General features: G+C 43.6%; 2 protein-coding genes across 2 annotated transcripts; both read left to right on the top strand.

Moving 5' to 3' along the window:
* Positions 1–8,439: 8,439 nt before the first annotated feature.
* stard4 (StAR-related lipid transfer (START) domain containing 4) lies at positions 8,440–12,187 on the top strand. The gene is made up of 6 exons (XM_041899526.2): positions 8,440–8,810; positions 9,102–9,213; positions 9,447–9,496; positions 10,430–10,556; positions 10,833–10,947; positions 11,613–12,187. The coding sequence occupies exons 2-6, from the start codon at positions 9,109–9,111 to the stop codon at positions 11,849–11,851; spliced, it is 636 nt and encodes a 211-aa protein (XP_041755460.1). The 5' UTR covers positions 8,440–8,810; positions 9,102–9,108; the 3' UTR covers positions 11,852–12,187.
* Positions 12,188–26,169: 13,982 nt separating this feature from the next.
* On the top strand, positions 26,170–46,001 carry LOC121583501. Its single transcript, XM_045225432.1, has 16 exons — positions 26,170–28,826; positions 29,044–29,264; positions 31,432–31,467; positions 31,626–31,789; positions 33,163–33,334; positions 33,794–33,844; positions 34,853–34,967; positions 36,908–36,968; positions 37,961–38,062; positions 38,403–39,045; positions 39,187–39,354; positions 41,207–41,340; positions 44,218–44,403; positions 44,602–44,773; positions 45,149–45,190; positions 45,482–46,001. Exons 1-16 carry the CDS (start codon positions 27,812–27,814, stop codon positions 45,578–45,580), a joined length of 3,381 nt encoding a protein of 1,126 aa, XP_045081367.1. The 5' UTR covers positions 26,170–27,811; the 3' UTR covers positions 45,581–46,001.
* The last annotated feature ends 26,088 nt before the right edge of the window (positions 46,002–72,089 follow it).

The following is a 72,089-nucleotide window of genomic DNA, read 5'->3' as shown; positions in this document are numbered from 1 at the left end:
AGGCTCCTCTGTCCTCCACTCGTTACCTGTATTAATGGCACCTGTTTGAACTTGTTATCAGTATAAAAGACACCTGTCCACAACCTCAAACAGTCACACTCCAAACTCCACTATGGCCAAGACCAAAGAGCTGTCAAAGGACACCAGAAACAAAATTGTAGACCTGCACCAGGCTGGGAAGACTGAATCTGCAATAGGTAAGCAGCTTGGTTTGAAGAAATCAACTGTGGGAGCAATTATTAGGAAATGGAAGACATACAAGACCACTGATAATCTCCCTCGATCTGGGGCTCCACGCAAGATCTCACCCCGTGGGGTCAAAATGATCACAAGAACGGTGAGCAAAAATCCCAGAACCACACGGGGGGACCTAGTGAATGACCTGCAGAGAGCTGGGACCAAAGTAACAAAGCCTACCATCAGTAACACACTACGCCGCCAGGGACTCAAATCCTGCAGTGCCAGACGTGTCCCCCTGCTTAAGCCAGTACATGTCCAGGCCCGTCTGAAGTTTGCTAGAGTGCATTTGGATGATCCAGAAGAGGATTGGGAGAATGTCATATGGTCAGATGAAACCAAAATAGAACTTTTTGGTAAAAACTCAACTCGTCGTGTTTGGAGGACAAGGAATGCTGAGTTGCATCCAAAGAACACCATACCTACTGTGAAGCATGGGGGAGGAAACATCATGCTTTGGGGCTGTTTTTCTGCAATGGGACCAGGACGACTGATCCGTGTAAAGGAAAGAATGAATGGGGCCATGTATCGTGAGATTTTGAGTGAAAACCTCCTTCCATCAGCAAGGGCATTGAAGATGAAACGTGGCTGGGTCTTTCAGCATGACAATGATCCCAAACACACCGCCCGGGCAACGAAGGAGTGGCTTCGTAAAACAAGCATTTCAAGGTCCTGGAGTGGCCTAGCCAGTCTCCAGATCTCAACCCCATAGAAAATCTTTGGAGGGAGTTGAAAGTCCGTGTTGCCCAGCGACAGCCCCAAAACATCACTGCTCTAGAGGAGATCTGCATGGAGGAATGGGCCAAAATACCAGCAACAGTGTGTGAAAACTATTTTCCACCATAACTTGCAAATAAATTCATAAAAAATCCTACAATGTGATTTTCTGGATTTTTTTTTTCTAATTTTGTCTGTCATAGTTGACGTGTACCTATGTTGAAAATTACAGGCCTCTCTCATCTTTTTAAGTGGGAGAACTTGCACAATTGGTGGCTGACTAAATACTTTTTTCCCCCACTGTACATCTATGGCAATGGACATTCAGGAGAATGGACATTTACAGAATATTCAGATATAAATGTATTGTGTAAATCAAATATGACTGTCAAATAGATTGGAATAGTACAGGAGAGTGTATGCTCTATTAATTATATTTCTATCTTCAACATGCAGTTCCAGATAAAGTTAGTTGAAGGCAGACAATCCAATAGTTTCTTAAAAAGTAGTCACTTCCTGAGATCTGTATTGAAATAGTTTTTAAAAAGTAGTCATTTTTTGGGGATCTGTATTCAAATAGTTGTAGTCACCTCCAAAGTAACAATTTGTTCCCCCTTAAAAAATGGTTACCTTCCACAAAGCATATTTTAAACTATAGTTATCCCAGGTCTGAACCTGAATAACCTCACATTTTCAATGAGACCATTCATTTTCCAAAGAGTTATGTCCAGACAAAAATGTGTTTTTATTTTTTACTTAAGGTACACACACCACCATTTACTCTGTCATTATTGAAGGCCTAGTTGATAGACATCACATGTTGACAAAACAAGGCATTGCATTACCAAGATCAGGAATGAACTGTGGCGATTTAATTCCCTCTAAAATTGGTCTGAGAGATGTTGTATTTTAACATGCAACACAATTCTTATAAAGGAGAGTAACGTCCCTCAATGCTGAACAATTGATTGATAGTCACATTAGATAATAGGCAATAGCAAAAATAGGCCTATTTACTTGATTGCTAAATAACTTACATTTGTAGTGTAAACGCTAGATGGTGTTATGTTGTTTACAATGACACCAGTTCAACCCTTTTATAAACAGTCAACAGGAACTCCCCAATAGACAGCTGTGTCTTGTTCATTGACCAGTTGAATGGACATTGAGTCAAATATATGTTTTGTTGTTATCGTCTTGCAGTTGCATTATTGATTTATTTTATCCAGTAAATTAAAGTTGATAAAAAATTACATTAACCCTGATTTCTCATTATTTCAACATGATTGGCTGGCAATTACCAATAGGCTATTTTGTCTTTCTTTAAGTGATTATTTGAATGTATCAACCTTGCTGGATTCCAATTGGGAAATATTCTCATTTCCCTCATCACAACTCTGCCAGATGGTTTAGAATGTTTAAATTCCCTTAATACACGCTTTGACTCTTTCAACCTATCCAATCATTTAGAAAAAGTCATTTACATTTTTACATTTTAGTCATTCAGCAGACGGTCTTATCCAGAGCGACTTACAGTTAGTGATTGCATACATTTTCATACTGGCCCCCCGTGAGAAACGAACCCACAACCCTGGCGTTGCAAGCGCCATGCTCTACCAACTGAGCTACACGGGGCCCCCAGGTCATCCAGGAGAAGCTAAATTCAAAGGGGAAGGTAGGTATAATTGTTTTTAACGTGAAGGGATTTTGCGCTTGATCCAAAAACCTGCATCTCCAGGAGGGACATCGAAAGAGAACTGTATGTTCCACCCAATGATATGTATTAACCATAAATGACTGATAGGGTGCTCGTTTGAAGCCCCTGCGCATCAAGGGGCGTAATTTCAGCAAAACAATTAAGCTCATTTATTTACTGCATTTCTACACAATTTTAAAACACAATTTAAAGAAGAGCAAAAACAATCGAAAATTGACTCCAGACATTTTCACCTTGTTTCTGCAATTTCATTCACCTCAGTCATTAGGGGACTTGCCTAAACATCCGACTGTTACCCTATGGATATTCAGTCTGAAAGAAGTATGCCTAAAATAGAAGCAAGATTCTCTACAAGCCAGAATGTTGAATAAAATGATATTTACAAGTACTTTACCGGTTGTCCGTGCTGTTTGTCCTTTTGACAGTAGGAGGTGGAGATAGGGTTAACGGGGGGCCAGGAAAGTGTTGTTTCCCCGTCTTTTTGCGGCGCCAGTAAATTCTGTTTCTTGTTTTTTCATTGGCATTGCAGGTGATGCACAATATAAACAATAGCCGAATGTAATCATCTGGAAGTGTTAGTGAAATTTGCCTGCTGATTGCATGGGACAACTTTCAGTCTCTGGTTCGGTAGGCTCAGCCATTGGAAAACAATGGGCGAAGCTCAGGGTTCCAAAGGCAAAACATATTTTGTGGCTAGCATTTGATGACAACCGAGCACGCTGCCAGACTTACATAATTACAAAGAGGAGATTCTCATGATTAAAATGGTGCCCGACTTGAAAAAAAAAAATATATACACATTGCGAGTTATTTTTCGAAATAGACAGACACACCTAGCTATATTTCTCCTATAGAAATCAATGGGAAGACCTGACTTTGTCATTTTTTTGTTGTTGTTGATGTTTTAACTACCAGCGTGGGAAGGTCTCATTGCCAACAATAGCGAAGCAGGCATTTTGACGTAGAACAATGGGCTGGGAATAGAACGTTCTGAAGGCGAGTTGGTGCCACGGTGCTCAATAGAACTAATAGGAGCTGGCAGGGTGAAAAATGCCCTAAAATAAGGCCTGCTTTTTCGTGATTACTTCAAAACTACGACAAGCAGCTGGGACATATGGTAATATTATGAAACTGGGCTCCACGGCGGATGCAATGAACTCGTTTTTATCAGATAAAAGCGTTAAAAATGTAATGTGTCCAGCCTACCATAGTGTGCAAGTGTTTGTCAATATTGCCAAAGCAACAATGTATACAATATACATTGTAATAAAATAATAAAGATTAACAAATAATAATAAAAAATGGTAGTAAATAATAATAAATAAATACATTTTGTTATTTATTTATTGTTATTAACTACCATTTTTATTATTATTTGTTAATCTTTATTTTATTACAATGTATATTGTATACATTGTTGCTTTGGCAATATTGACGCAATGTTTTTCATGCCAATAAAGCAGCTTGAATTGAATTGAATTGTCACAGTGCGAATTGCAAACCAATAAACAGACCAGCTTACTGAATGTCGGGTTGATAACACTTCCCTGTGGATATTTTGTCTCTGATTACCTCCGACATAGGGACAAAAATCAGCTGACAATAGGTAAAGTAAGTTGAAATGAAGTTTGTTCAATATTCTGACTTGTAATAAGACTGTTCGGCAATGCTGAGCTACATGTTAGAGAGGAGAGTACGTATTTCACACTCAGGATTCAAAAAGAGGCTAATAGGGCACTTAATATTCTACAAACTCATGTCATTCAAGAATTAACTGCTACGCACTAGCTCAGCACCGGAATGAAAACTCTAGTTTAGTGTCAAGTCAAACAGCAGTTAGCCTACCTACCCAAAGCCATCTACTACAGCCATCTTTACCTCTGCACTGTATGGAGGAAAAGCCAGCCAGCCAGGCAGCTTTTCCTCCCGCCCCCAGGTCCTAAAGTCAACCTATTATATCGCTAAACTGCATTAGCCTTCGGGATTTTAATAGAAAATATAAACGCAACAATTTCAACGAGTTTACTGAGTTACAGTTCATGTAAGGAAATCAGTCAATTGAAATAAATTCATTAGGCCCTATATGGATTTTTCATGACTGGGCAGGGGCACAGCCAAGGGTAGGCCTGGGATGGCATAGGCCCACCCACTTGGGAGCCAGGCCCACCCACTGGGGAGCCAGGCCCAGCCAATCAAAAATAGTTTTTCCCCACAAAAAGAGAGAAATAATTAGAGAGAAATAATTTAATTTGAGAGAAATAAGCTTTTCGTGGGTATGGAAAAATTCTGGGATCTTTTATTTCAGCTGATGAAACATGGGACCAACACTGCCATCAAATCAAAGTTTATTGGTCGCGTACACAGATTTGCAGATGTTATCGCAGGTGCAGTGAAATACTTGTGTTTCTAACTCCAACAGTGCAGTAATAATACCTAGCAATACAAAACAATACGCACATAATACAAAAAGTAAAAAGAAAGACATTAAGAAATATCAGAACGCGCAATGTCAGAGTCCATATATACAGTGACATACGAAAGTATTCACCCCCCTTGGCATTTTTCCTATTTTGTTGCCATACAACCTGGAATTAAAATTTATTTTTGGGGGGTTTGTATCATTTGATTTACACACTTTGAAGATGCAACATATTTTTTTATTGTGAAACAAACAAGAAATAAGACTAAAAAACAGAACTTGAACATGCACAACTATTCACCCCCCAAAGTCAATACTTTGTAGAGACACCTTTTGCAGCAATTACAGCTGCATGTCTATTGGGGTATGTCTATAAGCTTGGCACATCTAGCCACTGGGATTTTTGCCCATTCTTCAAGGCAAAACTGCTCCAGCTCCTTGAAGTTGGATGGGTTCTGCTTGTGTACAGCAATCTTTAAGTCATACCGCAGATTCTCAATTGGATTGAGGTCTGGGCTTTGACTAGGCCATTCCAAGACATTTAAATGTTTCCCCTTAAACCATGAGTGTTGCTTTAGCAGTATGCTTAGGGTCATTGTCCTGCTGGAAGGTGAACCTCCGTCCCAGTCTCAAATCTCTGGAAGACTGAAACAGGTTTCCCTCAAGAGTTTCCCTGTATTTAGCACCATCCATCATTCCTTCAATTCTGACCAGTTTCCCAGTCCCTGCCAATGAAAAACATCCCCACAGCATGATGCTGCCACCACCATGCTTCACTGTGGGGATGGTGTTCTCGGGATGATGAGAGGTGTTGGGTTTGCGCCAGACATAGTGTTTTCCTTGATGGCCAAAAAGCTCAATTTTAGTCTCATCTGACCAGAGTACCTTCTTCCATATGTTTGGGGAGTCTCCCACATGCCTTTTGGCGAACACCAAACGTGTTTGCTTATTTTTTTCTTTAAGCAATGGCTTTTTTCTGGCCACTCTTCCGTAAAGCCCAGCTCTGTGGAGTGGACGGCTTAAAGTGGTCCTATGGACAGATACTCCAATCTCCTCTGTGGAGCTTTGCAGCTCCTTCAGGGTTATCTTTGGTCTCTTTGTTGCCACTGATTAATGCCCTCCTTGCCTGGTCCGTGAGTTTTGGTGGGCGGCCCTCTCTTGGCAGGTTTGTTGTGGTGCCATATTCTATCCATGTTTTAATAATGGATTTAATGGTGCTCCGTGGGATGTTCAAAGTTTCTGATATTTTCTTAGAACCCAACCCTGATCTGTACTTCTCCACAACTTTATCCCTGACCTGTTTGGAGAGCTCCTTGGTTTCCATGGTGCCGTTTGCTTGGTGGTGCCCTTTGCTTAGTGGTGTTGCAGACTCTGGGGCCTTTCATAACTGAGATCATGTGACAGATCATGTGACACTTAGATTGCACACAGGTGGACTTTATTTAACTAATTCTGTGATTTCTGAAGGTAATTGGTTGCACCAGATCTTATTTAGGGGCTTCATAGCAAAGGGGGTGAATATATATGCACGCACCACTTTTCTGTTATTTATTTTATAGAATTTTTTGAAAAAAGTTATTATTTTCATTTCACTTCACCAATTTGGACTATTTTGTGTATGTCCATTACATGAAATCCAAATAAAAATCAATTTAAATTACAGGTTGTAATGCAACAAAATAGGAAAAACACCAAGGGGGATGAATACTTTTGCAAGGCACTGTATATACACATTGATTGTACAAAACATTAGGAACACTTTCCTAATATTGAATTGCACCCCCTTTTGCCCTCAGAACAACAAGTTGGCCGGATGTCCTTTGGGTGGTGGACCATTCTTGATACACACAGGAAACTGTTCAGCATGAAAAACCCAGCAGTGTTGCAGTTCTTGACACAAACCGGTGCGCCTGGCACCTTCTACCATACCCCGTTCAAAGGCACTTAAATATTTTGTCTTGCCCATTCACCCTCTGAATGGCACACATACACAATCCATGCCTCAGTTGTCTCAAGGCTTAAAAATCATTCTTTAACCTGTCTCCTCTCCTTCATCTACACTAATTGAAGTGGATTTAACAAGTGACATTAATAAGGGATCATAGCTTTCACCTGGATTCACCTGCTCAGTCTATGTCATGGAAAGAGCAGGTGTTCTTAATGTTTTGTACAGACAGTATGGACAGTAATGAATAGAAAAGGTGTGTACAGCAGTAGCTAGACATTAAAGTGACCAGTGTTCAATTACTCTATGTACATAGGGCAAAGCTTACCGGGTGGTAGCCGGCTAGTAACATTGACTAAGGTTCAGGGCAGGGTACTGGGCAGAGGCCGGCTAGTGGTGACAGTCTGATGGCCTGGAGATCAGTCTCTCGGTCCCAGCTTTGATGCACCTGTACTGTGTCCTCCTTCTAGATGGTAACGGGGTGAACAGGCCATGACTCGAGGTCCTTGATGATCTTCTTGGCCTTCCCGTGACACCGGGTGCTGTAGATGTCCTGGAGGGCAGGCTGTGTGCCCCGATGATGTGTTGGGCTGACCGCAGCACCCTCTGGAGAACCCTGCGGTTGTGGATGGTGCAGTTGCCATACCAGGTGGTGATACATCCCGACAGGATGCTCTCCATACCCAATTGACGCCCATGCACGCAAGCCGTTTTGGTACTCCCCCTCCATTGTAAAAAATACTTTGGAAGCTATAGAAATGCATTTATTAATGTCTACATTCGTTTTTGACAAGTATATTCTATTATAGACACATTAATGCATACTTTTAAATTATATTTTGTGAACTTAATATAACAATTTAAAATAAAATAAATATAAAAACATATTCCTTAAAGTAATTTTTAGAGAGTAGGTTACTAATTTTACTGTCCCCACTACAACAAATAAATACTTAAATACATGTAATTTTGTCCTTGACACATTTTTTAAAAATACTGTAGAATTCCATTCATTCCCTGCCTATTTCTAATATGTGTCTTCTTAAAAGCTGATTTGAAACCTAATCCTAACCTTAACCCTAACCTTAACCACACTGCTAACCTTTCCCAACCCTAACCTTAAATTAAGCCTAAAAAGCAAATTTTTGTTTTCATGAGTTTTACAAATATAGCCAAAATATCGATTTATATGATATTTTGACTTTGTGGCTGTGGTAACTAGTGACACCCCTTATGAGGAGTACCAATATGGCAATGTGGCTTCAAATCCTCTCCTCGGTGCTATCTGGGATCCTTGGGACGTTCCTACCCTAAACCCTAAACCTAACTTTAACCCTAACTTTAACCCTGACCTTAATCCTAACCTTAACCCTTAACTTAACCATTTTACATTTCAACTTCAATTGGGTAGGGATGTCCCAAGGATAGCATGGATCATTGGGCAATACATAGCATGAGCAATCCAGGGTTTATTCACGTCACTGTGCCGTTTAACACATTAGCTTGCACAAGGAGCGCACCTATTCATGCAGGTTCATATAAACTCTCCACCCTCTGCCACTACTGCCACTCGATGGTCCGATATTCAGTAAAGCATCTGACCAATAGGAACACGAAACATACCAAACACAGGAAACGACTAGACTTCTGATTGGGTGATAGAAGAGCCCTCACCTCACATACATGGACATAATTCTCGTTCACGGTTTGCGGAAGTGTCTACTATAAATATATTAAAACTAAACCACTATCGTAAATTACAACACCATTCAAAGGTAAGGACTATTTGGTGAAATACCTTATGTGAGCTGAGAGATAATTGTCTGATTTAACTGTGCAGTATCGGGGTGTCAGATTTCAACAAAAAATAACCGGCTTCTAAAGGGTCGGGCAAACTGTACCGCTGTTTTCTTTTGGTAATGAGCATATCAGCCATAAAAAGCGTACAATATTCTGGTAATTGAGCTGTGCTAAATAAGCCATCAATATAGATTTGCTCATAATTGCTATAGGCCTACATTTAATAAGTTACAATGTGGATTGATGTTTGACATTGTTTTGAATAGGGTCAAAATGGGAAGCTTGCAAGACCCCAGTGCTTTGACAGCCAGACTGCAGAAGACCCTCATCTCTTACCACAGCATGGATGAGAATGAGTGGAGGGTAGCCAAGAAATCGGTGGGTGATACAGTATTTTCACAGTCTATTTAATCACCTCATATACTGTAGGCTCAAAAGTTAAAAGGAACTAAAACGATGTATACCACACACAATATGCTATCTTCAACCACTTAAACTTTAATTTCCTCCTAAACTCATTTTGTGTGTGCAGAACCGCACTTGTACCCGAATGTTTCTTCTGCTACTATGGGGTTTCCACTATCTTTATGTTTTTTGATCCTACATTGTAGAAAGATGTCATGGTATGGAGAAAGTCATCAGAGGAGTTTCATGGCTATCTGTAAGTATGGGCCTTCTTCAGTGGTGTAAAGTACTTAAGTAAAAATAAGTACTACTTATTACTTTTAAGTACTACTTAAGTTGCTTTTTTGGGTATCTGTACTTTACTTTACTATTTATATTTTTGACAACTTTTACTTTTACTCCACTACATTCCTAAAGAAAATAATTTACTTTTTACTCCATACATTTTCCCTGACACCTAAAATACTCGTTACATTTAGAGTGCTCAAGCAGGACAGAATTATGGCACCTATCAATATAACGCTTTGTCATCCCTAATGCCTCTGATCTGGTGGACTCACGAAACACAAATACTGTGTTTGTAAATGATGTCTGAGTGTTGGAGTGTGCCCCTGTCTGTCCGTAATAAAAAATTATACGAAAATCGTGCCGTCTGGTTTGCTTAATATAAGGAATTTGATGTATAGCATTTACTTTTACTTTGTACTTTTACTCAAGTATGACAATTGAGTACTTTTTCTACCACTGTACTTAAGTCGCTCTGGATAAGAGCGTCTGCTAAATGACGTAAATGTAAATGTTAAGTACATTTAAAACCAGATACTTTTAGACTTTTACTCAAGTAGTATTTTACTGGGTAGCTTTCACTTTTACTTGAGTCATTTTCTGTTAAGGTATCTTTACTTTTACTCAAGTATGAAAATTGAGTACATTTTCCACCACTGGCCTTCTTTCAGTAAAATCACACATATCATGCCTATATTCTGTGTTTTATCCATATTGCAGTCAATACATTCCCTTGAAAAAGAAAAAGGAACCCACTGGCCACATACGCCAATTAAACGTCTATTTCACGTTGGTTCAACATAATTTAATTGAAATGACGTGGAAACAACGTTGATTCAACCAGTGTGTACCCTGTGGGAAGGTTTATTTGTCTGATCTGATGTGTGATGGTTTTATCTTGCAGGTATAAAGCCCAGGGTATGGTCGACGATAACCCCAATAGAATAGTGGATTACATACGCCCTGGGCCTTATCGATTAGACTGGGATAGTTTGATGACAGCAATGGACATAATAGAAACCCTCGATCAGGTAAACCCATCATCACTTAAGTTCTCATTGATAACTTGATCAAATTACAAAAGTAGCTTATTTCTCTCATGAAGATACATGTAGACTGCACACAGATTTTTGTTTGTGTAATTCTTATTTTACCACACTTAAGTAGACCCACTGCCCTAAATATTACTCCATTGGTCAGAATAATGATATTCCATCTTCTTATTAGGTTATATATGAGGGCTTTGTCACAGTTAGTATGTTATCCCAAATGAATCAATGGCTAAGTGTATCTCTGTCTGTCTGCAGGGCTGTTGTGTGATGAGGTACGCTACTGCAGGCCAGCTGTGGAACATCATCGCTCCCAGAGAGTTCATTGATTTCTCCTACACCACAGACTACCAGGATGGCCTCTTGTCTTGCGGTGAGTAGCGATGTAGTGATGGAACCACAAGGGAAGGTAGCATAATGAATACAAAAGTGTTGTGTGTAAGGAGTCTGTTGTTCACTGCTTTCTTCTAACTACAGTATTAGTATCTAACTAAAATGCTGAATCCCAAACAGGCTCACAGGTTTGACATTTAAAGACTGTGATCCAGGAAATGTTTTCTGTGTAATAGCTCTGTGTCTGTGTAATAGCTCTGTGTCTGTGTAATAGCTCTGTGTCTGTGTAATAGTTATGTGTCTATGTAATAGTTCTGTGTCTGTGTAATAGCTCTGTGTCTGTTTAATAGTTATGCGTCTGTGTAATAGTTCTGTGTCTGTGTAATAGTTCTGTGTCTGTGTAATAGCTCTGTGTCTGTGTAATAGCTCTGTGTCTGTGTAATAGCTCTGTGTCTGTGTAATAGCTCTGTGTCTGTGTAGGTGTCAGTGTTTCCCTTTCTGTCCAATTTCCAAAGGTCATGGTTAACCAAAACATTGAAATTGTTCTAACCTTTAGGGAGTACTATTTTTAAATGGAAGGAGTATCTTTCCTTTCCACAAGCCTCATAGGTCTATATGCAGGGTCAACTTATATTAGGGAGAACCGGAAGTCCACTCCAGAAAGTTGTCTGACCACTGATTTCTTCTGTCTCCACTCTCCACCAGGTATCAGTGTGGAGCATGAGAAGCAGCACCAGAGTTATGTCCGGGGCTTCAACCACCCATGTGGCTGGTTCTGTGTGCCCACCCCAGACAGCACTACCACCCCAACCCAGAGCCTCCTGACAGGGTACATTCAGACAGACCTCCGGGGTATGATCCCCCAGTCTGCCGTGGACACGGCCATGGCCAGCACCCTCATCAACTTCTACAATGACCTGCGCAAGGCTCTGAAGAAGGCCTAACCAGTACTAGCCCGGTTGCCAGATTGGTTTATGCTTTAGCCAACTGTCGTATTTGTTGTTATACTGAATGTATGGGATGGCAAGGGAATTAAGGGGTTGGCTAAAGCACGTTCAAATCTGGCGACTAGGCTAAACCAATACATCCTAACAGCACTCCTTTTCAATACACCAATCGATTGATCAGTCAGTCTACACTCCACCCTCATAGAGGGCTACTGAGATCCAACTCCAATGCAGTCCAACTCAGCGTAGGATCCAGTTTAAGTCCCGTGTAGCTCAATTGGTAGAGTATGGCTATGGGCTCCCGAGTGGCGCAGCGATCTAAGGCACTGCATCTCAGTGCTTGAGGCGTCACTACAGACCCCCTGGTTCGATTCCAGGCTGTATCACAACCGGCCGTGATTGGGAGTCCCATAGGGCGGCGCACAATTGGCCCAGCGTCGTCTGGGTTTGGCCGGTGTAGGCCGTCATTGTAAATGAGAATTTGTTCTTAACTGACTTGCCTAGTTAAATAAAGGTTAAATAAAATAAAATAAAATGGCGCTTGCAACGCCAGGGTTGTGGGTTCGATTCCCACGGGGGGCCAGTATGAAAAAAAAAATGTATGCACTCACTAACTGTAAGTCGCTTTGGATAAGAGCGTCTGCTAAATGACTAAAATGTAAAAAAAAAAAAAAAAGTAAGTTGAAACAGGTAGGAGTTAAAGGACATGTGGTCTGACCTGGTCTGCTGCTCCCTGGACTTTGGAGTTGGGACCTGTTATTTGTCTGCTCTTTAAATCGTTATATAATACTGAAAATTGCTACGAGATTAAGGTTGTACACAAACACTGAAGCACTTGATCAATGTTTGCCTTTTTTGTTGATTTTTTTGCTGATTTTGGACAAACATCAAATGCACCCAACAAATTCAATCGTTGGGGGTAGATAGATACAAATTAAAGGTAGACAGACAGCCAATACAATCAATGTAATGTTACTTTTAGTTGGAAGTTACATGTGAAAGTATTTGCAGGACTGTATATTGGAATTTGACTGGTGCTAATATAAATTGGTGATGTCCAACAAATGTCTTCAACGATAGCTACCGGTAACAGTATCCAGCCAGACATGCATCTATCTGTTTACGTTTTTATAATAATGATTAACCGTATCTCTTTGGACTATGATAGATCTGCAGTAGATATCAGACACTGATTTGATATTTGTCCCAAATATACCTTGGTGAGGCAATAACAATGTCACTGCCAAACAAACTCCATGATAAAAAGAACAACACCAATAGGAGTAGGAAAGCCTTGTACTGTACACTAAAGGCCTCGTGTAAAATAGTTTGCCAGACATTTTTGAATTATTTTCACATCTGATGGATAACCAGCTCAATATCAAGTACAGCATATTATGAACACTGTAGATTGATGCATTCTTTTGAATTTCATGTGTGTTTGATTTGTATCCCTTCTTGCCTCCCTTAAATGATTGTTCTGTAATGTAACAGAAGGAAGAAATTGGATGCCACACATACCTTTTTTTAAAAATCCTTTACACCTCTCCCTATTGTTCCTTGCCTTAGGACTAAATAAACCTGAGAAGACTACTTAACAATTCCATACTGAACACAAATATAAACGCAACATATAACAATTTCAAAGATTTTACTGAGTTACAGTTCATATAAGGAAATCAGTCAATTGAAATAAATAAATTAGGCCGTAATCTATGGATGGGCCATGGGTGGTCCTGGGAGGGCATAGGCCCACCCACTAGGGAGCCAGGCCCAGCCAATCAGAATGAGTTTTTCCCCACTAAAGGGCTTTATTACAGACAGAGTTTCATCAGCTATTCTGGTGGCTGGTCTCAGACGATCCTGCAGGTGAAGAAGCCAGATGTGGAGGTCCTGGGCTGGCGTGGTTACACATGGTCTGCGGTTTTGAGGCCAGTTGGACATACTGTGAAATTCTCTAAAACGATGTTGGAGGCGGGTTATGGTAGAGAAATGAACATTCAATTATCTGGCAACAGCTTTGGTGGACATTCCTGCAGTCAGCATGTCAATTGCACACTCCTGTGGCATTGTGTTGTGTGACAAAACTGCACATTTTAGAGTGGCCTTTTATTGTCCTCAGCACAAGGTGCACCTGTGTAATGATCATGCTGTTTAATCAGCGTCTTGATATGCCACACTTGTCAGGTGGATGGATTATATTGGCCAAGGAGAAATGCTCACTAAGGGATTCAAACAAATTTGTGCACACAATTTGAGAGAAATAAGCTTTTTGTGCATCTGAAAAATGTCTGGGATCTTTTATTTCAGCTCATGAAACATGCACCAACACTTTACATGTTGCGTTTATATTTTTGTTCAGTATATTTTCTAAGTTTGATAAACAAAAAAACAAAACAATGAAAGATATTCTTGCTAGGACAAGCAGCCCCTAGCCAGATATTAGTAGTGTTATTTATTTCCAGTTATTGTTAGTTAGTTAAGTTATTGTATGCTACTGTAAATGCTGTAATATTTCATCAGGGTAGGGATGTAATGTATCCCTTGTAGTATTTATTTTAGAGTACAATACAAAGAAACATGCTCTGCTTTGCCCTTCTTATAATTTTGGAATTCTTCATAATTCTTCTCATGTGATTCAAGATGTCCATTCTTATGTATATTAAAGTTAAGTTAATTAAAGTACTGTCTTCATGTCTCACCCCATTGCCCTTTCTTGGTCAAATGTTGGGTATGAATCTTGTCATTAAAGGAACACTCCTTTTACTTCTGTTTCCACCACTGTAATCATTTGTGTTTGGAAACCGGTAAACACAAATGTTATCAATCAAATCAAATTTATTTTATTTAGCTGTTGTGCTTTACAGATACCTAGCCTTAAACCCCAAAGAGCAAGCAATGCAGATGCAGAAACACAGTGGCTAGGAAAAACTCCCTAGAAGGCAGAAACCTAAGAAGCAGTGGAGGCTGCTGAGGGGAGAATGGCTCATAATAATGGCTGAAAAGGAGCAAATGGAATGGCATCAAACAATGTTTGATACAATAAGGGCGCAACTTTGGTTTTAGAAGTGGGGGGGGACATAACTTTTTTATATAAATATATTTATTTTTTAATCCAGTCGGATAAACACTCCAAACAGCCTACCCGACAGTTTAGAGGCGTCCGCATGATCCTAAAGCACACCGTTGCCTCGTTTTCTATGACATTATTACATTTACATCATTTAGCAGACGCTCTTATCCAGAGCGACTTACAAATTGGTGCATTCAATTTATGATAGCCAGTGGGACAACCACTTAAAAAAAAAAAAAATGTATGGGGGAGAGGGGAAGAAGGATTACTTTATACTATTCCAGGTATTCCTTAAAGAGGTAGGGTTTCAAGTGTCTCCGGAAGGTGGTCAGTGACTCCGCTGTCCTGGCGTCGAGGGGGAGCTTGTTCCACCATTGGGGTGCCAGAGCAGCGAATAGCTTTGACTGGGCTGAGCGGGAACTGTGCTTCCGTAGAGGTAGGTTAGCTAGCAGGCCAGAGGTGGATGAACGTAGTTCCCTCGTTTGGGTGTAGGGTCTGATCAAAGCCTGAAGGTAAGGAGGTGCCGTTCCCCTCACAGCTCCGTAGGTAAGCACCATGGTCTTGTAGTAGATGCGAGCCTCAACTGGAAGCAAGTGGAGTGTGCGGAGGAGCGGGGTGACATGAGAGAACTTGGGAAGGTTGAACACCAGACGGGCTGCAGCGTTCTGGATAAGTTGTAGGGGTTTAATGGCACAGGCAGGGAGCCCAGCCAACAGCGAGTTGCAGTAATCCAGACGGGAGATGACAAGTGCCTGGATTAGGACCTGTGCCGCTTTCTGTGTAAGGTAGGGTCGTACTCTGCGAATGTTGTAGAGCATGAACGTGCAGGATCGGGTCACCGCTTTGATGTTAGCGGAGAACGACCAGGTGTTGGCCAGAGTCACGACAAGGTTCTTTGCACTCTAGGAGGAGGACACAATGGAGTTGTCAACCGTGATGCCGAGATCATGGAACGGGCAGTCCTTCCCCGGGAGGAAGAGCAGCTCCGTCTTGCCGAGGTTCAGCTTGAGGTGGTGATCCGACATCCACACTGATATGTCTGCCAGACATGCAGAGATGCGATTCGCCACCTGGTTATCAGAAGAAAAGTAATTGTGTGTCGTCTGCGTAGCAATGATAGGAGAGACCATGTGAGGATATGACAGAGCCAAGTGACTTGGTGTATAGGGAGAATAGGAGAGGGCCTAGAACTGAGCCCTGGGGGACACCAGTGGTGAGAGCACGTGGTGTGGAGACAGATTCTCGCCACGCCACCTGGTAGGAGCGACCTGTCAGGTAGGACGCAATTCAAGAGTGAGCAGCGCCGGAGATGCCCAACTCAGAGAGGGTGGAGAGGAGGATCTGATGGTTCACAGTATCAAAGAGACAGCATGCTCAAGAGTTTTGGAGAGAAAAGAAAGAAGGGATACTGGTCTGTAGTTGTTGACATCGGAGGGATCGAGTGTAGGTTTTTTGAGGAAGGGTGCAACTCTCGCTCTCTTGAAGACGGAAGGGACATGGCCAGCGGTCAAGGATGAGTTGATGAGTGAGGTGAGGTAAGGGAGAAGGTCTCCGGAAATGGTCTGGAGAAGAGAGGAGGGGATAGGGTCAAGCGGGCAGGTTGTTGGGCGGCCGGCCGTCACAAGTCGCAATATTTCATCTGGAGAGAGAGGGGAGAAAGAAGTCAAAGCATAGGGTAGGGCAGTGTGAGCGGGACCAGTGGTGTCATTTGACTTAATAAATGAGGATCGGATGTCGTCAACCTTCTTTTCAAAATGGTTGACGAAGTCATCCACAGAGAGGGAGGTGGGAGGGGGAGGAGGAGGAGGATTCAGCAGGGAGGAGAAGGTCGCAAAGAGCTTCCTAGGGTTAGAGGCAGAGGCTTGAAATTTAGAGTGGTAGAAAGTGGCTTTAGCAGCGGAAACAGAGGAAGAGAATGTAGAGAGGAGGGAGTGAAAAGATGACAGGTCCACAGGGAGTCTAGTTTTCCTCCTTTTCCGCTCGGCTGCCCGGAGCCCTGTTCTGTGAGCTCGCAATGAGTCGTCAAGCCACGGAACTGGAGGGGAGGACCGAGCCGGCCGGGAGGATAGGGGACATAGACAGTCAAAAGATGCAGAAAGGGAGGAGAGGAGGGTTGAGGAGGCAGAATCAGGAGATCGGAGGGAGAAGGATTTAGCAGAGGGAAGAGATGATAGGATGGAAGAGGAGAGAGTAGCGGGAGAGAGAGAGCGAAGGTTGCGACGGCACATTACCATCTGAGTAGGGGCAGAGTGAGTAGTGTTGGACAAGACCGAGAGAGAAAAGGATACAAAGTAGTGGTCGGAGACTTGGAGGGGAGTTGCAGTGAGATTAGTAGAAGAACAGCATCGAGTAAAGATGAGGTCAAGCGTATTGCCTGCCTTGTGAGTAGGGGGGACGGTGAGAGGGTGAGGTCAAAAGAGGAAAGGAGTGGAAAGAAGGAGGCAGAGAGAAATGAGTCAAAGGCAGACGTAGGGAGGTTAAAGTCACCCAGAACTGTCAGGGGTGAGCCATCCTCAGGAAAGGAACTTATCAAGGCGTCAAGCTCGTTGATGAACTCTCCAAGGGAACCCGGAGGGCGATAAATGACAAGGGTGTTAAGCTTGAATGGGCTAGTGACTGTGACAGCATGGAATTCAAATGAGGAGATAGACAGATGGGTCAGGGGAAAAAGAGAGAATGTCCACTTGGGAGAGATGAGGATTCCTGTGCCACCGCCGCGCTGACAAGATGCTCTCGGGGTATGCGAGAACACATGGTCAGACGAGGGAAGAGCAGTAGGAGTAGCGGTGTTTTCTGTGGTAATCCATGTTTCCGTCAGCGCCAAGAAGTTGAGGGACTGGAGGGTAGCATAGGCTGAGATGAACTCTGCCTTGTTGGCCGCAGAACGGCAGTTCCAGAGGCTGCCGGAGACCTGGAACTCCACGTGGGTCGTGCGCGCAGGGACCACCAAATTAGAGTGGCAGCAGCCACGCGGTGTGAAGCGTTTGTATGGCCTGTGCAGAGAGGAGAGAACAGGGATAAACAGACACAAAGTTGACAGGCTACAGAAAAAGGCTACAATAATGCAAAGGAGATCGGAATGAAATGAACTAAACATCTGGGAAAGCGAGAGAGCGGGGCCTCCCTCACTTACGTTTCACTGAAACACTCAAATATAACTCTCCCAACTTCCACTTTAGAAATTATAATTGTTGTAAACTACAGCGGTTCAATGTTTTCTAGGAATAGACTCTAAATTAGTTTATTCAGCTAGCTAACTTGGTACAGTATTCTTCCGTGAAAACCTTCCAGGGCACCGAATCCTATGACGCCATAGCCAACTAGCATGCCAGCCTCCAATAACACGGTTTATCACCAATACTCGGTTACAACAAACCACCAGTGTGTTAACACGCCAAACAGATCATTCGTGTCCGTGTCTAACGTTGTGTAAAGTTTTGGGTTAGTTTTGACAGTTTGAGTGAGTACGTCGTCAACTTATTCAGCCAGTAAGTTAGCTAGAATAGTTAACATACTAGCTAGCCATTGCTCTCTGCCAACGAACGAACCCCTCCTCCCACGGCACGAAACACACAGAGAGAGCCAAGCTAACGTTAACTAGTCACCCATGTCCCGAATTCCCTTGAACGACTCTGGTTACCAGTATGTAAAAACAAAACAAAAATAAATGTAGGTTATAACTTACCCTTAGTAGCTACTGTTAGCCAGTTAAGTGCAAAGCTAGCCACTGAATCGATTCAGCCAGTTCGCGTCTGTCCCAATGGAGAGAAAGCGTCTCCAAATATTACAGCTAGGTCGTTCCAGCTATTGTTTAGTTAGCTATCCAGGTAGCAACAAGCTAGCTACATTTCGAGTACAGTAGCTACTAACTACCTAACGTTAACTCTTCAGATAATGAGGTTAGAAAAACAGCTGAATGGTAGGTAGCTAGCTGGCATAATTACAGGTACTCTTAAGCGTGAAATAACATTGGAAACAACTATCCACAGTTGCTAATAGTTACATTCCAATGATAAAACTGGGGGGGACAAAAATGCAATTTCAGTGGAAGTTGCGCCCCTGGATATAATTGATACCATCCCACTAATTCTGCTCCAGTCATTACCATAAGCCCATTCTCCCCAATTAAGGTGTCACCAACCTCCTGTTCTGAGAAGAAAAGAACCAGAGAGGAACCAGGCACCGAGGGGTGGTCAGTCCTCTTCTGGCTGAACCAGGTGGAGATTTAAGAGTACATTAAGAGTACATTAAGGCCAGATCTTTTTTCAAGAAGTGTAAATGTTTATAGATGACCAGCAGGGTCAAATAATAACTATGATGTCTATAGAGGGTGCAACAGTTCAACACTTCAGGAATGGGCTCACTGTGAGTGAAAAGAGAAATGAATATGACTGTCACACCCTGGCTCTGGGACTCATTATGTTGAGCCAGGGTGTGTTCATTTCTATGTGTATATTTCTATGTTGGTGTTCATTCTAATTTGTTGTATTCTATGTTTGCCTGAGTGACTCCCAATCAGAGGCAACAAGTGTCAGCTGTTGGCTGGTTGTCTCTGATTGGGAGCCATATTTAAACTGTATGTTTTCCCTTTGTGGTTGTGGGTTTTTGTTCCGTGTTCGGTCATTGATACCGTGGATGTCACGAGTCGTTTCTTGTTTTGTTTTGTGCTTTAACTAATTAAAGTAATGTTTGTTCATCACGCTGCGCCTTGGTCTACTCCTTACCTCGACCTTGACAGAAAAACCCACCATGCAACGACCAAGCAGCGTGTCCAGGGGCAGCTCTTGGGCTGGACATGGGAGGAAGCGCCGGGAGAAGAGACGGTGGAGGCGTGCCGTAGAGAGGAGCTACGGCGTGATCAGCGTCGTCGTCGGACGGTCGTGAGGCAACCCCAGAAAATTTTTAGGGGGGGGCACACGGCATGGACGACGGGGCTGACGGAGGAGAAAAGGGGGCGGATCCAGAAGGCCACCAGGCCAGGGGTACACCGCCCTGTACGTCCTGTGCGGATGCCTCACACAGAGTGTGTGAGGGTAGGCATTCAGCCAGAACGGGTGGTGGCCGCTCTTCACTCCAGGCCTCCTATCCGTCTCCACAGCCCGGTTTGGCCTGTCCCTGCTCCACGCACCAAGCCTACGGTGTGCGTCGCCAGCCCAGTCCGGCCTGTCCCTGCTCCACGCACCAAGCCTACGGTGTGCGTCGACAGCCCAGCCCGGCCTGTCCCTGCTCCACGCACCAAGCCTACGGTGTGCGTCGACAGCCCAGCCCGGCCTGTCCCTGCTCCACGCACCAAGCCTACGGTGTGCGTCGACAGCCCAGCCCGGCCTGTCCCTGCTCCACGCACTAAACCTACGGTGCGCGTCGCCAGCCCGGTCCGGCCTGTTCCTGCCACCCGCACCAAGTCTACGGTGCGCGTCGCCAGCCCGACCCGGCCTGTTCCTGCCACTCGCACCAAACCTACGGTGCGCGTCGCCAGCCCGGTCCGGCCTGTTCCTGCCACCAGCACCAAGTCTACGGTGCGCGTCGCCAGCCCGACACGGCCTGTTCCTGCCACTCGCACCAAACCTACGGTGCGCGTCGCCAGCCCGGTCCGGCCTGTTCCTGCCACTCGCACTAAGCCAGGGGTGCGAGAAGTCAGCCTGGTAAGGCCCGTCCCTCTTCCACGCACCAAGCCAGGGGTGCGAGTCGTCAGCCTGGTAAGGCCCGTCCCTCTTCCACGCACCAAGCCAGGGGTGCGAGTCGTCAGCCTGGTAAGGCCCGTTCCTCCTCCACGCACAAAGCCAGGGGTGCGCGTCGTCAGCCTGGTAAGGCCCGTCCCTCCTCCACGCACCAAGCCAGGGGTGCGAGTCGTCAGCCTGGTAAGGCCCGTTCCTCCTCCACGCACCAAGCCAGGGGTGCGAGTCGACAGCCTGGTAAGGATCGCTCCTGTTAAGTCCAGTCCTGCTCCAGCCGGCGGGGCCAGACTGGACCAGGGGCACTATGGGGGTGTATTGGAGGGTGGTGGTCAAGGCCGGAGCCAGAACCGCCGCCGAGGAGGTATGCCCGCCCAGCCCTCCCCTGGTTTGTTTAGTTGAGGCGCGGTCGCAGTCCGCGCCTTTAGGGGGGGGGTACTGTCACACCCTGGCTCTGGGACTCATTATGTTGAGCCAGGGTATGTTCATTTCTATGTGTGTATTTCTATGTTGGTGTTCATTCTAGTTTGTTGTATTCTATGTTTGCCTGAGTGACTCCCAATCAGAGGCAACGAGTGTCAGCTGTTGGCTGGTTGTCTCTGATTGGGAGCCATTTTTAAACTATGTTTTCCCTTTGTGGTTGTGGGTTTTTGTTCCGTGTTCGGTCATTGATACCGTGGACGTCACGAGTCGTTTCTTGTTTTGTTTCGTGCTTTAACTAATTAAAGTCATGTTTGTTCATCACGCTGCGCCTTGGTCTACTCCTTACCTCGACCTTGACAATGACATGACTGTTCTGTCCATGTGTGTCAGATTTGCCTGAGAAAATACTCTTGTTACTCTCAATATTCACATATTTAAAATGCTCTATAGTTTGCATAATATACTCTTATTGTTTTGTGCAGCATGTCTGCCCCTTGGTGGTCAGCTAATGGATGTTCCGCACTTATTCAATTGTGCAAGTGCTATACAGTCGTGGTCAAAAGTTTTGAGAATGACACAAGTATTGGTCTTCACAAAGTTCGCTGCTTCAGTGTTATGAGATATTTTTGTTAGATGTTACTATGGTATACTGAAATATAATTACAAGCATTCCATAAGTGTCAAAGGCTTTTATTGACAATTACATTAAGTTTATGCAAAGAGTCAATATTTGCAGTGTTGACCCTTCTTTTTCAAGACCTCTGCAATCCGCCCTGGCATGCTGTCAATTAACTTCTGGGCCACATCCTGACTGATGGCAGCCCATTCTTGCGTAACCAATGCTTGGAGTTTGTCAGAATGTGTGGGTTTTTGTTTGTCCGCCCGCCTCTTGAGGATCGACCACAAGTTCTCAATGGGATTAAGGTCTGGGGAGTTTCCTGGCCATGGACCCAAAATGTTGATGTTTTGTTCCCCGAGCCACTTAGTTATCACTTTTGCCTTATGGCAAGGTGCTCCATCATGCTGGAAAAGGCATTGGTCGTCACCAAACTGTTCTTGGATGGTTGGGAGAAGTTGCTCTCTGAGGATGTGTTGGCATGTCTCCCGAGTGGCGCAGTGGTCTAAGGCACTGCATCGCAGTGCTAGCTGTGCCACTAGAGATCCTGGTTCGAATCCAGGCTCTGTCGTAGCCGGCCGCGACCGGGAGACCCATGGGGCGGCGCGCACAATTGGCCCAGCGTCGTCCAGGGTAGGGGAGGGATTTGGCCGGCAGGGGATGTAGCTCAGTTGGTAGAGCATGTCGTTTGCAACGCCAGGGTTGTGGGTTCGATAAAATAATGTATGCACTAACTGTAAGTCGCTCTGGATAAGAGCGTCTGCTAAATGACTAAAATGTAATGTAAATGTACCATTCTTTATTCATGGCTGTGTTCTTAGGCAAAAGTGTGAGTGAGCCCACTCCCTTGGCTGAGAAGCAACCCCACACATGAATGGTCTCAGGATGCTTTACTGTTGGCATGACACAGGACTGATGGTAGCGCTCACCTTGTCTTCTCCGGACAAGGTGTTTTCCAGATGCCCCAAACAATCGGAAAGGGGATTCATCAGAGAAAATGACTTTACCCCAGTCCTCAGCAGTCCAATCCCTGTACCTTTTGCAGAATATCAGTCTGTCCCTGATGTTTTTCCTGGAGAGAAGTGGCTTCTTTGCTGCCCTTCTTGACACCAGGCCATCCTCCAAAAGTATTCGCCTCACTGTTCGTGCAGATGAACTCACACATGCCTGCTGCCATTCCTGAGCAAGCTCTGCACTGGTGGTGCCCCGATCCCGCAGCTGAATCAACTTTAGGAGACGGTCCTGACACTTGCTGGACTTTCTTGGGCGCCCTGACGCCTTCGTCACAACAATTGAACCTCTCTCCTTGAAGTTCTTGATGATCCGAAAAATTGTTGATTTAGCTAGATCTTACTAGCAGCAATATCCTTGCCTGTGAAGCCCTTTTTGTGCAAAGCAATGATGACGGCACGTGTTTCCTTGCAGGTAACCATGGTTAACAGAGGAAGAACAATGATTTCAAGCACCACCCTCCTTTTAAGGTTTCCAGTCTGTTATTCTAACTCAATCAGCATGACAGAGTGATCTCCAGCCTTGTCCTCGTCAACTCTCTCACCTGTGTTAACAAGAGCATCACTGACATGATGGCAGCTGGTCCTTTTGAGGCAGGGCTGAAATGCAGTGGAAATGTTTTTTTGGGATTAAGTTCATTTTCATGACTTTGCAATTAATTGCAATTCATCTGATCACTCTTCATGACATTCTGGAGTATATGCAAATTGCCATCATAAAAACTGAGGCAGCAGACTTTGTGAAAATTAGTATTTGTGTCATTCTCTAAACTTTTGACCATGACTGTACTTGTCAAACCTCTGCTACTCCATCTGCTATGAATATCTGCAGGTGCGCTTGATTTACTGTATTTTATGTGTCGATGATAGCAATGAAATCGGTAGGTGATACAGTATTTTCAGAACCATAATGATGCATCTGTGTCGTGACCCCTGTTTGGGGGTCCTTTAACATTAGTGAGGTGAAGGTTTTTTTCAGAGTGTTTAATAGTCACATTCACAGGGTTGCAGGTGGGATTGCAGGGTACAGTGAAAATCTTATGTGTGTGTGAGGCAGACAGGCTCCTTCAGACAACCTGTTTCTGTTTAATGGCCTGACACTTCTATCCCTGCTGCAACATGGGTCCTATGAGTTGCACATAACACCATTGGTCTGGGTGCATGTCTTTTTCTGTCTTAGCCAATTTGCTGTTGTCTTTCCAAACATAAGGCAAGGCAACAATGCACTGTTTTACTGGGAAACAGTCGGATACCCAGACTATCGCATCAGGGATTATGTTTAACAGATCTTATACTGTGTTGGACTCTGCTGTATTCATTATTATTTACATTTTAGTCATTTAGCAGGCACTCTTATCCAGAGCAACTTACAGTTAGTGAATACATATTTTTTTATACTGGCCCCCCGTGGGAATCGAACCCACAACCCTGGCGTTGCAAACGCCATGCTCTATCAACTGAGCTACATCCCTGCCAGCCATTCCCTCCCCTACCCTGGACGACTTGTGCGCCGCCCATGAGTCTCCCGGTCGCGGCCGGCTGCGACAGAGCCTGGATTCGAACCAGGATCTCTAGTGGCACAGTCAGCACTGCGATGCAGTGCCTTAGACCACTGCGCCACTCAGGAGTACAGTTAGTGAGTGCATAAATTTTTCATACTGGCCCCCTGTGGGAATTGAACCCACAACCCTGGCGTTGCAAGCGCCATGCTCTACCAACTGAGCTACAGGAGGCCTAATGTGTCCTTTGTCAGTTTATTTGATCATAGGAAATCACAACATCCCTGCAGCAAGAGAGAGAAAGGGAGAGAAAGAAAGACTGTGAGAATTAAGGGAAATAAAAAAAGAGAGATAAACAGTGATAGGCTACGTCTAGGCTGTGTGCCTTCACTATCGATACCCAGTCATAAATTAGTCATCAGTATCACTTCCCTGTAGGGTGATCTTTTTCCACACAGTCCTCTAGTCTAATTGCAGGTGCGCTCGATTTGGCTGATCTGACGAGCCAGTGGGTGGACATTGCACTTTAGTACTAATAAATGGGCCACCCGGTGTGCCGGGACAGCTAAATCGCGCTCACTTTCTTGGCTTGCTGCTACAGGTAGATCGTACTTTTTCGACTGACGTCACTCCCAGGGATGGGCTTGTCACGTGGTTAAAGTCTGCGCTATCTAGTGGAAAACAACCTCTGAGCTCATGTGCTGCAACGAAAAAAATTGGGAGAAAAACTACTGGAGAAAACAAGCTAAATTAGCAGGGGCAAAGGTAAGCGCAAACTATTTCAACAATGCGCTCTAATAATCAAACGTTTTGTAAATGACCACGTAGACATAAGTCTAGAGCTTTACCATAAAATATTCAGGCGCTACTTTTCACTCCAGTGGTGTCGGAGAAGGGAACAAAGTTTCTAATTCGTCGCAACGACTGCATTCGGATAGCCTATTGCCGATAGCCTTACCAAATGCATATCCCACTCATACGTCCAAGTAGGTTATAAGCCTATCTTTATTATTAAATGCGACAAACTAAATCCAACATTCACAGACACTGAAAAGGTAGATTGAACTGCCATTACAGCGAACGCGCACTTTGAAACAACTGAGCCAGGGGTGCTGGAAACAATATACTGTATCAAGTTATCTTTTGTTTCAAGTCAAGTGATTATGTAATAAGCAATAATATAAATATTCGTATGGTAGACCTAATTATTCCTGTCTTTCAATGGTTGTTTTACTTCACCTGTGAAATAATCTGTCATGTTTTTGTTTATCGTGTTATTGATATTTTAAATGGTTTGCTTTCACAAATTGCAGGGCAATTAAAAATGAATTTTCAACAATTAAAAGGCATTGTTTTATTATTTGTTTTATCAGTAGGCTATAATGATATAGTGCTTTAGCCCCGGGCTACTCTTTTCCAAACAGTAAATAGCCATCTGTCATCATCAAGTGCTCCTTTTGGTCCAATATTCTGAACCTGATATTCTAATCGTTATACAGTACTTTAAGTCAAATTTAACTTACCACCTCGATGATTTTGGAGACTTGCATTTTTTGTAAATTACATAGTATGTGTATCCATAGAGTGTGTGTTAAACCCAAATACTCGTCTTTATCTCTGCAGGTGATTCCTGGATGTATGTATGATCTGTATGTCCAGACAAGGTTTGCACTCTGACCTGCAAGCCAATGTAAGTCGTGCTAAGTGACTGCGTGTGAAAGAGGTATTCCAACACAGTATGTTCATTTATCATCATCTAATAACATAATTTATCCTCTCAGATTGAAGGTGGCATGCTGGCTGATGATCATCAAGAATATATTTTTGTGCCACATCTACTAGTAATTAAGCAACACTTGGCTGACTGTCCAACCCTTACAAAAAAGATAGCAGTTTTGAAACTGCAGTAAAAGTGCAGTAACTGCAGTCGACTGTGGTATTTTGGACGCTGTAATTGCAGAATAACTGCAGTGTACTGCAGTTGAACTGCAAAATTACTGCAGAAAAAAAAACAATGTTATTTTGGACGCAGTATTTGCAGCATACTGCAGTTATACTGCACTCTGACTGCAAACTTTTTTCGTAAGGGAAATCACTCCAGTACTCAATAGTCTAATGTAGGCTAGCCTATTTGCCCACTTCCTTATTTAGTTGTGGCACAAAAAGGTGTTCCTGACTCAACTTGCACTCATTCATTGGGACTTTTTAGGGTGTTTTCACATATAGTCTGATCGCAGTCCTCTTTTAAAGTGCTAAATAACTCAGTTCTCTTTGTATTCACACTGCCCTTGCCTTTGAATGAGGACTCAACTATTTTGCCAGTTCACTTCAACTATTTTGTGGACCGAGTCCTCTTTGCATTCACATTGCTATGTTTAGAAAGGAACCAAGATATTTCTCCAACATGCACTCAGGGTTTTTACAAAGAGCAGGACAAGCCATTCAATCAGAATGCGTTATCGGACAGCTAGATATACCTACTTACATTTTGGAAGCTAATAGATTGCATTTAGTGAAAATATGAAACATAATAATTGTAATCAAAATAGACTGTTAACATGTACATTTGATTTGTAATAGAATAAATAGCAATAGAGTAACTGCAGAATAAATAATGCTGTAATTGAAAATTGTACACTCAAGGTAGGCTACTGCCCCTTTAAGAACTAGAATAGATTTTGTACCCTATGTTGTGATTCTCACCAAATATGTTGTCTTCTCACACTATTCAAACCCCACAATCAATAAACAGCTTATGAAGCTCTCTTAGCCTATAGATCACATATTGCAAACAAATAATCTGAACTAAAAACCACACATTTTGCAATTTCTGTGCGTCCTTGACAATCGCTAATCAATATCCTAAAACAGCACACATTTTTTCTGTGAACCTGCACATCATCATATTCTCTCTTTTGTGGCACCAATATGAGCGGTTATGGCAGGGGAAACGGTGTTGCAGTAGTCTAGTGTGTGGTGCAGGAATAATGACAAGCGAACCTGGGGAGTGTTGCGTTCACATTGTCCTAAAAATGGGAACCGGACTGCACAATTCAAGCAAACCGAACTCAGACCACCTCTTGAGATGGTCTCAGTTCGGTTCGCTTTGGTTGCTCTTTTGAGGGGTCTGAGTTTCTTTGGAGTGTTCACACTGCACAAAAACTAAGCAAACCGCACTGAGTAAAACAAAAATTGGCTGAAAGGGACCAAGTGTGAAAACACCCTTAGTGCAGGTACTCCAGTTCTCTACCATTCTTGATGACCTTTGGTTTAGGGTTCAATTTCTATGGCGCTTGGGTCAGCATATAGGGTTGGGCTGGTGTTTATGGTTTGAGATAACATTCCATTGTGCATGTTTGGATGCTGTTATCAGTGGTATGCCTGTTTTAAGTTTGGGATCTGGGAATAGTTGTTTTGACACATTTCCTGCTTCTGCTTTCCTCATTTATTGTGCTCTTGTATTCTCTTCTCGCTCTACTTATTTCATCATCATGCCAATCATCCTAAAAGCTTTTTAATACTTTTGTGAAATATAAAACGTTTTGATATTTAGCTGTTTTGAAAAGGGCACTATAACTTTTGTGTGTGTACACGTGTGTGTGTGTGTGTGTGTGTGTGTGTGTGTGAATGCGGGTATGTGTGTGCAGGGCTCATCTCTTTCCCCATGTCCTCTGGAGGAGGTCCCTACGGCCGCACTGAGCGTGTCCGTCATGAACCCCACTACGACCAGGTCCCACCAGGCTCCCTACGCCGAGACGACCCCTTTGACCTTCAACCCTTGAGGTACCAGCGGAGCACCGAACTAGCCCTGAGCTCTGATCCCCTTCCGCCCCCTCCCCTGCCCCACCACCCCCCTGTGGGGCCCGAGTATGACCCCAGCGTCAGTGAGGACAACCCAGACCCTGACCCAAATCCAGACCTCGAACTAGACCCTGACCTCGACCCTGCCCTCGACATCAAACCGGTCCACCGTTTCATCCCTGACTCTTGGAAGAGCTTCTTCCGAGGGACCAGCCTCCGCAGCAGCAAGCCCTGCCCCATGCCTGCCTCTGCCTCTCCCTCCTCCTCCTCCTCTAACAACAACAACAGCACCAGTGGCGGGGTGCGCTGCTCGCCCCCGCACTCGCCCTCCCTGCCCAGATCCTACCGGGACCCCTATGGGGGGTCGGGGGGAAGCAGCTACAACTCCCGCAAGGAGCTCCTGGGAGTGGGCGACCACCAAGAGTCCATTTCGGGACGCACGCTCCGCACGGCGCTTACCTACGGCGAGCGGGTGGAAGAGTACCACGAGCGCTACGGCTACATGAAGTCCTGGGCGGGCCTGCTGAGGATTCTGGGATGCGTGGAGCTGCTGCTGGGCGCAGCTGTGTTTGCCTGCGTGTGCGCGTACGTGCACAAGGACAACGAGTGGTTCAACATGTTTGGCTACTCCTCGCCTGGAAGTGCATATGGAGGCTACGGAGGGGGGATGTACGGAGCGGGCACCGGAGGGTCCTACTACTCGGGTCCTCAGACCCCGTTTGTGTTAGTTGTGGCGGGGCTTGCCTGGATAGTGACTGTGATATTGTTAGTGATAGGGATGACTATGTACTACCGCACCATCCTACTGGACTCCTCCTGGTGGCCGCTGACTGAGTTTACTATAAACCTGGCCATGGCCGTGCTCTACATGGCTGCAGGTGGGTGGGAAATGAACTAAACACTTTAGAGAAAGTATTAGAATGCAATGCTATATTAATTCAAACTATGATGATGGTTACTATTATGATGATACTTGTAACACCAGTGTTGTGGTTGATTCCAGCATGGGCCATACATTTTATAATAATATTCAATAACTTCGTTGTCTCTTGGATAAAAGTATTTACTAAATTACTATACTACTATCATTATTAGCTGTAGTCTACGTCAGGGACACCACCCGGGGCGGTCTCTGCTCCCTTCCCATCTTCAACAATGGCATCAACGGGGCTTTCTGCCGCACCGAGGCCGGACAGACAGCCGCCATCATCTTTCTGTTCGTCACCATGCTGATCTACCTGATCGGGGCCATTGTGTGTCTGAAGTTGTGGAGGCACGAGCAGGCACGCATGTACCGGGAGAAGTACGGCCTGGAGGTGAGATTGTGTGGGTGTGTGCTTGAGGTACATGGAAAAGTTAGGACTGAGAAGAAAGTTAGACACACTCACATCAATGTAAGTTGCAGGCAAGTAACACAAATAATATACTCCGTGAATACATATTATTTGCATTCATTGGTGTCTGACTCAGAAAGTCCAGCAGTTGATGCAAGCTTGGCAGTGAAAATAAAGCTAATCTGAGTCAAAAGTGAGTGAACCACTACACTAATGAGAAAGGGTGAGAGGAGTGTGAATGAGTGCATGTGCACGTTCACACTAAGTGATGGTCTACTGAGAGAACATTGTTCATTAGTGGATGGGGGTTGCCGTGGTAGCTTGCTATGTTGTATGTTCATTGCTAGGCAGCTCAGGGACCACTTGTTCTATCGCTTTCATTCAGTTCTCATGTAAGGAAGAAAATCTGTTCTAGTTATGAAAACATTGGAGCAATAGTTTTTGGTAACGTTTTATGTGGATAGTCCATCTGTAGATGCTCTACAGACTCAGGAACATTTAAACTATCTACTAACCCTAACCTTAACCCGTACCCTAACCCTTATTCTAGAACTAACCTTAACCCTTACCCTAACCCTTATTCTAGAACTAACCTTAACCCTTACCCTGACCCTTATTCTAGAACTAACCTTAACCCTTACCCTGACCCTTATTCTAGAACTAACCTTAACCCTTACCCTGACCCTTATTCTAGAACTAACCTTAACCCTTACCCTAACCCTTATTCTAGAACTAACCTTAACCCTTACCCTAACCCTTATTCTAGAACTAACCTTAACCCTCACCCTAACCCTTATTCTAGAACTAACCTTAACCCTTACCCTAACCCTTATTCTAGAACTAACCTTAACCCGACCCTTATTCTAGAACTAACCTTAACCCTTACCCTAACCCTTATTCTAGAACTAACCTTAACCCTCACCCTAACCCTTATTCTAGAACTAACCTTAACCCTTACCCTGACCCTTATTCTAGAACTAACCTTAACCCTTACCCTAACTCTTATTCTAGAACTAACCTTAACCCTCACCCTAACCCTTATTCTAGAACTAACCTTAACCCTCACCCTAACCCTTATTATAGAACTAACCGTAACCCTTACCCTGACCCTTATTCTAGAACTAACCGTAACCTTAACCCTTACCCTAACCCTTATTCTATAACTAACCTTAACCCTCACCCTTCCCTTATTCTAGAACTAACCATAACATTAACCCTTACCCTGACCCTTATTCTAGAACTAACCGTAACCTTAACCCTTACCCTAACCCTTATTCTAGAACTAACCATAACATTAACCCTTACCCTGACCCTTATTCTAGAACTAACCGTAACCTTAACCCTTACCCTAACCCTTATTCTAGAACTAACCGTAACCTTAACCCTTACCCTAACCCTTATTCTAGAACTAACCATAACCTTAGCAAGCAGTTGCTTATCAACAGATAGGTTGACCATCTGTACAGTATCTACATATGGACTATCCGGACTATCCAAATCAATTGTGACCTAGTCTTTCTATATGCTATATACACTGAGTATACAAAATATGCTCTTTCCATGACATAGACTGACCAGGTGAATCCAGGTGAAAGCTATGATCCCTTATTGATGTCACTTGTTAAATCCACTTCAATTAGTGTAGATGAAGGGGAGGAGACAGGTTAAAGAATGCTTTTTAAGCCTTGAGACATGGATTGTGTATGTGTGCCATTCAGAGGGTGAATGGGCAAGACAAAAGATTGAAGTGCCTTTGAACAGGGTATGGTAGTAAGTGCCAGGTGCACTGGTTGTATCAAGAACTGCAACGCTGCTGCGTTTTTCATGCTCAACAGTTTCCCATGTGTATCAACAATGGTCCACCACCCAAAGGACATCCATCCAACTTGACACAAATGTGGGAAGCATTGGAATCAACATGGACCAGCATCCCTGTGGAACGCTTTTGACACCTTGTAGAGTACATGCCCCCGACGAATTGAGGCTGTTCTGAGGACAAAAAGGGGGGTGCAACTCAATATTAGGAAGGTGTTCATAATGTTTTGTACACTCAGTGTATATGTACTTATAGTACATCAATATAAACTCTACATTTTTGTGCAGAAGTGTAATTTTAGACTTACACAACTTCTGTTTTGTTATTACGCAGATGCATACGACAGATTTCCCTGCGGCACGGTCTTTGGTAAGCGTTTACCGCTGAGCTTAATGTTTTTATTTATGGCTTAATGCCTAGAAAGAAAGATATTGTGTTGATCAGCTCCTTACAGTGTTACACATACTCCAGTTACAATCATGGTTTATATATTTCTATGGTTCTGTCTTTGTTCTTCTTTCTCCCAGATGCCGGTTCCAGATCCCGGGCCCAGGGTTCCAGAGCGAATTCAGGGTTCTACTGTGGTTCCCATCCAGGCTGCGGTACCCAAGGCAGGGCCACCGAAGGTTCTACAGGGAGCTATCCCTTCTGGACACATCCCCAAACCAGTTATCATGCCTGACTATATAGCGTGAGTGACACCTTCACACACAGGGCAGTGGGATAGTAGTTGATACAGGGGGTTTATTGATAGAATTCAACCACCACGTTCAAATCTGAATTTGGTTTCTTTGAAAGCTTTCAGGGAATGCACAGAGATTGCATTGGTGCATGGAATTATGCTCAGGATGCTAAATTATCAGGGCAAATATCTGCCCTGTTATGTTAAGTGGGTGGAAAAAAGGACAGTCAATCTAGCACAAAGGTAGAATGTGTTATGTGCAACGCTTACTGAGTCCTCTGGCGGTATTGTAAGTAGAATGTTTACGTTATGGTTTACGAGTGGTTTACGTGCTCTGGCACCCCAATGGTGGAACAAGCTCCCCCACGACGCCAGGACAGCGGAGTCACTGACCACCTTCCGGAGACACTTGAAACCCTACCTCTTTAAGGAATACCTGGAATAGTATAAAGCAATCCTTCTACCCCCCACCCCCCCATAAAAAAAGAAGAAAAAAAGTGGTTGTCCCACTTGCTATCATCTATCATAAATTGAATGCACCAATTTGTAAGTCGCTCTGGATAAGAGCGTCTGCTAAATGATGTAAATGTATAATGTCATATGGGCTGATTGTACCTCCCACTAAACAAAAACCATGAGCCATATGCAAATTCAAGCTCTGCCTAACCAGTCTAGACAGGAATTGTAATTTTATTTCTCTGGCAAATCCTAACTTAGAGGCAAATCTTAAGCGTTCAGGAGTAAAATGGCTTATTTTCTGTTTTTGATCCCACTCATTTTCACCACTCGTAGAGAGCACAATGTTGAATTTTCGGCCTTCCTGATGTAAATATCCTTTGTTGTTTTTATCACTCCCATAATAATGACTCTGTTTGTTCTTACCCCTCCTATAATCATTAAGCCTGTTTAAGTTTAGCACATCCTGTGGAGTAAGTGCCCTGAATGTGAGCTTTCTAGGCAACACTTTACATTGAGTTGTCCTAATGCCATGCAACTATTTTAGTACTCAGAATGTAATTACCCAGTTCTGCATGGTAAGTAAGTACAGATTAGGTTACATTGAATAGTAATAAGAAAATAGGAAAATTGTGTTTCTAATTAGTAAAGGGTGTAGTAACTGTGTATTTACATTGACAACAAGAACTGTATACCTTAATAATACATTTTGTAAAGTTAATACATTGCAGTAATACATTTTATTTATATAAAGTGTGACTGATCTCTGTTTCATTGTAGTAAGTAGGCTACCCTGTCTTATTTCTAGTGCTGTTGTTGGAAGTAAAGTTACACTGTCTTGCCTTGGAGGAAGTCCCCTTTGCTTTCTGCCTCTGGTGTTAATGAATCATCTGTTCCTCCGCTACCCACTCTCTTCCCCCCTGCAGTAAGTACCCAACCATCTGTACAGTCGATGAGCGTGACCAGTACCGGGCTGTGTTCAATGACCAGTACTCTGAGTACAAGGAGCTCCACGCTGATGTGCAGGCCACCACCAGGAAGTTTGACGAGCTGGACGCCATGATGCGTGCCCTACCCCAGCACCCCAACAGTCAGATGGTGATTGGCCACGTCCTGCTGTTACGCAACCACACATTCACTTCCTGTTTATTGTTTTTGTTATTTTCTCGTTGATCGCATCTCATTGATCTAAGTGGCTTCCTCTCTCCTTGTCTGCTGGAATTAACACCGATATTAAAAGAACTGGATAGGTGAAAGGAAATGCCATTATAAACGTCAGCCATATTGCTTTCACCTAGCATGTTTTCAGATCAGTGCTGATGGAGACAATGAGAGGGAGCCATATTGAGAATATCAACATTCACTAAATAGTTGTTTGTTCTGCTCTCATTGTGGTGCTCTGCCTCATTTCCTTGAATCCTCCCCCTCTATTTCCTCTCTCCTGTACTTCTCCTCCACCCTCCACTTCCTCTCAAAGCCATCAAACTGTACTTTAGATTCCTGAAGTTTCCTGATTTCTGAACTCATTACAATCTTGCATTATCTTTTTTTCACCAGGAGTATGACCGCGTAAACAAAATCCTTCAGGAGTACCAGAGGAAGAAAAATGTGAGTTTGTCCCCTGCCTTTCTCTCAATCATCCAGCTGCCCATATTGTATCAGGGGCCTACTCCAATTGGCCCTATATTCAGATTAAAAGACCTCTCCTTGTAACTGAAGCACCATTAGCGGACAGGGTGTAGTAAACCACCTTTGTGCCAGTGGTTGATAATCTATACAGCCACTGTGGGAAAGATGACTCAAGCCTGAGTGGGCAGAGAGAGGAAGTGTGTGTGTGTTGGTTCTTCTATCCTTGTGGGTCCTTAAAATCCCCCAATGTCCCCACAAGGATAGTAAAACAAGGAAAATTCTCCCTCGTGGGGACATTTCCCATGTCCCAATGAGGACATTGGCTATTTTAAATTTAGGGGTTAGGGTTACAATTAGGATTATAATTAGGTTAAGGGGTTAGTGGTTAGGTTTGGATTAGGGTTAGGGCAAATATGATTTTTGAAGGAAATTCATTTTAGGTCCTGACGAGGATAGAAGAACATAAGGTGTGTGTGCATGTGTTCCGGCATGAGTGAGACGGAGAGCGGGAGTATCGAATTTCCTTGCAAACCTTCTCACATGAATGGGCTCATTGTGTTTCCTCAACCTAGAGTTAGAGGAAACGGCATCACTACATATTCAGCACAGTGCTGATAGTCTCTATTATTTTCTTCAGGGAAAACACACAAGCTGAACTTGTATAAAAAAAGTAGTAATAAGCTTCTTCTCCCTGGCACTCTCTACTAACTCACAAAGTTGTTTAATATCAGAATTCTCCATGCTTGAATGCCAGAGTTCTACATATGGCATGTTATTGGCCTTACATTGTATTTTTGACATTTGACACAGAGCTAATTAATATGCATTATGCTTTGCCCATAAGAGATCTTCTGCCATGCAATGATGCATATGCCAGTAACTCTTTAAACTGGACTTTGATTTACCAGAGCATTGCAGGATAACTGATTGGTTTGGTTAGTTTGAAAACTCAATAAATCTGAAACTACTCTTCTCTCTCGCTGTTAGGATCCTACGTTCCAGGAGAAGAGGGAGCGCTGTGAATACCTGAAGAACAAACTGGCCCACATTAAACAGAAGATCCACGAGTATGACAAGGTCATGGAGTGGAACGACGGCTACGGCTAAACCAGCATGGCCTATCTGTCTGGAGAGACCACAGGGAACCATTAGGAGACCAGTTAAAACTAGTCGGGACCAGTTGAAACGTGTGGGGGCCAGTTTAAAATAATGGAAAACATATGGGGCCTAGTGCAAACAAATGGGAGCCATTTTCAGTTGAAATTAATTGGAAATTAAACCAGTTCAGACCGGTTAGAACTGTGGTTTAAAATGGTGTCCTTTTCCTTTCAGCAACTGCACTTCTTTTTGGTCCATTGAAACAAGCTGGTTATACACCTGTACATTTTCGTAATGAAACCCCAAAAGAAACTGGAGTGTGTGTGCGTGCATGATGGAGAATTGACCAAAGGGGCATCTGGACCAATGCTTTTCTTTTCTACTGAAAATGACCATGATATGCAAACAGACAAGTATGGTACTGTAGCTGGACATAACACTGTAGCCAAGGCCTAATGCATTTCACTATACTCATGCAACACCAGCTGCTCAAGTGTTTCACAAAGGGACAACAGGATTAGGCTATAATCCTTCAAATGAATGATGGATCATGGAAATTGTTGTGCATGCGTTTACATATTCCATTTTACATGCTTTTATCAATCACTTTTTTTTATACTCCCTCCATTCCTTGACTCCTAGCTCACTGAATCATCGGAAAAACGAGCGTGATGACGATTGTCATGTTGCAATCCGTTTTGTTTTTACTCAATCACTGTACAAACTTCATGGCCACTGTTCAACCACTACGCAAAGTTAACTTATGAGGTAACCTTGATACTATGGCTCACTTTGGGGATGGTTTACTACCTGAACTCTTCAACTGCTGTATCTCAAGACTGTCAGTGTTATACACTGACCATCTGCAGGATTTGTGAACTTCCAAATCATCTGGATAGATCAAAGCTTTAATCTGTGCACATGTATCCACTCACCATATTGTGAGAATCAGGTAACATACAGGTGTCCCTCCTGAGTGATGATTGTGCTTTATGGAAAGTTTTTATGATCACACACACATTCTGATTTATTTAATGATCACACTAATTTCTGTGTAGTTTTAGTACACTGTTCTACCATTTCATTAAACAACACTACTTATTTCCTCCACTTGTGTTAGACTAGCAGTTTGTAGTAGTGAATAACCTTTGTATGTGCCTTGGTGTTTTAATGTAAATAAATGTCTGTTATTTATGTCTGTCTTCTATCATTTTTTGACTATGAACAAACGTATCACTTGTTTTATTGCATTCAAATGTTGTCTTCCTGTATTTGACCAAATCTGATATTTAGAAAGGTTTTTTGGGGTTATTTCGTCATCCTTGATGAATTGGTGTTTGCTGTCTTCGAGACTACACCTTTGCTATTACATGTCTGTTTTTGTATTATTTAGTAGAAGGGCCTACAAGCAGAGCTGTCAGTTTGACACTCTCCTTAAAAACATACAGTAAAATATGTTTGAAATTGAAAAACAAGCAGTTGTTGTTGATAGATCACATGCTGAAATAACAGGGTCTGCCTACACATTTGGCATTCTTTACTTTTGTCATTGATGTTACAGTAAAGCATTTTTGCTGTTGGAAAATCCATCGATTACAGTCTGTCTTATGCACACGTGTGTGATATAGGCCTACTGCATTTCCAGGTATTCAATAACACTATTGTAGCAAACTAGATGTTTTCCATTATAGGTATACCGCAGGGATGTAGAGAAATATGTTTGTCGTTTCTGGCTTCTGACACTTGCTTACCACCAAACTGGATGGAAGACATACAAGGGAAAGAAAACAGGCTAGCCTATTACAGAGGTAGCCTCTTGTAGGCCTACTATATCAAGCAGCCAAGATAAAACGTATTAGTGCAAGTGCATTTGACGTCGATTATTTTCGTTTCGTTTCACTTCTCTTCACTTTTCGTTGTAACAACTCTTCATTCTGGTACTAGCCTGCCTGATGGAGATGAGAGGAGGAAACCCGACACCCTTCACATTCGGGGGCGGGGAAATGTGTGTTGAAGGGGCGGGTCATATTTGGATGATGCCCTCACCTGAACAAGGTGTGGCCTGTTATTGAACATCGGACGGAATTTCAACAGAAACCACTGGTGGCAAACACGCTGACTACTTTCCAACAAGTGAGTGGTTTGGCTTTATATTGTGGAACATTTGTTGAATTGTGAAATCGTGTCTGGAGTAAGATCACATCAGTTAGGCTACGCTTTCTTTTTTCGCAATGTTATCCTTTGTTTTTTAAAATAGGAATTAAAATATCTTGTTGTTGGAATTGCAACAATAGGTTTTTTTTTGTATCAACATTTGTTCAGCCTAGTTCAAACGCTTTACTGATATTATTTTATTGGTTATGTAGCCTATGATTTAAGACCACCGATTTTGTTTCTTCTTGAGCGGATGGTCGGGGAGGTGCTGAAAATAATTACAAATAATTTGTAGATTGCAAGTTGACCGCAAGAAGCTCTAATATAATGTTTGATATCATGTTTGACAAAAACATAATCATTTCAAACCTTGCATATTATTTGTTTTTACAGTCTTTTATGTCCAACAAATAATTAAATTTTTGCTCAGAACTTGGGGGGACCAAATAAAACCACCCGGGTCAAATGCGTTCAGCTGGCCACTAGTTGGGGAACCCTGATTTAAGAAATCAGCAAAACATGTTAGTTACCGTGTCATTATTCAGGTTAAAAATGTTGCAGATAGATATAAATATAATCTGGTTGACAAGTAATATGTGGATTAGAGAATACTGCAGATAATTGTCCTCTCAAATTGTTTGAAGCTGAGTACCCCACTGAAAACACCTCTTTGTGGACTGTGTTTGGGCTTTTCTTACACTTGTCACACCTGTTCTCACTGTTTCCCTTGGGGGGGGCCTTGTGTCATTATTCCCGGAGTTTTGTAACCGTGCTGTGGACACTGATGCAGTGAGATGTATGTTTCTTTACTTAATTCTAATGTTTTTACTCTCTCTTCAACAGAGCTCAAACAGTTTTATACAGAGAGACCCTTAGGGCCCCAGTGAATTCAGGAATGTCTTCCAAGCCCAACGGGAGTCCGCCTCCCTATGAGTCAGATGGATAGTAAGTCTTAACTTTTACTTTACCCCTACTATACATATTTGATATACTTTCGGTGGAAAAGGCATGAACATGAACTTTTACGTAAAGGTTTGATCTTGTATTATGTTTATCGAAAACCACAGTAGTACGAATACTCATACTATACGATGTGTTTGCTTAATAGAGATTGTAGATTGTTGTTGACCCAAGGCAGTTTATCTCTCCTCTATATGTGTCACACACACACACACACACAATTTTCTTTGCTAACTCGCTCATCCTACAATTGATGTTCCTACACTTGACACCCCCACTCTATTTCACAATCCACGTTTAACCGGTTGTCTGTCTCCCTCTGCAGTCATGAGCCACCCCAGCCAGCGTACTCCTACTACCCCGACGATGAGTTCCAGCACTTCTACAAATGGACGTCCCCCCCGGGCATCATCAAGCTTATGTCCATCATCATCATCGTCCTCTGTGTGGCCATATTCGCCTGTGTGGCCTCCACGCTGGCCTGGGACAGCCAGGGCGCCATGTCCGGCTTCGGGGGCTACGGGGGCTACGGGGGCAGCTCGTATGGAGGCGGTGGTTACTCCGGTAGCTTCGGTGGTGGTGCCTATGGCGCTGGTAACAACTACGGCTACGGCGGACTCGGCGGGAACTACAATGACCCTCGTACAGGCAAAGGGTTCATCATTGCCATAGCAGCATTCACCTTCATCACGGCCCTTGTCATTTTCATCATCGTGGTGTCGAGGCAGGGCCTGTCGGAGTCCAGAAGGTTCTACCTGGCTGTGGTGATCATCTGTGCTATCCTGGCCCTGCTTATGCTCATAGCGACTATAGTGTACCTGGTGGCGGTGAACCCCATGGCTCAATCTACAGGATCAATCTATGGGAGCCAGCTGGCAGGCCTGTGTGCCCAGTACCAGGGGCCCCAGGTTTCGGGAATGTTGGTCAACCAGTATCTCTACCATTACTGTGTGGTGGAGCCACAGGAGGTGAGCATACTTTGTGTGTGTGTTTGTTTGCGAGAGAAAGAGGATATGTGTGCCACCTTTAGCTGCATACTTCCTCTCATTTGTGGTGGTGTCTGGGTCTGTGTGTCTCTTCTCTCACCCCACTTCCCCCTCCTGACCCAGGCCATAGCGATGGTGTTTGGCTTCCTGGTGGCGGCGGCTCTGATCATCATGATGGTGTTTGCCTTGAAGACGCGTCAGAAGATCAGGAACTACGGCAAGTCCAACATCCTGTGGAGGAAGGTGAAGATCATCAACGAGGAGGCCCCGCCCCAGGACGTGGAGGCATGGGTGAGTTAGGGAGCAGATGGGCATACATGCTGAATGTCAAATATTTTTCCTTGTGTCCTTCTCTTTCACTTGCATCCCACTCAAATCCTCAGAAGGATGCAAGGAGAGGAAATGTGGAAACAATGATCAGAGGAAATGCACTTGTAAGAAATTAGAAAGTACGGTTTCATATTGATTTCACCTGTTAGGCGTTTGATCATGGAGGATAGGACAGAAATGAAGGAAGACATTTTACACACTTGAGATGCTCTCAGATTCTATTCAAAGGCAATATTTCCTCTAAACATGTATAGCTACAGTGCTAGCGGTAGGAAATCGTATCTGCGGAGTTTGTCTGACCATATAGTTTAATTCCCTTCCTGAAGGCTGTATGAAGGAAGAAAGGAGGGGACATTTTTTAGACCGATCCAGTTGTTAGGAAAGACAGCCTACACAGAATTGTAGCACTTTGTTCACCTTAACCCTTCAGGGTTTTCCGGCTCTGAACAAACTGCTGCGGTGAGAGCTGTTGTTGACCTCTGGTGGTTTCAGTGAAATCAGGTACTGTGTTCTCATGCATGGAGAAGGGTTAGTCAGGCCAATATATCTGCCTGTTGACTGTTTGTTCTACAGCAGTAGTCTGATAGGTAAAGCGGTAAGACCTGTTCTCCCAGAGTCAGCAGCGTATTGGAGCTATGAGGAGAGGGAAGAGAGCTCTCTCACACTCAGTTTCTGGGTGTGGTTTGTCTATGGTGGTTTCACTCCTGCTCAGTCAGTAAAATGGCAGGTGGAATAATGCCTTCAAAAACAAATGTCAGTTGGGAGGTATATTATTTGGGATTTCAAGAGGTTGTCTCAGAATGAGGACTGTAAGCAGTTAAGGAAAAACATGGTCAATGCTCAAAAGTAAAAAGATGAGTCAACGATGAATCATGGTTTCTGAAACTATTCTTAGAACACCCGCTTTCCACATACCTAAATCATGACAATGAAGTGTGAGTTCAGTCAAGATAGTAAATGGCTGGTAGTCAAGGTAGGTTTCAGTGTGGCCCAACAAAATGATTTAACATTTACACACTGCAGCTTTTCTCACCAAACTCACAGCTGGTATTTGAGTTTTACACTAGAGGACAATGGGAAAGAGGAAGAACTGGTCTGACTAGTATTTAAACCCATGCTGACCAATACAAGCAAAGTAGACGCATACACATGCACAACATTACAGAACAGCAACATGACCCTGAGAAACTGAAGAGGTGGAGAAGTGCTGTTGCAGTGTTATTGCATGGATGAGTGTGTCCTCCCTGGTCTACTGATTACTCTGATGGGAAATTCTGTCCGTCCACAAACGACCTCTACCTAGTTACCTACCCCTTAGGCACTTGTGGAGATCTGAGAGGAGTGGATAGGCGTAAACCATACTGTGAACATTCCACTTAGCCTATCGGCGATACTACCATATTGCTAGCCTTATACCTATGCAATTAGCTATTTCAGATCTTAACAAAGTGCCAACACAGAAGCTCCCAGCACTACTGTAGTGGCTGGCTGAGCTCTGGGAAGGAAATTGCAAGTCTCAACCTGTCAGTGTAAATGTATCTTACTATCAAGTTGGTACAACGCCATCAAATAGAGTATGTCATTGTTTTGATGAGGATTCACTCTCTAAGCATGATGTGGAATTTCACTCAATACTTCTATTACTGTACATTTGCATTTCAATGCCCCCCTCTACACAGATAGGCCTGCCTGTTCAGATTACACTTTTTCAATTTGTATCTCAAGGCTGTTCCGTCGCCACAGTACAAATAGTATGATTATCTCGCCTGTTGTGAGTTAGGTCACTGACGAACATGTTGTGTTCCGTCTGCAGGTGAACAATGTGTCAGGTTTTCCTGATGAAGGTGTGGTGTTGACCGAATACCCAGAGAAGTTTGGAGGATCCAGGAGTCACCTGGACGACACCAGCACCAACTACGACAAACCTCCCTACAGTGACAGCCCAGCGTGAGTACAGTACAGTTACAGACAGGCTTACACTACAACTACAGCTCACTTTAGTACAGACTAGATTAGATCTGGGGAATTGATCAAAGACCAATTACCTGATTTGCAGAGCAACATTTAGGTAACACTTGGATGACCCCTTAGAATGTATTATCATCTCATAAAGTTATACTGGGAATTAAACAGAGATTTAACTACCAAAGGGAAGTAAAGCTATCTACATTGGTGCATGGAACATTAAGTAATGAAACAAGATGGCGGTGGGCTATTTGAGAAGATTGTTCTGTTTTCTGCATATGTCAGTGCAGACCAGTGTAGTGCTTCCACCGTAATGGCAGGTTTGAGGTTGATCCTAATCTTATGGTGTTATTCTACACAGCTGGGAGGGACGATAGCATGTTAGGGCTTGCTGCAGTACTGAGATGACTGGGCGTGTGTGTGGTGTGTTTGTGTGGGGGGGTGTGGGCGTATGTGTGTTTTTCTGTGCAGAAGACGGAGAACCTTGAAATGGATGAATTCTTCCGTCCATATAAAGTCCATGTACTGTAAGATACTATGCTATGAAAGGACAGTGTTAATGGTAGGTGAGGGCTATAGTGAAGGAAGTGTGTGACATTACCTCTCCACTCCTTTCCCCTCCATTTGACTATGACATCATCATCATCACAGTGAACGAGCCTGTATTTCCATTGCTGGAGAGGAGTAACTGTTGTCTTGTGCAACAAATTGAAAGTCAGGCATAGGCTTGCTTGGCATTTCACCAAGATTGGATTTGTTTTTGAATAATATTCTTCAAAAAAGATGTCACCAGACCAGAACCCTTGCAAAAATGGGCTATCATCCCATGATCAATTATGTACATTCCCTAGTCCCAAATAAAAATCCAGAGTGGTTGTACTGTATTTGTAATTTACATTTTTTACATTTTAGTCATTTAGCAGACGCTCTTATCCAGAGCGACTTACAGTTAGTGAATACATATTTTTTTATACTGGCCCCCCGTGGGAATCGAACCCACAACCCTGGCGTTGCAAACGCCATGCTCTATCAACTGAGCTACATCCCTGCCGGCCATTCCCTCCCCTACCCTGGACCAATTGTGCGCCGCCCATGAGTCTCCCGGTCGCGGCCGGCTGCGACAGAGCCTGGATTCGAACCAGGATCTAGTGGCACAGTTAGCACTGCGATGCAGTGCCTTAGACCACTGCGCCACTCAGGAGTATAAAATACTGATACTTGTAATATTGTATTTTTTAAATTTATTTTACATTTTAGCAGACGCTCTTATCCAGAGCGACTTACAGGAGCAAATCGACAGATTTTTCACCTAGTCGGCTCGGGGATTAGAACCAGCGACCTTTCGGTTACTGGCACAACGCTCTTACCCACTAAGCTACCTGCCGCCCTAAGTGTTTATCACACAACCTGGATGTCTGATGTCAGACAGTTGTTTTTAAGGAACAATAGTGGGATGATTATCTTAGATGTAGGAACTTAGAAAGAAATACCACCCCTGGACTTTGTGTGATTTACATTTACATTTTAGTCATTTAGCAGACGCTCTTATCCAGAGCGACTTACAGTTAGTGAGTGCATACATTTTTCATACTGACATGAGACTTGAGGGGTGGGATGTGTGTTCTGGGTGACGGGTCCACACAGTGTCAGAACAACAGCATCCCCATGCTGACTACTGGGTTGGCTGGCTGTGGACATCTTTTTTTGTCCTGTTACTGTGCTACATTTGGACATGCTTAATTACCCTATTTTCCTAGCTGTGGTTAGTTAGTTAGTTAGTATATTACCGTAGCTGCATATCAGACGAGGCTAGCTACTCCTGAAACTCACAGCCTCAGCTAACGCCACCAGCAGCCTAGCCATGCCGCGCAGCTAGCTAACCGTTTATTCATTAAATCAGACTCAGTCACTCTTCAAACAAGAAACTTTAAAATTACAAAAGCTGCCCTAACACCATTATCGTTATACTACCATATGATAGTAAAAAATTCCTTGACGGCTGGTGAAGGAAGGATGAATGGTGGCTTTGAAAGGTGGTTCTGAGGAGTGCAGGGCAAGGTTGGTTAACCTTTTCAGCAGGGGAGGCCTGGTTGTCATAGTCCTCAGCTGGAGCAGCAGGTTGCTAGTGGCATAGCTGGGTAGCACAGGGACTGGTAATCATAGATGCATTGTGGGTATGGGGGACGGGACGGGACGGGACGGGATGAGAATGAGTATGTGATCACACAAATAGCAGGAGAGATTGGTCTCATGTCAGAATGAACCTTTTATTATGATTATTTGGCATGAAGAAATCTTTCTGGCAGAACCAAATGTTTCCTTTTGTGCAATCATCAGTCATGGATGGTACTGTAGGTCAACTCACAGCTTAACTCCCCCCAGAAAGTCCAGCAAAACAACATACCTTAGGTTTGTAACCTTTACTCTACTCAACCACCAGTACGACTGGTAGACATAGAAATGCACTAATGCACCTTGTCATGCTTGTTTGAAGCAGAAATGTTTTGCTTTTATTTCTAAATACTTCACGATAACACAACATTAGTGTCGATTTTTTTCCCCCGTCAGCAAAGTAAAAATGGGCAGCGCAAATTTGGCACTTTTTACTTTTGCATGTGGCAGTAGCCTAATCCTGTAATGGCCTACAACAGCAATCCAACATTAACTTTAAGTATTAGCAGGTAGACCGCAGCATTGATCACTGCTTAGGGGAGGTGAGGCTCCCCGCATTAACTGATCCGGGTCATTTTGGTTCGTCAATGGTTAATACTCAATTGAGTAATTTGATCAGTTTGTATAGGGGCAACTCCATTTCATACGGTACTAAATCAAGAATCCCATCCTTCCTTGTCTCTCCAGTCCTCCAGTAGAGTGTGACTTCCCTGTGCGCAGGAGCGCCCCATACAGCAGTGGCTCAGAGATGGCCAGCTCAGCAGCAGGGAAGCCCAAGAAGAGACGGGCTGGTCGTCCTCGCCGTGCTGACGGACAGGATACAGACTACGCTTCCTCTGGGGACGAGCTGGACGACGACAATGACTTCGACAGGTACAGAGAGAGTAACAAAATTACGGTTATAGTGATAATGGTTGTATGTATTTTACTTAATTTTAGTTGACAGCTACAATTGATATTACAAGCTTGAAGTTGCTGTTGTGTGCCACAAAGTCTGGCAACGTGTTGCTGTCTAGGTTTCCACAATAACATTTTCAAGTGTATTCTGTCTCTCTCTCGCTTGCGCGCCAGTGAGTTCCCCACCATTGCCAATGAGCAGGAACGTGTTGACTACAAGCGTGAGTTTGACCGGGATCACCAGGAGTACAAGGACCTGCAGGGAGAGCTGGACATCATCAACAAGAGCCTGTCAGAGGTGGACAGAGAGCTGGACGAGCTGCAGGAGGGAAGCCCCCAGTTCCTGGTGAGTTTGAGGGGATCAGTTTGGTGAGGAATGGGCTAATCTTGATCACATAATTACCAGTTATTTGGGATGCAAAGCGATTTGTCGATCAGTGATTATGTGCAGTCTCGATGTAGTCAGTCTCAAACGTGCACTTTAACTATAACTAGCTAGGGTCCTCTAAAGGTTTTCCTGGTCAGGTCACGTGGCCAGTAAAAACTCTGGGCCTTATTTATAACATCAGCTCTGATTGAGATAGAGAGAATGTCCATGATATGTTGAATAATCTCCCATTCACATGCTAACTTTAGGTTGTGGAAGAAAGGGGTCATGAGAGAGATAGTTATTTGAGAAGTATATATTTTTGCATTTGAATAATGTTTTTCTCCTCTACAGGATGCTATGGATGAGTACAACAGGCTGAAGGACATAAAGAAGGTACATATCCACAACATTTAAGCAACGCCTCTCTCACAGTTATCTGTCTGATCTACTTCCTTATCATGTACTCCCTCCTGTGTCTCTTATGAGTACTACATCCCAGTCCCACATTGTCATCAAGTTTGAGAAAGTAAATGTGGTTATCATGGCCCTTATGAACTGATTTAGAACCAGCTTTCTATACACTTGTCCTTACCACACTTATTATAGTCATAAAACAAAACTGATCTCAGACCAGCTACAGAATACGTAATGTACCTTCATTGGCCCATTCTTCCTGTTCTATAGTCCGCAGATTACCAGTTGAAGAAGCGCAGGTGTAAATACCTGAAGGCCAAACTGTCCCACATCAAGAGGATGGTCGCTGACTACGATCGCAGGGCCTGAACTTCCTGTCATCTGACGTCAACCAGGATACTACTTCCGGTTCAGAGTTGATGCCAGATGTAATACTGGTGGTTTGAGTCAGATTCTACTTATTTATTTGGCTCTGCTCTAGTGGCACTTATAATGAAGTATATTGAGCATGCATTCTAAGTGGTATGCTCATGTAGATATTGGAACGTAGCCTTTGTAATTAGGTTTGTGGTTGGAGTATACTGAGCGGCTTCACTGAGAAGTGTTTGTCCAAGGATCTCCACTATGATTGGATGGATGTGCTATGGATCAGCCAATTCATAGTGTATATATAGCCAGAGTATACTACAAAGCTGTTAAAGTATCTCACACATACTTAAATTTACATTTTAGTCATTTAGCAGACGCTCTTATCCAGAGCGGCTTACAGTTAGTGAATACCTTTTTTTTTGTACGTTTTTTTTCTCAATTTTTTTTATATATATATAAAAAAAATTATACTGCCCCCCCCCGTGGGAAACGAACCTACAACCCTGGCGTTGCAAACGCCATGCTCTATCAACTGAGCTACATCCCTGCTGGCCATTCCCTCCCCTACCCTGGGCCAATTGTGCGCCGCCCATGAGTCTCCCGGTCGCGGCCGGCTGTGACAGAGCCTGGATTCGAACCAGGATCTCTAGTGGCACAGTTAGCACTGCGATGCAGTGCCTTAGACCACTGCGCCACTCAGGAGTACTTCCCGAGACAATGGCTGTAGAAATATGTGTGGGTTTTGTGCCTTTTTTTAAATGGGTAATTTGAAAGTGCAGAAATAATATATTTATATGACTGCATTACTTGTGTTCAAAGGATTGTGTTAACTCTCGTATAATGAATGGTACTTAGAGTGCAGTTTATCCTCACTCTGTTGTCTGTTGGTAGCCATTTTAAGGGATTGGACAAAATGACAACTTCAAACACTGAAGTTGTGAAACCGATATCACCTTTTTTACAGCTTCCTCTTTTAGATAAGATGTTCACTTGTTATTCTTTCACTTTCTATTTTCTCTTAAACCCATTGTCAGGTTTTGATACTTGTATTTATGAAAGGTTTGCCATTTGTAAATATGTGAATATACTTGCAGTCTCATCTCTTGATGTACTAATGCTTTGTTTCCTCTCCTGTCCTTTTTTGTCAGTTGCTAAAGACTGAAACTGTTATACTTTTTAAATCATTATGCATTTGATTAATGTTCTGTTTATTTTTTGACCTGTTTTAAATGGAATATATTCATTAAAGATTTGCGTAACAGTTTAAATTAACCTGATCAATTGTATTACCTTTTCTTACAGCTTAATATTTTAGATAAGATGTTCACATCTTCTTTTCGCTTTCTATTTGATCTCTAAAAGCCATTCTCAGGTTTTTCAATGTGTGAATATACTGTTATATACTTGAGTCTCATGGCAGTTATATTGATGTAACATGTTTGGTCTGCTGTCATTTGTCAGTTGCTAAAGACTTTGAAACTGTAACTTTTTTTTCTTTAAGCCCTTTAAGTTTAAAAAAATATTATTTTTAATACCAGTACTTTTCATTGTCAGTCAACCACGAACACAACAAATCAAAATGTATTTGTCACATGCGCCGAATACAACAAGTGTAGACCTTACAGTGAAATGCTTACTTACAAGCCCTTAACCAACAATGCAGTTTTAAGAAAAAATAACATAATTAAAGAGCTGCAGTAAAATAACAGTAGCGAGGCTATATACAGGGGGTACCGGTACAAAGTCAATGTGCGGGGGCACAGGTTAGTCAAGGTAATTGAGGTAATATGTACATGTGGGTAGAGGTAAAGTGACTACGCATAGATAATAAACAGAGAGTAGCAGCAGCGTGAAAAGAGGGGGTGGGGGGAGAGACAATGCAAATAATCCGGGCAGCCATTTGATTAGCTGTTCAGGAGTCTTAGCTGGCTTGGAGGTAGAAGCTGTTAAGAAGCCTTTTGGACCTAGACTTGGCGCTCTGGTACCGGTTGCCGTGAGGTAGCAGAGAGAACAGTCTATGACTAGGGTGGATGGAGTCTTTGGCAATTTTTAGGGCCTTCCTCTGACACTGCCTGGTATAGAGGTCCTAGATGGCAGGAAGCTTGGCCCCGGTGATGTACTGGGCCGTACGCACTGCCCTCTGTAGTGCCATACCAGGTGGTGATGCAACCAGCCAGGATGCTCTCGATGGTGCAGCTGTAGAACATTTTGAGATCTGAGGACCATGCCAAATCTTTTCTCCTGAGGGGGAATAGGCTTTGTCGTGCCATCTTCACGACTGTCTTGGTGTGTTTGGACCATGATAGTTTGTTGGTGATGTGGACACCAAGTAACTTGAAGGTCTCAACCTGCTCCACTTCAGCTCCGTCGATGAGAATGGGGGCGTGCTCTGTCCTCCTTTTCCTGTAGTCCACAATAATCTCCATTGTCTTGATCACGTTGAGGGAGAGTTTGTTATCCTGGCACCACATGGCCAGGTCTCTGACCTCCCTATAGGCTGTCTCATCGTTGTCGGTGATCAGGCCTACCACTGTTGTGTTGTCGGCAAACTTAATGGTGGTGTTGGAGTCGTACTTGGCCAAGCAGTCATGGGTGAACAGGGAGTACAGGAGGGGACTGAGCACGCACCCCTGAGGGGCCCCTGTGTTGAGGATCAGCGTGGCAGATGTGTTGTTACCTACCCTTACCACTTGGTGGCGGCCCGTCAGGAAGTCCAGGATCCAGTTGCAGAGGGAGGTGTTTAGTCCCAGGGTCCTTAGCTTAGTGATGAACTTTGAGGGCACTATGGTGTTTAACGCTGAGCTGTAGTCAATGAATAGCATTCCCACGAAGGTGTTCCTTTTGTCCAGGTGGGAAAGGGCAGTGTGGAGTGCAATAGCGATTGCATCATCTGTGGATCTGTTGGGGCGGTATGCAAATTGGAGTGGGTCTAAGGTTTCAGGGATAATGGTGTTGATGTGAGCCATGACCAGCCTTTCAAAGCACTTCATGGCTACAGACGTGAGTGCTACGGGTCGGTAGTCATTTAGGCAGGTTACCTTAGTGTTCTTGGGCACAGGGACTATGGTGGTCTGCTTGAAACATGTTGGTATTACAGACTCAGTCAGGGACAGGTTGAAAATGGCTGTGCTTCCCTTTGTAGTCCGTAATAGTTTGCAAGCCCTGCCACATCCGATGAGCGTCGGAACCGGTGTAGTACGATTCAATCTTAGTCCTGTATTGAAGCTTTGCCTGTTTGATGGTTCGTTGGAGGGCATAACGGGATTTCTTATAAGCGTCCGGGTTAGAGTCCCGCTCCTTGAAAGCGGCAGCTCTACCCTTTAGCTCAGTGCGGATGTTGCCTGTAATCCATAAACTAACATATGGAATTGTTTTAAGATGGTCATACCATGGATCATTTAGCTATTTGATTTGGAATGTTAGGACTCCTTTAGGTATAAAAAAATATTGGAATTTCACCTTTACTACTATAGCCCATAGAAACGCATTTAACACATTCATAAATGACAAAAGAGAGTCCAATTTATTTTATAAGGTTTTGAAGTGTCTGTCCTATATCTAGGAGATACTATATAAGAATGCTCAGGAAATGATTTTTTGGACACATTTAACCCCTTATTTTTGTTGGCACAAAAATACCTCCATACTTCCATTAATTTGTATTGGTTACCTTCAGATGAGTCCCGTGACACTTCTGGCAAAACGGATAACATCATCATGTTCGTGAGAGTCTCCCCTTTCCACAGTGGGGTCATTAAACTGACGGATTTTGATGGGGATTTTTGTATTATGTTACATAGATTTACGCACAGGTGCGTCAATAGACTTATTAATTCAATATTTTTTTATCAAATGTTTTATTTGAGTAAAAATATATTAATGTTAAAATATATCATATTACACATTATGACAGAATGCATTTAAAACTTCATGCAATGTAACACTTTTGTATGACTTAATAAAATAAATATATATTTTAGGAGTGGGAAAAAAGTTGCTTGTGCGTTGATAAGCTAACCTAATTCCAATGACAGGGAATTTCTTTGGGTTGATCTCACGTTGAATTCACGTTAGTTATCAACTCAACCAAATGTAACCTAAATCAAAACTAGATGTTGAACTGAAGGCTAAAAGCATATTTCACACCATAGCCTGCTGAATTTGTAAGATCACTTTTTTCATTTTGATTTCGGCACAAATGAAAATGTGGCACTGACTCGCCCATGGACTGATGTTTCAGCATTGTCTCAATGAAGAGCCATGTGTGACAGGCACACGCAGTTACACGCCTGCTAGAGTTAGAAGCAGGCAGACGAGCAATATCCACCTTCATAGTACAGATGAAGCCTAGGCTAGAATGTGTAGCTAACTGAAGCTGGTTAGCTTTAGAAAACCCTGAGTAGATCTAGCTTGTGGACACCCCTCTGGTGTGTCTTTTGCATTAACATTTGTGTAATTGTCCCGCTGAAAAATTAAACTATCCCAGGGTTAGGGTTTCAGAAGACTGAGGTGGGTTTTCCTCTAACTTTTTACCTGGACTTTGCTCCTTTCATATTTATTTTGATCCTGACATACAGTGCCTTCAGAAAGGATTCATACCATTGACTTATTCCACATTTTGTTGTGTTACAGCCTGAATTCAAAATTGATTAAATCAATACCATATATATCACACAATACCCCAAAATGACAAAGTGAAAACATGTTTTCAGAACATTTAGCAAATGTCTAATTTACATAAGTATTCACACCCCTGAGTCAATACTTTGTGGAAGCACCTTTAGTGGCGATTACAGCTTTGAGTCGTCTTGGGAAGGTCTGTATCAGATTTGCACATCCGGATTTTCTACCATTCTTCCTTGCAGATTATCTCAAGCTCTGTTAAATTAGATGAGGAGCTGCGGTGAACAGCAATCTTCAAGTCTTTCTACAGATTTTCAATGGGATTCAAGTCTGGGCTTTGGCTGAGCCACTCAAAGACTTTCACATTCTTGTTCTGAAGCCATTCCAGCATTGCTTTTGCTGTAAGCTTGGGGTCATTGTCCTGTTGGAACGTAAATCTTCGCCCCAGTCTGGAATCTGAAATCTGAAGAAGGTTCTCCTCAAGGATTTGCCTGTATTTAGCTCCATTCATTGTTCCCTCTATCCTTAGCAGATTCCTCGTCCCGGCCGCTGAAAAACTTCCCCATAGCATGATGCTGCCATCCCCTTGCTTATCGTAGGGATGGTGCTAGATGGTTAATGAGCTGTGCCTGGTTTTCTCCAGACATTGCACTTTGCATTTATGCCAAAAAGTTAGATTTTTGTCTCATCAGACCACATCTTTTTGCCTTATGCTCAGTCAGGTGCCTTTTTCTCAGGAGTGGCTTCCGTCTGGCCACTCTCATAAAACCCAGATTGGTGAAGTGCTGTAGAGGCTGTTGTCCTTCTGGCAGGTTCTCCCATCTCAGCCAAAGAAGTCGGTAGTTCTGTCAGAGTGGTCATTGGGTTCTTGGTCATCTCCCTGACCAAGGTCCTTCTTGCCCGGTTGCTCAGTTTAATTGGACGGCCAGCTCTAGGCAAAGTCTGGGTAGTTCCATATTTTTTACATTTCCCAATGATGGAGACCACTGTGTTCTTGGAAACTTTCAACATTAGACATTATTTTATATCCTTCCCCAGATATATGCCTCATCACAATTCTATCTTGGCGATCTACAAACAGTTCCTTGGACTTCATGGTATAGTTTCTGCTCTGACATGCACTTCTTCTGCGAGGTTTAACGGCGGTTGGCATCCAATATGTTGCATTACCGCCCCCAACTGAACTAAAGTATACATCCATTACACTTTATGTTACAAAATTGGAAAGGGGAACCCCAAAAATTAAAAGAATAATAAATAAAAAAAGTATACATATTTATTTATTTATTTTTTATTTCACCTTTATTTAACCAGGTAAGCCAGTTGAGAACAAGTTCTCATTTACAACTGTGACCTGGCCAAGATAAAGCAAAGCAGTGCGATAAAAAGAACAACACAGAGTTACATATGGAATAAACAAAACAAAGTCAGAAATACAACAGAAAATATATATACAGTGTGTGCAAATGTAGCAAGTTATGGAGGTAAGGCAATAAATAGGCTATAGTGCAAAATAATTACAATGAGTATTAACACTGGAATGATAGATGTGCAAGAGATGATGTGCAAATAGAGATACTGGGGTGCAAATGAGCAAAATAAATAACAATATGGGGATGAGGTAGTTGTGTGGGCTAATTTCAGATGGGCTGTGTACAGGTGCAGTGATCGGTAAGGTGCTCTGACAACTGATGCTTAAAGTTAGTGAGGGAGAAAGAGTCTCCAGCTTCAGAGATTTTTGCAATTCGTTCCAGTCATTGGCAGCAGAGATCTGGAAGGAATGGCGGCCAAAGGAGGTGTTGGCTTTGGGGATGACCAGTGAGATATACCTGCTGGAGCGCAGACTACGGGTGGGTGTTGCTATGGTGACCAATGAGCTAAGATAAGGCAGGGATTTGCCTAGCAGTGATTTATAGATGGCCTGGAGCCAGTGGGTTTGGTGATGAATATGTAGTGAGGACCAGCCAAAAAGAGCGTACAGGTCACAGTGGTGGGTAGTATATGGGGCTTTGGTGACAAAATGGATGGCACTGTGATAGACTACATCCAATTTGCTGAGTAGAGTGTTGGAGGCTATTTTGTAAATGACATCGCCGAAGTCAAGGATCAGTAGGATAGTCAGTTTTACGAGGGCATGTTTGGCAGCATGAGTGAAGGAGGCTTTGTTGCGAAATAGGAAGCCGATTCTAGATTTAACTTTGGATTGGAGATTCTTAATGGGAGTCTGGAAGGAGAGTTTACAGTCTAACCAGACACCTAAGTATTTGTAGTTGTCCACATACTCTAGGTCAGACCCGTCGAGAGTAGTGATTCTAGTCGGGTGGGCGGGTGCAAGCAGCGTTCGATTGAAGAGCATGCATTTAGTTTTACTAGTGTTTAAGAGCAGTTGGAGGCTACTGAAGGAGTGTTGTATGGCATTGAAGCTTGTTTGGAGGTTTGTTAACACAGTGTCCAATGAAGGGCCAGATGTATACAAAATGGTGTCGTCTGCGTGAGAGGTGGATCTGAGAGTCACCAGCAGCAAGAGCGACATCATTGATATACACGGAGAAAAGAGATTGGCCCAAGAATTGAACCCTGTGGCACCCCCATAGAGACTGCCATAGGTCCAGACAACAGGCCCTCCGATTTGACACATTGAACTCTATCTGAGAAGTAGTTGGTGAACCAGGCGAGGCAGTCATTTGAGAAACCAAGGCTATTTAGTCAGCCAATAAGAATGCGGTGGTTGACAGAGTCGAAAGCCTTGGCCAGGTCGATGAAGACGGCTGCACAGTACTGTCTATTATCGATCGCGGTTATAATATCGTTTAGGACCTTGAGCGTGGCTGAGGTGCACCCATGACCAGCTCGGAAACTGGATTGCATAGCGGAGAAGGTACGGTGGGATTCGAAATGGTCGGTGATCTGTTTGTTAACTTGACTTTCAAAAACTTTCGAAAGGCAGGGCAGGATGGATATAGGTCTGTAACAGTTTGGATCTAGAGTGTCACCCCCTTTGAAGAGGGGGATGACCGCGGCAGCTTTCCTATCTCTGGGGATATCAGACGTTACGAAAGAGAGGTTGAACAGGCTAGTAATAGGGGTTGCGACAATTTCGGCGGCTAGTTTTAGAAAGAAAGGGTCCAGATTGTCTAGCCCAGATGATTTGTAGGGGTCCAGATTTTGCAGCTCTTTCAGAACATCAGCTGTCTGAATTTGTGTGAAGGAGAAGCGGGGGGGGGGGGGGGCATGGGCAAGTTGCAGCGGAGGGTGCAGAGCTGGTGGCCGGGGTAGTGGTAGCCAGGTGGAAAGCATGGCCAGCCGTAGCAAAATGCTTGTAGAAATTCTCGATTATTGTAGATTTATCGGTGGTGATAGTGTTCTCCATGGACTTTACAGTGTCCCAAAACATTTTGGAGTTAGTGCTACAGGATGCAAATTTCTGTTTGAAAAAGTTAGCCTTTGCTTTCCTAACTGCTTGTGTATATTGGTTCCTATATATATTAATGACCCTACCAACTATCCCTTTACTCATTAAAACCCATCACCTTATTCCACTACTTTAACTATCTGATCCTACCCCAGGCCCACAGCCTGAGAGGATGGGACACTACCACTCAACAAATGCTGTAACTCTTCTGAAGTCAAATCTCGTACCCCCAAGTACTTCTCTGCAGCTGCCACCACAACATCTATTTTCTGTGACTTACGTTCCATTTCTGGTGATAACCATTGCTATGCACGCTAAGAAGCCAACCTTACTGAAGCATATACTGTATCACTCATTGGCCTATCCCTCTGTGCTGGCACAGATCTACTATTCACAGGGATCCCCTCAGAATCCCTCACCTTGACCCATCCTCCTCTACTTTCTTCACTGCCTCAGCATACGACATCTTCTGCACTACTCTGACTCTAGCCACCTCAACCTGCCTCTCGCACCAGACACTTCCGATCCCCAGCAACATGTGCACCCCTACAGTTGACACACAACTTTATCCACCGAAACTACACAATCCTCTATCCCATGCCCTCCTGCACACTTCCCACATCTTGTAATCTCCCTCCTACACACTGCTGCGAAATGACCATAAACGTTGCACCTGACACAGCGCAGTGGATTTGCCACAAAAGCTCTAACAGGATTACTGATATATCCTAACATGACCTTGTCGGGTAAAGACTCTGACTCAAAACTCAAAAGGACTGACAGTGACTCTTCTGTTTCACCACGCTTACCACCGGGTCTGCGTCGCACCAAACGGCGGGCGTCACAAACACCAGGAATCTTCAACTTCAATTGCTCCATCTCCACACTTAACGCTACCCCAGAAATCATTCCTTTCAATGGTGCCCTGTTCCTAAGAGTAAAGCAAGAAACAGATCTTGACTCAAGTTGTGTGATCTGACATGCACTGTCAACTTTGGGACCTTATATAGAAAGGTGTGTTCTTTTCTAATCATGTCCAAACAATTGAATTGGTCACAGGTGGACTCCAATCAAGTTCTAGTGACATCTCAAGGATGACCAAAGGAAATTGGATGCACCTGAGCTCAATCTGGAGTGTCATAGCAAAGGGGGTGTGAATACTTCCAGTTGAAGTCTGAAGTTTACATATACCTTAGCCAAATACATTTAAACTCCTGACATTTAATCCTAGTACAAAGTCCCTGTCTTAGGTCAGTTAGGATCACCACTTTATTTTAAGAATGTGAAATGTCAGAATAATAGTAGAGAGAATGATTTATTTCAGCTTTTAGTTCTTTCATCACATTCCCAGTGGGTCAGAAATTTACATACACTCAAATTCTATTTGGTAGCATTGCCTTTAAATTGTTTAACTTGGGTCAAACGTTTCAGGTAGCCTTCCACAAGCTTCCCACAATAAGTTGGGTGAATTCTGGCCCATTCCTCCTGACAGAGCTGGTGTAACTGAGTCAGGTTTGTAGGCCTCCTTGCTCGCACACGCTTTTTCAGTTCTGCCCACTAATTTTCTACAGGATTGAGGTCAGGGCTTTGTGATGGCCACTCCAATACCTTGACTTTGTTGTCCTTAAGCCATTTTGCCACAACTTTGGAAGTATGCTTGGGGTCATTGTCCATTTGAAAGACCCATTTGCGACCAAGTTTAACTTCCTGACTGATGTCTTGAGATGTTGCTTCAATATATCCACATAATTTTCCTTCCTCATGATGCCATCTATTTTGTGAAGTGCACCAGTCCCTCCTGCAGCAAAGTACCCCCACAGCATGATGCTACCACCCCCGTGCTTCACGGTTGGGATGGTGTTCTTCGGCTTGCAAGCGTTCCCCTTTTTCCTCCAAACAAACGATGGTCATTGTGGTCAAACAGTTATATATATCTTTGTCCCCATGTGCAGTTGCAAACCGTAGTCTGGCTTTTTTATGGCGGTTTTGGAGCAGTGGCTTCTTCCTTGCTGAGCGGCCTTTCAGGTTATGTCGATATAGGACTTGTTTTACTGTGGATATAGATACTTCTGTACCTGTTTCCTCCAGCATCTTCACAAGGTCCTTTGCTGTTCTGGGATTAATTTGCACTTTTCGCACCAAAGTACGTTCATCTCTAGGAGACAGAACGCGTCTCCTTCCTGAGCGGTATGACGGCTGCGTGGTCCCATGGTGTTTATACTTGCGTACTATTGTTTGTACAGATGAACATGGTACCTTCAGGCGTTTGGAAATTGCTCCCAAGGATGAACCAGACTTGTGGAGGTCTACAATCTTTTTTCTGAGGTCTTGGCTGATTTCTTTTCATGATGTCAAACAAAGAGGCACTGAGTTTGAAGGTAGGCCTTGAAATACATCAACAGGTACACCTCCAATTGACTAAATGATGTCAGTTAGCCTATCAGAAGCTTCTAAAGCCATGACATCATTTTCTGGAATTTTCCAAGCTGTTTAAAGGCACAGTCAACTTAATGTATGTAAACTTCTGACCCACTGGAATTGTGATACAGTGAATTGTAAGTGAAATAATCTGTCTGTAAACAATTGTTGGAAAAATTACTTGTGTCATGCACAAAGTAGATGTCTTAATTGACTTGCCAAAACTATAGTTTGTTAACAAGAAATTTGTTCAGTGGTTGAAAAACGAGTTTTAATGACTCTAACCGAAGCGTATGTACAGTGGGGAAAAATAGTATTTAGTCACAGCCACCAATTGTGCAAGTTATCCCACTTAAAAAGATGAGAGAGGCCTGTAATTTTCATCATAGGTACACGTCAACTATGACAGACAAAATGAGAATTTTTTTTCCAGAAAATCACATTGTAGGATTTTAAATGAATTTATTTGCAAATTATGTTGGAAAATAAGTATTTGGTCAATAACAAAAGTTTCTCAATACTTTGTTATATACCCTTTGTTGGCAATGACACAGGTCAAACGTTTTTTTGTAAGTCTTCACAAGGTTTTCACACACTGTTGCTGGTATTTTGGCCCATTCCTCCATGCAGATCTCCTCTAGAGCAGTGATGTTTTGGGGCTGTCGCTGGGCAACACGGACTTTCAACTCCCCTCCAAAGATTTTCTATGGGGTTGAGATCTGGAGACTGGCTAGTCCACTCCAGGACCTTGAAATGCTTCTTACGATGCCACTCCTTCGTTGCCCGGGCGGTGTGTTTGGGATCATTGTCATGCTGAAAGACCCAGCCACGTTTCATCTTCAATGCCCTTGCTGATGGAAGGAGGTTTTCACTCAAAATCTCATGATACATGGCCCCATTCATTCTTTCCTTTACACGGATCAGTCGCCCTGGTCCCTTTGCAGAAAAAACAGCCCCAAAGCATGATGTTTCCACCCCCATGCTTCACAGTAGGTATGGTGTTCTTTGGATGCAACTCAGCATTCTTTGTCCTCCAAACACGACGAGTTGAGTTTTTACCAAAAAGTTCTATTTTGGTTTCATCTGACCATATGACATTCTCCCAATCCTCTTCTGGATCATCCAAATGCACTCTAGCAAACTTCAGACGGGCCTGGACATGTACTGGCTTAAGCAGGGGACACGTCTCGCACTGCAGCATTTGAGTCCCTGGCGGCGTAGTGTGTGACCTGATGGTAGGCTTTGTTACTTTGGTCCCAGCACTCTGCAGGTCATTCACTAGGTCCCCCGTGTGGTTCTGGGATTTTTGCTCACCGTTCTTGTGATCATTTTGACCCCACGGGTGAGATCTTGTGTGGAGCCCCAGATCGAGGGAGATTATCAGTGGTCTTGTATGTCTTCCATTTCCTAATAATTGCTCCCACAGTTGATTTCTTCAAACCAAGCTGCTTACCTATTGCAGATTCAGTCTTCCCAGCCTGGTGCAGGTCTACAATTTTGTTTCTGGTGTCCTTTGACAGCTCTTTGGTCTTGGCCATAGTGGAGTTTGGAGTGTGACTGTTTGAGGTTGTGGACAGGTGTCTTTTATACTGATAACAAGTTCAAACAGGTGCCATTAATACAGGTAACAAGTGGAGGACAGAGGAGCCTCTTAAAGAAGAAGTTACAGGTCTGTGAGAGCCAGAAATCTTGTTTGTTTGTAGGTGACCAAATACTTATTTTCCACCATAATTTGCAAATTAATTAATTAAAAATCCTACAATGTGTCTTTCTGGATTTTTTTTCCACAATTTGTCTGTCATAGTTGACGTGTACCTATGATGAAAATTACAGGCCTCTCTCATCTTTTTAAGTGGGAGAACTTGCACAATTGGTGGCTGACTAAATACTTTTTTTCCCCACTGTAAACTTCAGACTTGTAAATGAGATATTGTAAATGAGATATTTCTGTATTTCATTTTCAATACATTTGCAACAATTTCTAAAAACATGTTTTCACTTTGTCATTATAGGGTATTGTGTGTAGATGGGTGAGAGAGAGAAATCTATTTAATCCATTTTGAATTCAGGCTGTAACTCAACAAAATGTGGAAAAAGTCAAGGGGAATGAATACTTTCAGAAGGCACTTTCACGACAACTGGGAACTCGGAAAAAACGAACTTCATTGATCTTCAGGTCGGAAAGTCGGAGCTCTAGAAAGAGTTTGGATAACCGTTCAAAATATCTAAGTCCAAGCTTGCTTTTCTCGAGGTCCCTGTTGTCTTGAACACACTGAAGTCCCGTGTAGCTCAGTTGGTAGAGCATGGCACTTGCAACGCCAGGGTTGTGGGTTCGATTCCCACGGGGGGCCAGTATGAAAAATAAGTCTGCTAAATGACTAAAATGTAAATGTAAGTCGGAAGTCTGAGGTTCCCAGTTGTTTTGAACGCGGCATCAGAGACACGAAGAACACATAGCAGGTTACAAAGTAGAGCTTTGTAGCTACTTTTTGATTTATGGGTTGTTGGGTATTGGTCCAAATTCACAATTCACCACCCCCATTTCCATGATGAGTGCTAGCTTGCTAGCTGTGTGGGAGTGCCGACGCCGTTCGCTGGGGCAACGAGCAGGGCGAGACTCAGCGCAGCGTGGCATTGGCTGTATTGTGGCATTGGCTGTATTGTGCCAAGACGATTTTTGTGATTGAATGTTTTATTCTATAAGAATTAATGGCTACAGCCCTACAATCGACAGCCCTACAATCGATAAAAACATAGCTGTCCCATCTATCTTTCTGTGCTAATTAGGCTATTCGCTGGAAACGGTGCAGTTTATCCTCCCATCACCATAGTAACTAATCAACACCAAAAATAGCATTACAATGTAACCCAACTCAGGTGTAGGCTTACCTTATAAGTAAGCTATGTTATTAGACTAGTACCCCTCTATGTTACAGTTCAGACTTAGTGAGAAGTGTGTGTCTGTGTTAGGCTATGTGTGGTGTGGTGTGTGTGTTGGTGGGTGCTGTGTGAGCACTTTAAATTATTAGTCTTAAATTAATGTAATTATGTATTCTGTACTGACTAATTTGCATATTAAAGTGTTCTGTGTTCCTGAGAAGGTTCTCTATAACATGGAATACAAAGAATAACACCAGAAACACCGTTTCATTTTGTCCCCTAACACCCTACTCAAGGTGCGCTATTATTCCTCATCTAGTAGACCTTGGGGCTAGGTACGCAGGTGAATACGACAATAAAATGTCTATAGCTGTGGGTTAGAAGAAGGAATGTAATAATTAACTGCAACAGTGCATTCATAATTGTCTATTTCCTGTAGATAAATTAGCACAGCGGTTAGCACCACACCCTGTTCCTCTTCCGCTCTAGGCTCTAGTGTAGCTATGATTAGAGTTTTGTTATAGCTAGACTTTTGACTACTGTAACAAAATAAATTGGTTTCACAGCATTACACTTCTACATTAATGTGGATGCTACCATTATTACATGATTACGCATTACACTTCTACATTAATGTGGATGCTACCATGATTACGGATAATTCTGAATGAATAGTGAATAATGATGAGTGAGAAAGTTACAGAGGCATAATCATACCCCCCAAAAAAAAAAAAGAAATGCTAACCTCTCCTGTAATGGTGAAGTTAGCATGTCTTGGGGGTATGATTTTGTGTGTCTGTAACTTTCTCACTCATCATTATTCACAATTCATTCAGGATTATCCGTAATCATGGTAGCATCCACAATAAAGTCGAAGTGTTTAGAAACATATTCTATTCTTAAATACAATAAAAGTGACTACAAAATGACACAATACATTATTTACCATTCATTTTTATTGGGCACAAAATAATCTGAAACACAACCAAAACAAACAGCAAATGCATCCAACAAGTTTGTAGAGTCACAAGCTTGATGTAGTCATTGCATGCTAGGAATATGGGACCAATACTGTCCCAATACTTTTGGAGCTCACTGTACAGTGGGGAAAAAAGTATTTAGTCAGCCACCAATTGTGCAAGTTCTCCCACTTAAAAAGATGAGAGAGGCCTGTAATTTTCATCATAGGTACACGTCAACTATGACAGAGAAATTGAGAAAAGAAAATCCAGAAAATCACATTGTAGGATTTTTAATGAATTTATTTGCAAATTATGGTGGAAAATAAGTATTTGGTCACCAACAAACAAGCAAGATTTCTGGCTCTCAAAGACCTGTAACTTCTTCTTTAAGAGGCTCCTCTGTCCTCCACTCGTTCCCTGTATTAATGGCACCTGTTTGAACTTGTTATCAGTATAAAAGACACCTGTCCACAACCTCAAACAGTCATACTCCAAACTCCACTATGGCCAAGACCAAAGAGCTGTCAAAGGACACCAGAGACAAAATTGTAGACCTGCACCAGGCTGGGAAGACTGAATCTGCAATAGGTAAGCAGCTTGGTTTGAAGAAATCAACTGTGGGAGCAATTATTAGGAAATGGAAGACATACAAGACCACTGATAATCTCCCTCGATCTGGGGCTCCACGCAAGATCTCACCCCGTGGGGTCAAAATGATCACAAGAACAGTGAGCAAATATCCCAGAACCACAGCGGGGACTTAGTGAATGACCTGCAGAGAGCTGGTACCAAAGTAATAAAGCCTACCATCAGTAACACACTTTACGCCGCCAGGGACTCAAATCCTGCAGTGCAGACGTGTCCCCCTGCTTAAGCCAGTACATGTCCAGGCCCGTCTGAAGTTTGCTAGAGTGCATTTGGATGATCCAGAAGAGGATTGGGAGAATGTCATATGGTCAGATGAAACCAAAATATAACTTTTTGATAAAAACTCAACTCGTCGTGTTTGGAGGACAAAGAATGCTGAGTTGCATCCAAAGAACACCATACCTACTGTGAAGCATGGGGGTGGAAACATCATGCTTTGGGGCTGTTTTTTCTGCAAAGGGACCAGGACGACTGATCCGTGTAAAAGGAAAGAATGAATGGGGCCATGTATCGTGAGATTTTGAGTGAAAACCTCCTTCCATCAGCAAGGGCATTGAAGATGAAACGTGGCTGGGTCTTTCAGCATGACAATGATCCCAAACACACCGCCTCGGGAACGAAGGAGTGGCTTCAGTGAAGAAGCATTTCAAGGTCCTGGAGTGGCCTAGCCAGTCTCCAGATCTCAACCCCATAGAAAATCTTTGGAGGGAGTTGAAAGTCCGTGTTGCCCAGCGACAGCCCCAAAACATCACTGCTCTAGAGGAGATCTGCATGGAGGAATGGGCCAAAATACCATTAACAGTGTGTGAAAACCTTGTGAAGACTTACAGAAAACGTTTTGACCTGTGTCATTGCCAACAAAGGGGATATAACAAAGTATTAAGAAACTTTTGTTATTGGACCAAATACTTATTTTCCACCATAATTTGCAAATAAATTCATTAATAATCCTACAATGTGATTTTCTGGAATTTTTTTCTCATTTTGTCTGTCATAGTTACGTGTACCTATGATGAAAATTACAGGCCTCTCTCATCTTTTTTAAGTGGGAGAACTTGCACAATTGGTGGCTGACTAAATACTTTTTTCCCCACTGTATATAGTGTACCTCTGAACATTAAATACATAAAACTATTGAGTAAGCTATGTCTAGAGGAAACATTTCAACTTTTCACCCAACTGTGGTTCACTCTCTTATACGTCCGACCTTGACACTATAATTTCTCTCAATCAAAAATATGAAAATATAATAGGCTAAGATGACTGTGGGCAATCTCCTTGAATATATTCAAGGACCTTCACAGTGAAGGTGAAGTTAGGATCTCTGTCTGTGTTCAGCAGACATGTAATAATGTTTTTTTAAACAGTTTTTTGTTTGCACATTTTTTGTTTGCTTATTATTCTTCCCAGTGAAATTTGAGCTGAGAGGTCCTACTGGTCCTGTTGTTGCCTTGGCGGGGAATGATGTCATTTTGCCATGTAACCTCAAACCCAGCATCAGTGCTGTGGGCACGAAGGTGGAGTGGTTCAGACCATACAAGTCCCTCGCTACTGTCCATATTTATGAAAACCAGAGCGACAGAGAACAGGAGCAGAGTGACTTCTACAGAGGAAGAACAGCACTGTTCAAAGAACTTCAGAAAGGCAACACTTAATTAAAACTGACCGAAGTGAAACTCTCTGATGAGGGGCACTATAAATGCGTTGTTCAGGTACCTACCTGGTTTAAGGAAGCTACCATTCACATCTTTGTTAAAGGTATGGATAATTTACATGCACAGCATTAATGTATTTTCCTTTGTCATATTGACATTCCTGCTTAATGGTTTCTTTGCACTGGAATTCCATTGCACCTGCAGAAATATGATGTTGTTTGTCTGGCTCATTACTATATTTTATCTAATGCTGGATGGGTGTCCCCAAAACATAAAGTTAATCTTTAGCACTAAGATCATCTTAAATTCAGTGGTAGAAATGGATGAACCATGATCTTAATGCCAAAGATGATCTGTATGTTTTTTTTGGGGGAACTATTAGTTAAAAAAATTAAGTAGGCTAGGTGAAACAAATACCTTTTGATGTTAAAGGCCCAGTGCAGTCAAAATTCTGTTTTTCCTGTGCTTTATATCATATTGTACAACAGCTGAGGAAAGTGTGAAAAAGTTTGATCAGTGTTATTTCCTGATAGTTACTGGTTGAAAATACAGTCAACACAGGACCTTCTAATCAGCAGGTTTGCATGGGCGGGAGTTTTGGCTTTCCATGGTGACATCACTATGCGGTAAATTGGTTAATAGACCGATAACAAAGAGAGATCCAAACTAACACCTAGTTTTCAGTTTCCCCTCCCCACTCAGACCACTCCCAGAAAGTCTTAGCAAAATTCTTCCTTGAGAAATAGTTTTTTGCTATTTTAATGGAAAATCTATTACAGTAAGGTACTTAATTGTTACCCAGAAATGATTAGATATTGATATAAAAACAACTGCATTGGGCCTTTAATTAATAATTTGCAATTTAAGCTGTACATACAGTATGTTGTTTTTTGAAGTGCAGGTTTTATTGAATCTGACCTTTTTTTATTGGTCTACTGTAGGTGCAGGATCAAAGCCATTGATCTCCCTCGGGGAACCCAAAAATGGGGGGATTGGTCTGGTGTGTAAATCTGAAGGCTGGCACCCTGCACCTGAATGACATACCCTCCCTACCGGAGATACAATAACATCCAGGAACACTGAAAGCCTATACACTGTGAGAAGATATGTTGTTGTAAAGCACTGTGGCAACAACATGTTCATCTGCAGAGTCCAACAGCAGCTCATCAACTACATGACAGAGTCAAATATCTTTATTATAAAGATTATGTGGGTAAAACAAAGCACTAATTACCCATTTTCGCCCCGACCGACGTGGATCCAGAGGTCATGGAGCTGGGTGGTACCGCGCACTGAGAGAGCGTAGGACGACAGCGCCAGTGCCACTCGGATGGCACGAAGGGACATTCCACCACATGTTGTCGTCAGCGCTCTTTTGGGTCAGGAGGTGGCCGGCAGGGCACTCTCGCATCACCCCAGGTATTGAGCACCCACTCTTGTTCAGAGCCCTCTGTTAAGCACTGTACTATACCCATATACTTCCCTGATCACATGAGAGTTCCCCAGTGTAAGGCGCTAGTCGATTCAGGCGCAGCTGGGAACTTTATGGACAAAACTTTCGCACGCCGCCAGAGCATTTCATTACATTTTACATTTTAGTCATTAGTTCCCCTATCCATTCCACGCCCCATCAGAGCACTTGACAGTCGACCATTAGGGTCCGGGTTGATAAAGGAAGTCACGGTACCAGTCACCATGATCACATAGGAGACGCATTGTGAGCAGGTCACTTTTTCCATCATTGAGTCTCCTGCTTTCCCTGTGGTGTTAGGTATTCCATGGCTAGCACTCCACAACCCCACTTTCAGAGGGTTCTCACGGGGTGGTCGCGAGAGTGTCAGGGTAGGTGTATGGGTGTTTCCGTTGGTGCAACCACGGTGGAAAGTCCAGACGGTGCCTCCACCTTGCACATTCCCCCCGAATACCATGATCTGGCACAAGTCTTCTCTAAAAAGAAAGCGACTAAATTACCACCTCATCGGGCGGGGGATTGCGCAATAAACCTTTGGGTAGATGCTGTACCTCCCAGGAGTCATGTGTATCCCCTGTCGCAGGCGGAGACGGAGGCTATGGAGACATACGTCACCGAGTCCCTGCGCCAGGGGTACATACGTCCCTCTACTTCACCTGACTCCTCAAGTTTCTTTTTTGTGAAGAAGAAAGACGGCGGTCTGCGCCCGTGCATTGACTATCGACCACTGAACAAGGCGACGATTAGATTTAGTTATCCTCTCCCCCTCATTCCGTCAGTGGTTGAGTCATTGCATGGAGCGCGCTTCTTCACTAAATTAGATCTCAGGAGTGCGTACAACCTGGTGCGTATCCAAGAGGGAGATGAGTGGAAGACATCATTCAGCACAACCACGGGGCATTATGAATACCTGGTGATGCCCTATGGTTTGACGAATGCTCCCTCAGTCTTCCAGTCCTTTGTGAATGAGGTGTTTCGGGACGTGCTTGGTCACGGTGTAGTGGTCTACATCGACGACATCTTGGTGTATTCCGCTATGCGTGCCGGAAATGTGTCCCTGGTTCGCAAATTACTGGCCCGACTGTTGGAAAATGACCTTTATGCTAAGGCAGAAAAGTGTACGTTTTTCCAGCAGTCCGTCTCCTTCCTCGGATACCACATTTCTACCACAGGTGTGGAGATGGAGGGCGACCGCATTGCAGCCGTGCGTAATTGGCAGACTCCAACCACGGTAAAGGAGGTGCAGTGCCAACTATTATCGAAGGTTTATCTAGGGCTTTGGCAAGGTTGCAGCTCCCATTACATCTCTGTTGAAGCGTGGGCCGTCCCGGCTCCGCTGGTCTGTTGAGGCTGACAGGGCCTTCAGTAACCTGAGGGAACTGTTCACCTCGGCCCCGGTACTGGCCCACCCCGATCCATCACTACCATTCGTAGTGGAGGTGGATGTGTCCGAGGTTGGGATGGGAGCAGTCCTGTCTCAACGCTCGGGCACGCCACCCAAGCTCCGCCCCTGTGCGTTCTTCTCAAAGAAGCTCAGCCCGGCGGAGCAGAATTACGGCGTTGGTGATCGGGAGCTGTTGGCTGTTGTCCGAGCTCTGACAGTGTGGAGACATTGGCTCAAGGGGGCGAAACACCCATTCCTCGTCTGGACGGATCACCGTAACCTGGAGTACATCCGGGCAGCGAGGAGACTGAACCCTCGCCAGGCCAGGTGGGCCCTATTCTTCACCCGGTTTGATTTCACACTGTCATACATTCCGGGTACGAAGAACGTGAAGGCAGATGCACTGTCCCGGCTGTATGATACAGAGGAGAGGCCCAGAGACAATACCCCCATACTGCCAGACTCCTGCATTGTGGCGCCGGTAGTATGGGCGATGGACGCGGATATAGCGCAGGCATTACGCACAGATCCATCTCCACTGCAGTGTCCAGCTGTGTTGCAGTACGTGCCTGCGCTTATCCGTGGTCGTCTGATCTACTGGGCACACACGTCACCCTCCTCTGGTCACCCAGGTATCGGTCGTACAGTGCGCTGCCTGACCGAAAAGTACTGGTAGCCTACCTTGGCTAAGGACGTGAGGGTGTATGTTTCCTCCTGCTCAGTGTGCACCCAGAGTAAGGCACCCAGGCACCTCCCAGTGGGTAAGTTAAAACCTTTACCAGTGGTGATTTTTTAACTGATCTGCCTCTCTCTGAAGGGAACACCACCATCCTGGTCGTTGTGGACCGCTTTTCGAAGGCCTGCCGCCTCCTTCCTCTGCCCGGTCTCCCCACGTCTCTGCAAACTGCGGAGGCCCTGTTTACACACGTCTTCCGGCACTACGGGGTACCAGAGGATATAGTGTCTGACCGAGGTCCCCAGTTCACGTCAAAAGTCTGGAAGGCGTTCATGGAACGTCTGGGAGTCTCGGTCAGCCTGACCTTTGGGTTCCACCCTGAGAGTAATGGGCAGGAAGAAGGGTTAATCAGGATGTGGGTAGATTCCTGAGGTCCTACTGCCAGGACCGGCCGGGGGAGTGGTCGGTGTTCCTGCCATGGGCAGAATATGCTCAGAACTCTCTCCGCCACTTCTCTACGAACCTAATGCCATTTCAGTGTGTTTTAGGTTATCAACCGGTTTTGGCACCGTGGCACCAGAGCCAGACCGAAGCTCCTGCGGTGGATGACTGGTTTCGGCGCGCGGAGGAGACGTGGAAAGCTGCCCATGTTCACCTCCAACGCGCCGTGCGTCGTCAGAAGGCCAATGCTGACCGTCACCGCAGTGAGGCCCCCGTCTTTGTACCGGGGGATCGGGTCTGGCTCTCGACCTGGAATCTGCCCTTCCGCCTGCCCTGCCGGAAGCTGAGCCCGCGGTTTGTAGGGCCGTTCAAAGTCCTGAGGAGAATCAACAAGGTCACATATAGGTTATTACTCCCCCCTGATTACCGTATTAACCCCTTGTTTCATGTGTCTCTCCTCAGGCCGGTGGTGGCTGGTCCGCTCCAGGAGTCTGACGTGTGGGAGGTCTCTCCACCTCCTTTGGAAATCGAGGGGGCGCTGGCGTACTCTGTCCGGTCCATCCTGGATTCGAGGCGCCGGGTGGGGGGCCTTCAGTACCTCGTGGAGTGGGAAGGGTATGGTCCGGAGGAACGGTGCTGGGTCCCGGTGAGGGATATCCTCGATCCCTCTCTGCTGAGGGACTTCCATCGTCACCATCCGACTCGCCCTGCTCCGTGTCCTCCTGGCCGTCCCCAAGGCCGTTGTCGGCGCGCTGCTGGAGCTGCGCGTCAAGGGGGGGGTACTGTCACGAATTCAGCCGAGGCTGCCCCTTCTCCTTGCTCGGGCAGGTTTCGGCGTTCGTCGTCACTGGCTTACTAGCCACAACCGCTCCATTTATCATCACTCCATTTGTCTTGTCTTGTCTTGTCTTGTCAATCACACACACCTGGTACTAATTTCCTCATTAGTCTGTGTATAAGTGTTCCCTCTGCCCCCTTGTCCTTTGTGAGTGATTGTTCGTTGTGAGAGTGAGTAGCTCGGTTGAGCTACTCTTTACTTGTATACAGCCAAGGTTGATTTTCCCTTGTGCTAGTTTCGTTCTGTTGCTATATGCGCTACATTATTGTACACTGAATAAACTCTTGATTTCGGTGTTTTACCTCCTGCGCCTGACTCCGTCATTCACACCTCATCACACATTGATCTTGTTGAATGGGTTTTGCTAAGTACAACATATTAATGTCTCAAAATGCTCAAGCACCATCTCCAGCTATAAAGGGAGTATCATAATTTAACCCCACATTGTGTTTCTCACTGAAATTAATTAAGCCACCTTTATTTGCAGTGTCTCAAACAACAACTTGGTAATTTGTTGGTGTGTGTGTGTGTGTGTGCGCGTGCCTGCATGAGTGTGCTTGTGTGTGCAGTGTTTCCCCAATCATATTCAGTTAACAGGTGTGTGTGTGTGTGTGTGTGTGTGTGTGTGTGTGTGTGTGTGTGTGTGTGTGTGTGTGTGTGTGTGTGTGTGTGTTGGCGCTTGTCCTTCTTTCAAATCCCACTATTACAAAGCAGTAACTAAGTGATTACAGTCCTGTATACTTGCTTGTATACAGTTGAAGTCGGAAGTTTACATACACTTAGGTTGGAGTCATTAAAACTCGTTTTTCAACCACTCCACAAATTTCTTAACAAACTATAGTTTTGGCAAGTTGGTTAAGACATCTACTTTGTGCATGACACAAGTAATTTTTCCAACAATTGTTTACAGACAGATTATTTCACTCATAATTCACTGTATCACAATTCCAGTGGGTCAGAAGTTTACATACACTAAGTTGACGGTGCCTTTAAACAACTTGGAAAATTCCAGAAAATGATGTCATGGCTTTAGAAGCTTTTGATAGGCTAATTGATATCATTTGAGTCAATTGGAAGTGTACCTGTGGATGTATTTCAAGGCCTACCTTCAAACTCAGTGCCTCTTTGCTTGACATCATGGGAAAATCAAAAGAAATCAGCCAAGACCTCAGAAAATTAATTGTAGACCTCCACAAGTCTGGTTCATCTTTGGGAGAAATTTCCAAACGCCTGAATGTACCACGTTCATCTGTACAAACAATAGTACGCAAGTATAAACACCATGGGACCACGCAGCCGTCATACTGCTCAGGAAGGAGACGCGTTCTGTCTCCTAGAGATGAACGTACTTTGGTGTGAAAAGTGCAAATCAATCCCAGAACAACAGCAAAGGACCCTGTGAAGATGCTGGAGGAAACAGGTACAAAAGTATCTATATCCACAGTAAAACAAGTCCTATATCGACATAACCTGAAAGGCCGCTCAGCAAGGAAGAAGCCACTGCTCCAAAACCGCCATAAAAAAGCCAGACTACGGTTTGCAACTGCACATGGGGACAAAGATCGTACTTTTGGGAGAAATGTCCTCTGATCTGATTAAACAAAAATAGAACTGTTTGGCCATAATGACCATCGTTATGTTTGGAGGAAAAAGGTGGTGGCTTGCAAGCCGAAGAACACCATCCCAACCGTGAAGCACGGGGGTGGCAGCATCATGCTGTGGGGATGCTTTGCTGCAGGAGGGACTGGTGCACTTCACAAAATAGATGGCATCATGAGGAAGGAAAATTATGTGGATATATTGAAGCAACATCTCAAGACATCAGTCAGGAAGTTAAAGCTTGGTCGCAAATGGGTCTTCCAAATGGACAATGACCCCAAGCATACTTCCAAAGTTGTGGAAAAATGGTATTGGAGTGGCCATCACAAGCCCTGACCTCAATCCTATAGAACATTTGTGGGCAGAATTGAAAAAGTGTGTGCGAGCAAGGAGGCCTACAAACCTGACTCAGTTACACCAGCTCTGTCAGGAGGAGTGGGCCAAAATTCACCCAACTTATTGTGGGAAGCTTGTGGAAGGCTACCCAAAACGTTTGACCCAAGTTAAACAATTTAAAGGCAATGCTACCAAATACTAATTGAATGTATGTAAACTTCTGACCCACTGGGAATGTGATGAAAGAAACAAAAGCTGAAATAAATCATTCTCTCTACTATTAGTCTGACATTTCACATTCTTAAAATAAAGTGGTGATTCTAACTGACCTAAAACAGGGAATTTTTACTAGGATTAAATGTCCGGAATTGTGAAAAACTGAGTTTAAATGTATTTGGCTAATCTGAAATCCATTAACTTCTCAAGACTGTATTTATCTTTGTATCTTTCCTCAGATTTTGTCAACCTGAGCAAATATCCAAGTGAGTAAATGTAAGAATTAATCAGTGGTGGGAAAAGTACCCAATTTTCATACTTGAATAAAAGTACACTACCGTTCAAAAGTTTGGGGTCACTTAGAAATGTCCTTGTTTTTGAAAGAAATAGCATTTTTTTTGTCCATTAAAATAACATCAAATTGATCAGAAATATAGTGTAGACATTGTTAGTTGTAAATGGCTATTGTAGCTGGAAACGGCAGATTTTTAATGGAATATCTACATAGGCGTACAGAGGCCCATTATCAGCAACAATCAGTCCTGTGTTCCAATGGCACGTTGTGTTTGCTAATCCAAGTTTATCATTTTAAAAGGCTAATTGATCATTAGAAAACCCTTTTGCTATTATGTTAGCACAGCTGAAAACTGTTGTGCTGATTAAAGAAGCAATATAACTGGCCTTCTTGAAACTAGTTGAGTATCTGGAGCATCAGCAATTGTGGGTTCGATTACAGGCTCAAAATGGCCAGAAACCCATCAGTCTATTCTTGTTCTGAGAAATGAAGGCAATTCCATGCGAGAAATTACCAAGAAACTGAAGATCTTGTACAACGCTGTGTACTACTCCCTTCACAGAACAGCGCAAACTGGCTCTAACCAGAATAGAAAGAGGAGTGGGAGGCCCCAGTGCACAACTGAGCAAGAGGACAAATACATTAGAGTGTCTAGTTTGAGAAACAGACGCCTCACAGGTCCTCAACTGGAAGCTTCCTTAAATAGTACCCACAAAACACCAGTCTCAATGTCAACAGTGAAGAGGCGACTCCGGGATGCAAAGAAAAAGCCATATCTCAGACTGGCCAATAAAAAGAAAAGATTAAGATGGGCAGAAGAACACAGACACTGGACAGAGGAAGATTGGAAAAAAGTGTTATGGACAGACGAATCGAAGTTTGAGGTGTTCGGATCACAAAGAAGAACATTTGTGAGACGTAGACCAAATGAAAAGATGCTGGAGGAGTGCTTGATGCCATCTGTCAAGCATGGTGGAGGCAATGTGATGGTCTGGGGGTGCTTTGGTGGTGGTAAAGTGGGAGATTTGTACAGGGTAAAAGGGATTTTGAAGAAGGAAGACTATCACTCCATTTTGCAACGCCATGCCATACCCTGTGGACGGCGCTTGATTGGAGCCAATTACCACCTACAACAGGACAATGACCCAAAGCACAGCTCCAAACTATGCAAGAACTATTTAGGGGAGAAGCAGTCAGCTGGTATTCTGTCTATAATGGAGTGGCCAGCACAGTCACCGGATCTCAACCCTATTGAGCTGTTGTGGGAGCAGCTTGACCGTAAGAAGTGCCCATCAAGCCAATCCAACTTGTGGGAGGTGCTTCAGGAACCATGGGGTGAAATCTCTTCAGATTACCTCAACAAATTGACAACTAGAATGCCAAAGGTCTGCAAGGCTGTAATTGCTGCAAATGGAGGATTATTTGACGAAAGCAAAGTTTGAAGGACACAATTATTATTTCAATTAAAAATCATTATTTCTAACCTTGTCAATGACTACATTTCCTATTCATTTTGCTATATTTCCTATTCAAACTCATTTCATGAATGTTTTCATGGAAAACAAGGAAATGTCTAAGTGACACCAAACTTTTGAATGGTAGTGTATAGATACCTTAATAAAAAGTTAATCAAGTAAAATACTACTTGAGTAAAAGTCTAAAAGTATTTGATTATAAATATACTTAAGTATCAAAAGTAAATGTTAATGCTAAAATATACTTAAGTATCAAAAGTAAAAGTATACATTATTTCAAATTCCTCATATTAAGCAAAGCAGACACTCAGACATAATTTACAAAAGATGCATGTGTGTTTAGTGAGTCCGCCAGATGAGAGGCAGTAGGGATGACCATGTGTTCTCTTGATAAGTGTGTGAATTGGACCATTTTCCTGTCCTGCTAAGCATTCAAAAAGTAACAAGTACTTTTGGGTGTCAGGTCAAATGTACTATATGTACAAAGTAAAAAGTACATACTTTTTTTTAGGAATGTAGTGAAGTAAAAGTTGTAAAACATATAAATAGTAAAGTAAAGTATAGATACCATTATCAAGTTCGCCGACGACACGACGGTAGTAGGCCTGATTACCGGCGACGATGAGTCAGCATACAGGGAGGAGGTCAATGACCTGGCAGTGTGGTGCCGGAGCAACAATCTCTCCCTCAGTGCCAGCAAGACCAAGGAGCTGATTGTGGACTACAGGAAACGGGGCGGCAGTGGAGCAGGTAGACAGCTTCAAGTTCCTCGGTGTCCAAATCACTAAAGACTTAAAGTGGTCTAGAGTCTAGACACACATGCACAGTCGTGAAGAAGACGCGACAGTGCCTCTTCCCCCTCAGGAGGTTGAAAAAGTTTGGCATGGGCTCTCAAATCCTGAAAAGGTTCTACAGCTGTACCATTGAGACCAAATTGACTGGCTGCATCAAATCAAATCAAATTTTATTGGTCACATACACGTGTTTAGCAGATGTTATTGCGGGTGTAGAGAAATCCTTGTGTTCTAGCTCTGACAGTGCAGTAATATCTTCACAACATATACTCAATACACACAAATCTAAGTAACGCAAGCTTGGTATGGCAATAGCATCGCTCTCAATCGCATGGTGCTGCAGAGGGTTGTGCGGACAGCCCAGTACATCACTGGGGCCGAGCTCC

The sequence above is a fragment of the Coregonus clupeaformis genome, chromosome 15 (assembly GCF_020615455.1).
Source record: "Coregonus clupeaformis isolate EN_2021a chromosome 15, ASM2061545v1, whole genome shotgun sequence".
Taxonomy (NCBI): Eukaryota; Metazoa; Chordata; class Actinopteri; order Salmoniformes; family Salmonidae; genus Coregonus; species Coregonus clupeaformis.
Note: the sequence above shows the minus strand (reverse complement) of the source record. Positions and strands in the feature narration are given on the sequence as shown.

Coding starts and splice junctions, on each gene's coding strand:
- stard4 (XM_041899526.2), top strand. CDS start 9,109: ATGGGAAGCTTGCAAGACCCCAGTGCTTTGACAGCCAGACTGCAGAAG. Junction 9,497..10,429: donor GAGGAGTTTCATGGCTATCT/GTAAGTATGGGC, acceptor TTTATCTTGCAG/GTATAAAGCCCAGGGTATGG. Junction 10,948..11,612: donor GGATGGCCTCTTGTCTTGCG/GTGAGTAGCGAT, acceptor ACTCTCCACCAG/GTATCAGTGTGGAGCATGAG.
- LOC121583501 (XM_045225432.1), top strand. CDS start 27,812: ATGTCCTCTGGAGGAGGTCCCTACGGCCGCACTGAGCGTGTCCGTCAT. Junction 33,845..34,852: donor AGTACCAGAGGAAGAAAAAT/GTGAGTTTGTCC, acceptor TCTCGCTGTTAG/GATCCTACGTTCCAGGAGAA. Junction 44,774..45,148: donor AGGGAAGCCCCCAGTTCCTG/GTGAGTTTGAGG, acceptor TCTCCTCTACAG/GATGCTATGGATGAGTACAA.